At 45.4% G+C, this 72,089-nt stretch overlaps 1 protein-coding gene across 1 annotated transcript; it reads right to left on the bottom strand.

Moving 5' to 3' along the window:
* Positions 1–33,752: 33,752 nt before the first annotated feature.
* Positions 33,753–50,686, bottom strand: LOC311226365 (interferon-induced protein 44-like). Its single transcript, XM_084311794.1, has 8 exons — positions 50,607–50,686; positions 48,083–48,645; positions 46,821–46,863; positions 46,062–46,257; positions 37,575–37,727; positions 37,259–37,430; positions 37,076–37,176; positions 33,753–36,177 (listed from the first exon to the last, which is right to left on the bottom strand). Exons 2-8 carry the CDS (start codon positions 48,552–48,554, stop codon positions 35,983–35,985), a joined length of 1,332 nt encoding a protein of 443 aa, XP_084167920.1. The 5' UTR covers positions 48,555–48,645; positions 50,607–50,686; the 3' UTR covers positions 33,753–35,982.
* Positions 50,687–72,089: the final 21,403 nt, after the last annotated feature.

The following is a 72,089-nucleotide window of genomic DNA, read 5'->3' as shown; positions in this document are numbered from 1 at the left end:
ATCCAGCTAGGCAAAGAGATTATGTCTAGTATTTTCTGTACTCTATTTAAATGTTTTCTTTTTTGTTTTTGTTTTACTGTAATTTTAACCTGTAGGCCTACTGGATACAGTATTTTATGTTTGTCTGATATTTGCTGAGCTTACTGTGTTATGCACACTGTAGTAGCATGAAAACTGGGACATGTTTTGTTGTGATTCTCCATGTTGAAATGTTGACTGATTTGGTTATATGGAGAGAAAATTTATATTTTTGTCAGTCTGCATCATTGATTTGGGTATATGGAGAGAATTTTTTTTCATCAGTCTGCATCATTGATTTGGGTATATGTAGATAAATAAATTATATTTTCATCAGTCTACAGCATTGGTCTTGTGTAGTGTTTGGTGAATTTATTGTATATTTGCACATTCTCTGTGTACTTCACTTACAGTACTCTAATCACTGAGAAGTAGAATTGCTAAATGTGTTTTAGGTTAAGCACAGCAGTGTGTAACTGGTTCAAACAGAATTAAGTCATATGAAACGTGTGTTTCATTAACTTTCATATGGTAACAAAATGTAGTTTTTATAAATTAGTGTATAGTTTGTGTTTAATTTAGCAAAGTATCTGAGGTGTTCTGATAATTGGGTGTGTGGTTGTGCTAATTGTGTGTAGTGTTTTGAAACACCGGGCCCTGTTTTCAAAATCGTGCTTAAGCAATCGAAAAAATTGAGGAACATACTACCAGCCAAAGGAGGAAGCAGAAAATGATGGACGAGTATATAGTTGAGTCATCTTGTGGCACAAGCTCAGACCTCATGGAGATCAGCTGAGACAGAGACTGTTCTATCCAGTCCTCGACAGAATGCTGCAAGAGCTTGAGAGCAGGTTCTCATGAGTTGGAGAACAACGTATGAGAGGCATACAGGCATGTTATCCAGCCTCAGACCAGTTTCTCTCAGTGGAATTGCTGCAACCCCTCGCCACACATTACAATATCCAACTACTGCCAGAGGAGATCACAGTTGCAAAGTGTTTCCTGGCCAGGACAGGCAGAGATGCAGTCCCTACTATCCAAAGTGTCTTTTCCCTCCTGGATGATAATAATAATAATAATAATAATGCATTTGATTTATAATGCGCCTTTCAAGACACTAAAAAAAAAGTCCACAAATCGGCGAATGAAAAAATTATATAGGATCAAATGAAAACTACTACTTGCTAAAAATCGATGTTTAAAAGTACTAAAAACCAAAGAAAAATACCAACACTAACAAACATTCAGCACAGACAATGGGGATGCTGCCATCAAAAAAATAAAAATCTTTTTTTTTAGATCCGGGGCTAGGAGAAAAACATCCGGGGCTAAAGCTCCGGAAGCCCAGGGCTAACGACGCCACTGCCATGCACTGCTTGTTGTAAATGCCTTGGAGAGTGGGAAGCCCCCCTCCAATTGTGCGTTCGGCTGAACGGGCCACTCTCAGCAGAGCTAACAGTCCTTTGTTGTACCAGAACGGCGCGGGACACGACCCCCCCCTCCCCCCTTCCCACCCACAACAACAAAGCCCCCCCGCCCCACTCAGAGGAACAGATCACAAACGAACAATACTTCGAACCTGCCAACATCAATGAAATAACCAACGCCAATGGACTGAACATTTTCCACATTAACATTAACAGCTTAAAAAACAAATTGGATGAAATCAAACAATTATTCATAAATGGTAAGGCAAACATACTGTGCTTCTCAGAAACTAAGCTTGACGATTCTGTAAAAGATCCAGAGATAGAGATTGAGAACTACTCAATAATCAGGAATGATAGGAACAAACATGGAGGTGGTGTCTGTATGTACATACACAAAGACACCAAATTCATCAACAGAAATGACCTGAATCATAAATCAATTGAAACTGTATGGGTGGAAATCCTATTCGAAAGGGCGAAATCCCTACTGGTTGGCTCAATCTACAGGCCGCCAGATCATAGTGGCTTTTATGATACACTGGATGGGTGTTTAGCTGGAGTTGAGGATGTAGACAAAATTCTTATTGGAGACTGGAACACGGATATGCAACGAAAAGATGCACCCGTCTTCAAGTCATTCAGTAGGTTTTGTGATCTGCACGGCCTCAGCCAGCTAATCACCCAACCCACACGTGTATGTGAATCAACTCAGACTACCATTGACCTCATTCTGACCTCCGACAAGTCCAAGATCTCCAATAAAGGGGTTATAGCATGCGGGTTAAGTGATCATTATATGATATTCTGTACCCGCAAAAAACGAAAACAAAAGGCTGGCTGCCACAAAACAGTCACATCTAGAGACCTCAAAACCTACTCTAACGAGGCCTTCAACCTTGAACTGGAGAGTCTGGACTGGTCAGATGAACTCAATGGTACACTGGTTGAAGAAACATGGCTTGGCTTCAAAACCAAATTCTCAACAATACTAAACGACATGGCCCCCCTAAGAACCACCAGGGTAAAAAATCGCGCTGAGCCGTGGATGCACTCCGAAATACTGGCCGCTATGAAAACCAGAGACAAAAAATGCTCTGAGTTTCGTAAAAGTCAGTCAAAGCTTACTAAAAGCACGAGCAGTGAACTCCAAGCCCACGTGACTGAACTCAAACTAGAAAGAAACAGACTAAGAAACGACGTAAACTCCATGATCAAAACTGCAAAAAAGAATTTCATCAATGACAAAACTGAGGAAAACAAAAACAAACCACGTGAACTTTGGAAATTACTCAATAATCAACTAGGATGCAGTAAAAAACTCAAAACCAGATTCTCAAACATAAACATAAAAACGGACAACACGCTCATCACAGACAAGCTGGATGTAGCCAACTACTTAAACATTTTCTTCACAAACATAGCCACAACACTGGTAAACAAACTACCCTCCCACTCAGGGCGTTATGGGGTAGAACACATAGTAGCTTACTACAAAAACCTAGGGGTCCGCAAGGACCACTTCAAGCTGGAAATGGTAACAACAGATGAGGTACTCAATAAACTGAGCGCCCTCCAACCTAACAAGGCCACTGGCCATGACAACATCCCCTCCAAATTCCTCAGAGACTCAGCAGCCGCCATCACCCCAATCATCACACACATAATAAACCTCTCCATAAAACAGGGACACGTCCCCAAGGACTTCAAAATTGCGAGGGTGACCCCTCTGCACAAAAAGGGCAGCAAATTAGACCCAGGCAACTACCGCCCTGTTTCTATTCTCACCTCCATCTCGAAAGTCATGGAAAAAATAGTCTATGAACAGGTCGAAAAGTACCTAGCGGAAAAAAATCGAATCTATGAATTCCAATCTGGCTTCAGAACATCCCACTCCACTGACACATGCCTTCTCTATTTGAATGACCACATCAAACAAGAGGTGGACGCAGGCAAATACTGCGGCATAGTCATGCTGGACCTACAAAAGGCCTTTGACACGGTCAATCACTCCATTCTGATTGACAAGCTAAAAGCAATTGGTTTTGATAGTCTATCAGTGAGCTGGATGCAATCCTTCCTTGAGGGGAGGGAACAGATGGTGGAGGTAAACGGTACCCTATCCCCCCCCCTCACAGTGAGCTGTGGTGTTCCACAAGGAAGCATACTAGGACCGCTACTGTTCCTAATTTATGCAAATGACATGTCGTCAGCTTGTGACTGCAACTTGTTCCTGTTTGCGGACGACTCAGCCCTGCTGGTCTCTGACAAGAACAAGTTACAGGTTGAAAAAACCCTCAGCTCGGAACTAGGCAGAATCTGCATATGGCTCGCTGATAACAAACTATCATTACACATGGGCAAAACAGAGTCCATTCTCTTCGGTTCAAATAACAAACTCAGCAAGACCGACGGCTTCTCAGTTACAGTGGGTGACAATATTGTCACAAGGAAAGATGAAATTACCTACCTGGGTTCCATCCTAGAGGCTAATCTCTCCTGTGACAAAATGGCATCCAATGTAATAAAAAAAAGTCAACCAACGAACTCGATTCTTGTACCGGATCTCCTCTCTGGTAAACAAGAATACCCTGAAGACTCTGGCAGGAGCACTCATTCAGGGGTACTACGACTATGCTTGCACCTCATGGTACCAAAGCACCTCAAAGGCGCTAAAAACAAAATTACAAACATCTCAAAACAAACTGGTCAGACTACTGCTTGACCTTACTCCTAGAACCCACCTCACCCCTGCCCACTTTGACAACCTAGGATGGCTTAGAGTAGACGACAGAGTACAGCAACTTGCAATGGGCCTGGTCTACAAGATACACTACACGACCAAGGTACCCATGTACATGTCAAAATTCTTCCCAAAGGTCAGTGAATACCACGATCACAACACCAGAGGGAGCTCCACAAATCATGTTAAACCCAGATTCGGCTCAAATAAGGGACTAAACACGTTTCGCAATTATGCCACATCAATGTGGAACGCCCTACCCAAAGCTGTAAAGGAATGTGGATCACTACCCACTTTCAAAACCTCTCTCAAGGGACACCTACGGGAGACTGCAATTCAAAACTGGCCCCTGTAAATATCCTAACCCAACCCCCTCCAATGTACAGTCATTTACCTAGTATGGTTTTGTCAATAGTCCAATGTACAATTTTGTTTATTTGTACAGTGTCTCCTCCCCCCCCCCCCCCCTCAATGTACAGTTTTGCTTGTTTATACAGTGTGTCTCCCCCCCCCCCAACCACCTCCAATGTAAATTACCCAGTATGGTTGTCAATATCCCAATGTACCCAACCCCCCCCCACCCAACCTCCTCCAATGTACAGTTTCTACGTCAAATGTATATACTCCCTTTTCTTGACTCCTTCTGTATCACAAACAGTACTGTATTTGCAAATCTGGTATGTCATAAATGTATAGATGTAGCAGTACTGACTATCTGTATGTCATGTATGTCATATATGTCCTGATGAATTGAAAATGGGGGACCCTGATGTAAACAAGACGAAAGTCTTTCTCTGGTCTGCATCCCCTTAACAATTGTGTGTATTGAGCTGTACTGTATTGTACCCATTCTGCAATCTGTTAATAAAGTTTTCAATCAATTCAATCAATCAAACTCTGTCGTCTGCTGCGGTCTTGTGCAGTGCTATTCCCAAACCAGGAGGTGATATTGCCAGTCAGGATGCTCTCTATTGTGCATGAGTAGAAGTTCTTGAGGATCTTCTGACTCACGTTGAACTTCCTTAAGCGCCTAAGGAAGTAGAGGCGTTGTCGTGCCTTCTTGATAACACTGTCAATGTGTGTGGTCCATGTCAAGTCCTCGGATATGTGGACTCCGAGGTACTTAAAACTGTTCACTCTCTCAACCGGTGCCCCGTCGATGCTGAGGGGGCTGTAGTCCCTAACCCCCGACCTCATAAAGTCCACAATCATCTCCTTTGTTTTGCTGACGTTCAGGGAGAGGCTGTTCTCTTGACACCATCCCGCCAGGACCTTGACCTCTTCCAGGTAGGCCCTCTCGTCGTTTGCAGAGATCAGGCCCACCACTACTGTGTCGTCAGCAAATTTGATGATTGTGTTGTTGTTCCGCTGTGCCACACAGTCATGCGTGTACACTAGAGGAGGGGACTCAGGACACAGCCCTGGGGGGCCCCTATGTTGATAGTGATGGATGAGGAGGTGCAGTTGCCTGCTCTCACCACCTGGGGTCTGCCCGTCAGGAAGTCCAAGACCCACTGGCAGAGGTCATAGTTCAAGCCCAGGTCCCTGAGCTTGGCTATGAGTTTGGAGGGGACTATGGTATTGAATGCTGAGCTGTAGTCGATGAATAGCATTCTCACATAGTTCCCCTGCCTCTTGTCCAGGTGTGATGCTGCTGTGTGCAGCACATGGGCTATGGCGTCCTCCGTGGACCTGTTGGGGCGATATGCAAATTGCAGGGGGTCCAGGTTGATGGGGAGGGAGGAGCAGATGTAGCCCTTCACTAGCTTCTCAAAGCACTTCATGGCTATGGAGGTTAGAGTTACAGGGCGGTAGTCGTTGAGGCAAGCAGCCTTGGATTTTTTGGGTACAGGGATAATGGTGGACTTCTTCAGAAAGGTGGGGATGACTGTTCTAAGAACAGGTTTATGTCAGTGAATACCGGGGCCAGTTGGTCGGCACAGACTTTTAGGACGCGGCCGGGGATACCGTCCGGTCCTGCTGCCTTCCTGGACTTTCTTAAAGGTCCTCCTCACCTCATGTTCTGTTATCCTGAACACTGAGTCTCCATCAGCAGTGCCCCCCCCCCCCCCCCCTCCATTGCAGTGGTTTGTAGGCTGGTGCTGTTATTCACAGCCTCAAACCTCGCATTGAAGGTAGTGAGAGGTTTGCCAGGGAGATGTCACTGTTCAGTTTGAGGGAGGTGCCTTTGTAATCTGTCATCTGTCCTACATATGGTGCTCATGCATGGAAGGACAGACATGTGAAGAGGGACCATAATATGTTTCCTCTGAGTCCAGATGGAGTGTTCAGATGATTAGTAGATAGATACACATCAGAGGACACACACACACATGCACAGACAGACAGACAGACAGACAGACAGACAGACAGACAGACAGACAGACAGACAGACAGACAGACAGACAGACAGACAGACAGACAGACAGACAGACAGACAGACAGACAGACAGACAGACAGACAGACACACGCACGCACGCACGCACACACACACACACAGACAGACAGACACACACGCACACACACACACATAGAGACAGACAGACAGACACACACACACACAGACACACACACATAGAGACAGACAGACAGACAGAGACACACATACACACACACACACAGACAGACAGACAGACAGACACACACACAGACAGACACACACATAGAGACAGACAGACACACACACAGACAGACACACACACACATAGAGACAGACAGACAGACACACACACATAGAGACAGACACACACACATAGAGACAGACACACACACATAGAGACAGACAGACAGACAGACAGACAGACAGACAGACAGACAGACAGACAGACAGACAGACAGACAGACAGACAGACAGACAGACAGACAGACAGACAGACAGACACACACATAGAAACAGACAGACAGACAGACAGACAGACAGACAGACACACATAGAGACATACAGACACACACATAGAGACAGACAGACAGACAGACACACACACACATAGAGACAGACAGACAGACTGACACTCACAGACAGACAGACAGACAGACACACACACACACACACACATAGACAGACAGACAGACAGACAGACAGACAGACAGACAGACAGACAGACAGACAGACAGACAGACAGACAGACAGACAGACAGACAGACAGACAGACAGACAGACAGACAGACACAGTCCCACGTGCATGTGGACCTCCTCAGTTCCTCAGTGACCACACAGAGCATGACTCGAGAAACATTCCTTTAATGGTGCTGAGTCGTCCCTGCTGTAGGACGTGTGTGTGTGTTGTTTTTGTATTTGTTTGTTTGTTAGTGTACTGACACACCAAGTCTCTTGTGATGAGATGGAATGTGAAGGTCATCTGTAGTGTGTCCATCTGGACTATACTGTCACTATGGTGGGAAATTACTGTAACTGGGATCAGTTGATAGAATGTATATATATATATAGATCTTTTCCAACAGAATTGCATTGCTAAGGGAACAGCTTGGGCCCAAGTGTGTTTCCTGTCAGCTATTGTATCAGCAAACTGTGGCAACCCCAAGCCACCCCTGGGCTTGGTGATTGATGGGCGCTATGTGGCGACCCAATGGCTGGGCGCTGCCCATGTTTGGGCGTCCGCTTCCGGACGCACCTGTCACTAAATACCCATCAGAGTGATTACCTGATTAGCGAATCACGGCGCGGTGCGCCTGTTGGAGAGGGGGGACTTAATGGAGCCGAGGAGCCTCCTCTCAGTCCCCCGTAGCAGCGCAAGGCAAAAGGCCACAGAGCGGAGACGCCGCCCGGCCGACAGCAAAACCGTTATTATTTGACTAAGAAAATAAAGAGTATGATTTTGGGAACTGCAACCTGTCTGTGTGTTGTTTATTCTGCCACCCCTACACCTGGAATTGCCACAGTGGTGGAGAATGCGGGCATAGTCTACTGGCAATCAGGGGTGCAGAATAAACAACAATAGACTTTATCAGAATAGAATAAAAGAAATAAAAAAAAAAATATATATATATATATATATAAATTTAATAACGGAAAAAGCATGGACGCGCTGGTGCAGCAGCTTGTACAGGCGAGCATGGAACAACAGACCCGGCACGAAGAGGCCCTGCACGAACAGAGGAAACAGACGGGGATGATCCACGCGGAGCTCCAGCGGATGGCCGCTCACCGGCAGGAGGAAGGGGCCGCCGGGACGCGGCCTAACCCCGGGCGCTTCATCCCCAAGCTGACGGAGCAGGAGGATATAGAAGCCTATCTCCTGGCGTTTGAGCGCACCGCCGGCCGGGAGGGCTGGCCCGAAGACGACTGGGGGGGACTGCTGGCCCCCTTCCTGTCGGGTAATGCACAAAAGGCCTACCAGGACCTGCCACCGGAGCAAGCCGGGAACTACACTCGGCTAAAGCAGGAAATTCTGTCCCGGTACGGCCATAGTCTGCAGTCCCGCGTGCAGCGGTTCCATGACTGGGTGTATGACGCACAGGCCTCCCCGCGCTCCCAGATGCACGACCTGGTCCGCACAAGCCGAGCCTGGCTAATGACTGACCCCGGAGGGCCCACGGTTTTGGAACGGATTGTTATGGACCGCTTTGTCAGAGCCCTCCCCTATGACTCGAAGAAGCAGGCGAGTCAAGCGGACCCCCGCTCCGTGGAGCAGCTGGTAAATATTGTGGAGGCCCACCAGGTAACGCGGGAGTTACTCAAAGGGGGGCGAGGGGAAAAGCCAGAGCGGCCGAGAACAAGGAGGGGTCCCGACGAGCCCAGCCCAAGGGGCCGGGTAGGGAACGCAGGTGAGCCCGAACTACCCCGAAGAAGACCGCTGTTCGACCAGGACCAAAGACGCTGCTACGACTGCGGCGAGCCCGGGCATCTCTCGTGGAACTGCCCAGGCCGGGATGTGTCCATGCCATCGGCGGCAGCTTCAGACCCCCGCGGAAAGACGTGCAACTATGGCGCAGCCTGTTGGGCCCATAAGGAAACATCGGCGACACTTTTACCCGTGCGCGTCAACGACAAAGATGCCGTAGCGCTCCTGGACTCGGGTAGTGCCATAACGCTGGTTCAGCCCCATTTGGCACACTGCGACGCAGAGGCTCCGCAAGTGTCAGTGTCCTGTGTGCACGGGGACACAAAGTTGTATCCTACAGCGCCGATCACCCTGACAACCACCAAGGGGGTCTGCTCGATGACAGCCGGCGTCATACCTAACCTGCCGGTAGCGCTGCTGATTGGTCGAGACTGCCCCCTGTATCGCCAGCTGTGCTCAGCCGTCATCTCCCCGCGCACCCCACCCTCTACGGGTAAACCGAGGAAGAAGAAAGGGTTACGTCAGCCGAAGGTGTGTGCTCTGAACGTAACGGGGAGTGAGACTGAGACGGCCTCAGATGTAGGTGACGACGCGCCGGAACCCCTGGATATACCGGCAAGTGAGACAGAGACGGCATCAGGTGTGGGTGACGACGCGCCAGCGCCCCAAGCGGGCCCCGAGACGGATAACAGTGACGAGGACCCCTTTGCGGAGTTCCCCCAGGCGGACGAGGTGGGGAGGGACCTGGCGGGTCAGTTCGGAACGGCCCAGCTGGAAGACCCAAACCTAACGCAGGCCCGGGCGAATATCAAGACCATAGATGGAAATCCCGTGGAGGGGGTGAGTAACCTGCCATATCCTCACTTTGCAATAAAAAGACAATTGCTGTACCAAGTTGTAAAAAAGAATGATGAGGTTAGGGATCTATTGCTGGTACCGAAGTTCTTTATTCCCACTGTACTCCAGCTGGCGCATTCACATATCCTCGGAGCGCACCTGGGCGTGGACAAAACCATGGAGCGCATAAGGGCGCGTTTCCATTGGCCGGGCATGAAGAGAGCGGTAGAGGACTATTGCCGGAGCTGCCCAGAGTGTCAACGCGCAGCCCCAAAGGTACAATATAAAAGTCCTCTGATCCCGCTGCCCATCATTGAGACCCCATTCTCAAGAATTGCCCTCGACGTAGTGGGCCCTCTAGTTAAATCGTCCCGAGGCCACCAGTATATACTGGTAATCATAGATTATGCTACCCGTTACCCCGAAGCCATCCCGTTACGCACGGTGACGGCCAAAATTGTGGCACGGGAGCTCTTTCATTTGTTTAGTCGGGTGGGAATTGCCGACTCTATTCTCACGGATCAGGGCTCGTGCTTTATGTCACGGGTCATGAAAGAAATGTGCAAACTAATGAAAGTGGAACAGCTACGAACCTCCATATACCATCCACAGACGGATGGACTGTGCGAGCGCTTTAACAAGACCCTGAAAAGCATGCTAAGGAAGGTGATGGAGAAGGATGGGAAGAATTGGGATCAGTTGTTGCCCTTTCTGATGTTCGCTGTGCGTGAGGTCCCACAGGCCTCCACTGGCTTCTCGCCATTTGAGCTGCTCTACGCCCGCAAGCCGCGGGGTCTCCTGGACATCGCAAAGGAGATTTGGGAGGAACAGCCGTCGCCCCACCGGTCTCTCATAGAGCATGTGCAGGTAATGAGAGACAGGATGAAGGCGCTCTGGCCAGTGGTGAGAGAACACATGCAACAGGCCCAAGACGCACAGAAGCGCATTTATGACCGGGGCGCACAGCCACGGGAGTTTAATGTGGGGGACCGAGTCCTAGTACTGGTACCGACAGCAGAGTGCAAATTCCTAGCCAAATGGCAGGGACCCTACGACATAATCGAGAAAGTGGGTCCCGTCAACTACAAGGTCCACCAGCCCGACCGTAGGAAGCATCGACAGTTATACCATGTTAACCTGTTGAAGAAATGGCATGCCCGGGATGTGTTGCTCTCGCCCCCCCCTCTTCCCCCTTTTGCGCAGCAGGTGGCAGAGGCGGCCGATGTTCCCATCGGGGAACAGTTGTCCCCGACCCAACGGCAGGAGCTTCGGGAGCTGGTCCAACAGAACCGGGACGTGTTCTCGGCCACGCCGGGCCGCACCACATTGGCCCAGCACCACATCATTACCAGCCCGGGAGACAAGGTAAAGCTGAAGCCCTATCGTATCCCAGAGGCAAAAAGAGAGGCAGTCAGAAGAGAAGTGCGGGTCATGCTGGAGATGGGAGTAATTGAGGAGTCTCATAGCGGGTGGTCCAGTCCTATTGTTTTAGTGCCAAAACCCGACTCAACAACCAGGTTCTGTAATGATTTCAGGAAGCTTAATGAAATTTCAAAGTTTGACGCCTATCCCATGCCTAGAGTGGATGAGCTCATTGACAGACTGGGCCTGGCCAGATTTATCACGACACTAGACCTAACGAAGGGTTATTGGCAAGTCCCTCTGGCCCCCGCCTCAAGGGAGAAGACGGCTTTCTCCACCCCAGATGGGCTGTTCCATTATAAAGTTCTCCCGTTTGGCCTGCATGGGGCGCCATCTACCTTTCAGAGGCTGATGGACAGAGTACTACGGCCCCATCGGGAGTATGCAGCCGCATATCTCGATGACATTATCATCCACTTGTCAGATTGGGACACCCACCTCCAAAAGGTGAGAGCGGTGTTGGGGGCCCTCCAGGAGGCGGGTCTCACCGCCAACCCAAAGAAATGCAGGCTGGGATTAGAAGAGGCAGAGTACCTGGGGTTCACAATAGGCCAGGGCAATGTGAAACCGCAGAAGAGGAAGATTGATGCAATAAGGGAGTGGCCTCGCCCTTTAACCAAGAAGCAGGTCAGGACATTTAATGGGCTAGCGAGCTATTATAGGAGGTTTATCCCTAACTTTGCTGCTCGCGCTGCTCCCCTCACAGATCTGACCCAGGCGCGGCGGCCGTTCACGGTGAAGTGGACACCGGAGGCGGAGGCGGCGTTCGAGGACCTCAAGACTGCCCTCTGTTCGGGACCGGTGCTGATCTCCCCGAACTTCGACAAGGAGATGACGGTACAAACAGACGCATCGGAGGTGGGACTGGGAGCGGTCCTCTCCCAGCAACTGGAGGGTGAGGAACATCCGATTTTATATGTGAGCAGGAAGCTGCTGCCACACGAGCGCAACTATTCTGCGGTGGAGCGCGAAGGTCTGGCAATTAAGTGGGCACTGGAGACGCTCCGCTATTATCTGCTGGGGAGGCGTTTCACGCTGGTGACGGATCACGCCCCCCTAGTCTGGATGGCCAAGACAAAGGGGACCAATGCCAGGGTGACTCGATGGTTTCTGGAGTTACAGTCATTTAACTTTTCTGTCATTCACAGGTCAGGGGTGGCGCATGGCAACGCAGACGCCCTCTCCAGGAAGGATGCCTGTTGGGCGTCGGACGCTCTTCCCCGACGGTCGGAGCTGGAGGGGGGGTACTGTGGCAACCCCAAGCCACCCCTGGGCTTGGTGATTGATGGGCGCTATGTGGCGACCCAATGGCTGGGCGCTGCCCATGTTTGGGCGTCCGCTTCCGGACGCACCTGTCACTAAATACCCATCAGAGTGATTACCTGATTAGCGAATCACGGCGCGGTGCGCCTGTTGGAGAGGGGGGACTTAATGGAGCCGAGGAGCCTCCTCTCAGTCCCCCGTAGCAGCGCAAGGCAAAAGGCCACAGAGCGGAGACGCCGCCCGGCCGACAGCAAAACCGTTATTATTTGACTAAGAAAATAAAGAGTATGATTTTGGGAACTGCAACCTGTCTGTGTGTTGTTTATTCTGCCACCCCTACACCTGGAATTGCCACAAAACACTGTAACAAGAATTAGAATAGGACCCATTTAGAATCTTTATGTTGTCTAGTTTGAAAAGGTGTATATTGACAAACAAACAGACAGACAGACAGACAGACAGACAGACAGACAGACAGACAGACAGACAGACAGACAGACATGCAGACAGACAGACAGACAGACAGACAGACAGCCAGCCAGCCAGCCAGCCAGCCAGCCAGCCAGCCAGACAGACAGACAGACAGACAGACAGACAGACAGACAGACAGACAGACAGACAGACAGACAGACAGACAGACAGACAGACAGACAGACAGACAGACAGACCACCAGACCATCATAACCCACCAGTACAGTAGTATATTATACACAGTAAATGCTTGACCTAAGTTTTGAGACATGTTAACTACCATTCCCCCATGGGAATGAGGGAAGCTATTTTGCTGGCCATGCCTCCTGTTCGACAAGGCAGGTGTCCTAAACAACCCCTGGACCACCTGCATGTTCTGAATAGAATAGAATAGAATAGAATAGAATGAATAGAAGTACTTTATTAATCCTGAGGGAAATTCAGCACCACAGATCGCTCCCAATGAACATTTAGTTGGACAAAAGTCAAGAATAAGAATAGGAATAAGAATATGAATACAATTAAAATACACGGTCAGAGATATACATTCTAAAATATGTATATACATTCTAAAATTCTGAAATATACAGTCCGACAATATACAGTAATATACAGTAAAATTAAAATGTAAAATTAAAATGTAAATGTCCAGGAAGACGTGCCTATATGTCAATGTACAGGAAGATATACAGGGATTTACTCTGTACTCAGTGAGGCAGTGAGGTACAGTGAGACGTTGTACAGTCTGATGGCTGTTGGTACGAAGGACTTCCTGTGACGTTCAGTGTTGCATCTTGGGAGTCTGAGTCTAACACTGAACCTGCTCCTTCTATCGGCCAGTGTGTAGTGGGTCGGAGGGGTTGTCCATGATGGCGTGGAGCTTAGTAAGGCTCCTCCTCTCCGACACCACCACCAGAGAGTCTGGCTCCACATCCACCACGTTACTGGCCTTCCTAACCGGCTTATCCAGCCTGTTCGCATCCCCCGCTCTCAGTCCGCTGCCCCAGCAGGCCACTGCATACAAGAAAGCACCCGCCACCACAGACTCGTAGAACACCCTTACACTTTCAGAGCCGGCCGTGTTTTCCTTTTTACCCCCTTGAATGCCCATCATCCACTTCAATGTTAGCGTTAATATCGCCTAATCTATGTTTTAAATTTATGTTTATAAATTATGTGTCTAATCTGCCCGTTGCTTATCAATGACTAATTTTCCAGTCAACATTGTCAAAGCGGATTGTTTTTTTATCAGTTCATTTCCATTTGATAGCATCTTGAAAAGCCCTTGTTTTCAAGGAAAATTTAAATATTCCATAATAAACGGAATATTCTAGAATAGACAAAAAACGTTCAAATTTTTTGGCCTATTTATGAATAGTTTTCAAATAAACGCTAGATTATCGATAGTATATGTGTACGTATGCACGCTATATAGGCGCTCTGATATCTGATCTGATATATTTCCTGATCGCTCGCACAGCCAAACAGCCATATCACATATAGGGGAAAAGCTTATATCTCCGTGAAAACAGGTCTGATTATCCTAAGTGTGAGGGCTGGCCCAGTACTGCGCGCTTCCAGGTGCCAATTACCATCACGCACCTGAGAGGAGTTTCCAATCAGCTTGACGGGAGCCCTCTTATACACGGTTTGCTGAACATTCAGTGTCGGGTCGTTTTGGTCACCACCAGCTACTGCTTGTTCCTCTTGTGTGTTTCTCCAGTACGCCCTTGGAAATTGCTGCTGTTTCCTCTCTCTGCCTCCGTGGACCCGTGCCTCGTATTTACACTTTGCCCTTAGTGAGGTTTTGGATATCTATTTTTGATGAACTAATATCCTCGTTTTATCCTGGACTCAATACCTTCATCTGTTTTTGTGTGTTTCCTTAACACTGAAGACAATACCTTCATCTGTTTTTGTGTGTTCCTTAACACTGAAGAATTGTCGCTTTGTTTTGTTACCAGACCCTGTCTTGTTACTGGACTCTGCCTCGTAGATTTCTACGTTTCTATTACTGACATTCTCCGTTTTATTTTTCTCCATGAGTGGATTATTATCCAGCTGCAGAGCCGCAGAGGCCTACGCGGCTAAAAGATTATCAAGCTGCAGAGCCGCAGAGCCCTACTCGGCTAAAGGATTATCAAGCTGCAGAGCCGCAGATCCCTACTCGGCTAAAGGATTCCCCTCGGATGCATTTACTTGATTGTTGCTCATTTCTGTTTGTGAAATAAATACGGCCATCGTTTTGTCTAACTCTGAACTACCCGTCTGTGTCGTGCTGTTGGGGTTGTTTACAAACAATAACACTAAGACTGGTAAAATAGATTCTTTACCTGAGATCAGATGGTATCCAAAAAGATTATTCCAATTCCTGATCGCCATTCCAAAAATCAATCCTTTTATTGATCCAATGCTACATACTGTAAACACATATTCCACGCTGTTCTGATGCTCCACAATGAATCCGATTGGCTCGGGGTACATGCGTGAGAAGTAAAATGTGGATTCCGGATATTTTTTTTCTCATCCATTTTCATTGAGTCCATTCCAAAAGGGTGCATTACCATCTGGGAGACGATAGGGGGCGCTTTTTTCACATCTGAGCTCCTGATGGGGCTGGTTTCCCAACGGTAGACTCGGTTGATGAAATATGAATTCAGATCGCTAATAAAAAAATAAAACGATAATTGTCGTGCTGGGCATTCAGGGGGCGGGCTGATAACACGTGTTATGTCGTCCGTGGCATCCAAAGTGTTAACATCCTTGTACAGACGTTGAAGGATCTTCAGGGGGGAAGTAGAGTCGGCTCTGGTGGATCGAGGTGGGGTTTGATCATGGTCTTCATAATGTGAGAGGTTAGAGCCATCGGCCTGTAGTCCTTGGACGTGCTGGGACGTGAGCACCTAGGGACGCTGTGCCAAACCTGTTGTAAAACTGGTTTAGCTCATTGGCCCTATCCACATCTCCATCTACCCCCCTTCCCCCCACCGGTTTGAGGCTGGTTATAGTCTGCATGCCAGTCCAGACTGCCTTGATGTAATTTTGCTCCAGTTTGCACTCCAGTTTCCTCTCGTAATTATCCTTGGCCTCTCTAAGGTTGATTTTCAGCAGCCCCTGAACTCTTTTCACCTCCTCTCTATTACCTGCGTTGAACACCCTCTTATTGTCATTCAGTATGGCTTTGATGTCCTTTGTGACCCAAGGCTTGTTCATCTGCATGAACTAAAGGCCTGCAGAGTGTTTTATGACCGAGTGATTGACTGTTTTGCCACCATGAAAGAGAGAAGGATGTCATTCCTCTAGAAGTAGGGTGGGGTGAGTGATTATATTTTTATTGAAAACACACACACACACACACCTGTTGAGCCATCTTCGCCTTAACACATTGGGCGCCAGACCCGAGTAAAGTCGGGTTATCTCGCCAGAGTTTGAGCACCATACCCGAGTATAGTCGGGTTTTGGCAGTTTTTTCTTTTATTCATTTTTTTTTTATTCATTACAGGTTCAGGGACCTCCGTGTTACCATAGGAAATCATTCTGAGATCCCTAGAGTGCAATACCGGCTGCATCCTGCTAGGTGGCAGTATCGCCCACCCTTTGAAACCTTATTTCACACTGTGTGTCACATCTAATTTAGTCCGGGTGGGGAATTTAGATCAAGCCAAGTAAATCACTTCATCCGATCACTTCGAAACGCGTTCAGCACACTTGAGGCATATCTTGTGCCACTTCATGTCAGGGACCCGATCGACATCAATATTGGAAATCGCGATCAGACAATTGGAATATTCTTTTTGGGATACCTCCTAGTAAAGGTAAGGACTATATGACATCAATCCTACTTTGATCCAACAATGATTTCACATCGATCGCAACAATCATAACACACTCCAAAACATATGCCGTTGCTGACAATCAAAGCATCAAAAAACTACCCCCCCCCTTTCATGCATTCATGATGAAACATAATACCTATTATATACCTTTGATTTGGAAATAGTAGCAAACGCTTTTAGCTAAATTCACATATCGCTCCATAGCACAGTTACCAGGAATTAGCCAGGATCACTCTGAAACTAGACAATATTCACCACGGTATAACACGCAAATGTATACATGAAAAAATTAAAAATTACGTAGCATCTATCTATCTACACGGTGGGTCGTGGTGGCCGTTTTTATATATATTTTTTACATCTATTGTTTTTTGTATGTATTTATTATGTATTATGCTCAGCGTCATTGAAAATGAGGGCTTGCTCTCAATGAATTCTCGAGTTGAAATATGGCTTGAATTAATTAATGAATGAATGAATGAGAATGAATGCAGTGAAAGAGGCCCTGCTGAGTGGTGGTGGTGTTGGTCATCCTCTATTGATTTGAGAAACAGCCTCAGGGTCAAGACTGAAACTTGACCCCAGACAATTACTGATGATTTACCTTCCCACACATAGAACTCAATCTCCCCCCCTCTCTCTCTCTCTCTCTCTCTCTCTCTCTCTCTCTCTCTCTCTCTCTCTCCCTCTCTCCCCCTCTCTCTCTCTCTCTCTCTCTCCTCTCTCTCTCTCTCTCTCTCTCTCTCTCTCTCTCTCTCTCTCTCTCTCTCTCTCTCTCTCTCTCTCTCTCTCTCTCTCTCTCTCTCTCTCTCTCTCTCTCTCTCTCTCTCTCTCTCTCTCTCTCTCTCTCTCTCTCTCTCTCTCTCTCTCTCTCTCTCTCTCTCTCTCTCTCTCTCTCTCTCTCTCTCTCTCTCTCTCTCACCCCACCCACCTCTCCCAGGGTGAGGAACATGAGACCACATCTGGAAGCTTTTAGAAGTATTTCACGTTATTATTCTGAACAGAGATCTGACCTATAAGTAGAACCTGACCAGAGGTGTAATTTAGACGTCTTCATTCATCACATCAGACAACATTTTGATTCCATAATCGATGGCTCTTCGCCAGGTCAATTGGTGATCGAAACATTGTCTGATTTGATCAATAAACAAGTCTAAATTATAGACTTAAATTAAATGATCAAATAAATATTAGATACATCAGGTTCTGCACATAACCCAGCACCCACTGTTGATGTGCACAATAGACCTGTTCGCAATAGATCTATCGTGTTCGAGCCAATCAGAAATACCAACTGAGTCACGTGACTAAGTTGCCCCCTACCTGCGTGAGCTGCTGCGCTAAAAGAATACAACAGGGCTGGCGGCTACGTGGCGCAGTGGGCAAGGCGCTCGCAACGAATGCTGGAGACTAGGCTCGAACAGGATGCCTCCTGTTCGAGCCTCGCTCTCCACATTGCTTTCAGTTTAGCTGGTTGTCCACAGTAATACACATTGGCCGTATTACGGGGAGGGAAACTGAAGGGTGGGGATCGGGCGTTGTGGACAGCGACTCCTACAGGTCGGTTGGTGCGCCTGCGCAGTAGAATCAAGAAGCGACGGGGGCGGGGCCCCTCCAAAGCCCAGACCCCAGACGCTGAAAGATCGAGCCGCGCAGGTGAAAAGATGCGACGGCTGTTACCTCGAGTATCGGAGGGGACTCGTGCTATGTATGACTTAGTGCACATTGCAGCCGGCTTGTGGGAGGCAAGAAACAACGTTCGAAGACAGGGGAGGTTGAATTGGACGATATGAAATTGGGATGGGAGAAAAATAGAAAAATGGGAGAATAAGTGGATCAAAAAACAAAGAATACAACAGGGCTCTATGGAGAAACCATGACACTCCCCTGACTAAAAGTAGTTTCAAAGAAAACGACTGGATGTAATTTTGCCAAATCAGCATGGCTGTGAGTGTGAGTCTTTCACCTTTTACATATCTAGCTTTGGCATGGATTGATTGTTTAGATCGCTAGCATGGCTAACAAATGCAAATATATTGTAGTCTTCCCCGTTGTTCTGACCAGGATTAAGTTCCTTCCTGCCCCGGTGATATGCGCACACACCGAGTCTGACGTATACGGCGAACAGGTCTATATAGTATTATTATATTGTTGAACAAATGTTTTTTATTTTCCCTTTTTTACATGAAAGACAAAACAATACAGTAACAGTAATAATCAACGATAAATCACAGGACAATAACAGAAATAATAATAACAATAATGACAGTCCAGTAATAAATCAGAATGAAAAGTAGATTAAAGACAGAAAAATAATAAATACAATACATGGCTCTTGCTCGCCCCCCCCCCCCCCCCCCCCTCAGACCCCCACTTGGACTATACATCCACTACTTCATTCAACATCAGAACATTTCCAAATTTATATGCATTCCTTTATCTTATCCACCACAGCTACCCAGACTGCTATGCTGGCTTCATTAACACCTAAAATTTGTGCAGTGGATATCTCTAGATAAATCACATCAAGATAGGTGAGAAGTTAGAACCCATACCTTCTGGCACATTTTATCCGTTGAATCCAGCGTGACGCTATCAACTTTTTGGCAGCCGTAAGACCAGCCAAAATGAGTCTCTTTACATGTACAGAGGACGATAACTGAGAAACATCATTCAACAACAATACAGAAGGAAGTGTCGGTATGGTCAGAGACAAAAATTCTGATAATTGAGTGGTGACATTTTCCCAGAAAGTCTTGACAGGAGGGCATTCCCAACACATATGCATATATGTACCAATAGCATCGTTTGAACACAAGAAGCATCGAGAGTCCGGTCTGAGACCCATTAGGTGCAATCGTCTATGGGTCAGGTAAGTCCTATGAACAAAGTTAAGATTAATCTGTTGGTGATCTGGGTTGCGTGATGATAGCCGAACATTTTCCCAGACTGCATCCCAATCAAAATCTACTTCCAGGTTTGGGATATCCTTCCTCCAAACCGAGTCTAGGGGAAGGACCTTATATGAGGACGTAAGTAAGTGGCGATAAAAGTCAGAGACGAAGCCTTTCGACGTCTCCTTGTCATAAAATAATTTGTGAAATCTGTGGTGCTCAAGTGGAACATCTAATGGGACTCCATGAGCCTTCAAAGCTGCTCTTATTTGTAGATAGAAGAGATAAGTGGAACTGGTGAGGTCAAATTTGTTGAATATATCTCGATAACTGCAAAGACCATGGTCATCGAAGATATCCCCCAATGTGTGTATGCCTTTCTTTTCCCAACCAGGGTATCTGATAGGTTGTTGTTGAATAAGGATTAAATTGTTATTAAATAGGGGAGATTGCCTGTGCCATTTATGGTGGTTAGTACACACGTTTTCTGTGTGTCACGCGACTCACGCCATATCCGGATCACATGTGTAATAAGAGGGCCAAATCTTAAGTTGCATTGCTTAATTGATAAGTTGGTGTACACTATATCCTGCAGTCTATGTGGTGCCACTATGTTCTCCTCTAATGGTCTCCAGGATACCGCTGATTGAGAATCAAACCAGGTGATCAGTGGTCTCAAAGAGAACGCTTGAAAGTAATAATTGAAGTCTGGAAAGGCTAAACCCCCATCGGTTTTATTTCTCTGTGCAGTGGATCTTTTTAATCGTGGACGTTTGTTGTTCCAAATAAATTTATATGCAGCGGAGTGTAGTTTTTGCCAGTAACCAGCAGGGGGGGGGGGGGGGGGGGGTAACAGTAACATCGAGCTGACGAAGTTAATTGTGGGCAAAACATTCATCTTAACTATTGACGCTCGGGCCTGTAATGAGTTTTTTTTTATTTTGACCACCTGCCGAAGTCATTTGTGATTCTGTCTCGCAATCCGGAATAATTATACTTCACCGTTTGGCTTATAGTGGGGAATATTTCAACTCCAAGACATTTAAAGTGTTCTACCATGGGTATATTTGCTGGGAGGGTGGTAGCCTTCGCAGTCACATTGAGTGGAAGGAAGGCCGATTTTGGCCAGTTTATCTTAAATCCCGATAGATTGCCAAAATCATCTATTACTTTGAGAAGATGAGGTAGGGAAGTGGTAGGGTATTGCATGAACAAGATTACATCATCTACATATAAGCTAATGTGATGCTGTGTGCCCTTAATTGAGATCGGTGCTATGGACTGGGATTGTCTCATGTACTGTGCTAAAGGTTCAAGGGATAGAGCAAATAGTCCGGGACTAAGAGGACAACCCTGTCTGGACGAGCGCGACACAGGGAAGAGTGGAGAGCAGAGTTTACCTGTTAAAATTATGGCCGATGGACCTGTATATAGTACTTTGATCATATGAATGAACCCATCACCTAACCCCATCCTTCTAAGTACTGCCCATAAATAAGACCATTCCAACCTGTCAAAGGCTTTCATCGCGTCTAAGGATAATACAGCCGTAGGAGGCGCGGCATTGATCAAGGAATTCCTCCAGTTTATTATGATCGAAGATCACTTCTGACTCGTACAGGTTAGAGTAAAACGTACGAAAAGTCTCGTTGATTTTTTTGGGGTCGGTGGTAATCATCCCCTGTTGGTCCTTGATGGCAGGGATATTTGCAAATTGTTCAATGGACCGTATCTTCATAGCTAGTAGGTGACTAGGTTTAGAGCCATGAAAGTAATAATGTTGTCTTGTTCTGTGTATTTGAAATTCAGATTGTTGTCTTAAGATGGAGTTAATCTCCTTTTTCAACATTTTAATTTGTAACTCCAGTCGACTCGAGTAGTTGCGTTGTAAAGAGGAAAACAACGAAGAGTGAAACCCTTCCAGTTCTACCAATTTGGAGAGACGTTTCTTGCGGAGGTTGGAGGCAAAGATAGTAGTGTTACTCCTGATAAATCCCTTAACCGAGTTCCATAAACTTCTGGGGTCTTGTACCAATCCCGCATTAAACTGCAGGTGTTCAATGAGTTTATCTTTAAATTGCAGGTTGAATTAATAGTTTTTCAACAGTGTCGAGTTAAAGCGCCATCTTGGTGCTCGGGATGTCATTCTACTGAATGAGCCCTTTAGGAGTAAATACTTGTGGTCTGACAGTGCAATGGGCCCCAATTCAACGTCAAATCTATCAAATAGTCTAGGGCAGCGGTTCCCAAACTTTTTTGGCTGTGCACCCCCCCGTCACCTCCCGACCTAGCTGACGCACCCCCCAATGCCCGACATAAAAAAGACAACAGTCTATTCATAGCCGCACTAAAGGCAACAGGTTTAATCCAATAAGAACACATACCAAAGTGCAGTAGGCCTATGAGCTCTCACGTTCACAAAAATTGGGAGAATAATAATATGAAACCAAGATCCTCGCCTTAGCGAGCGCACAGCAATTAACCAGCTATCAATCAGCAGCAGTTATTAACGAAAATGTAGGTAACACCAGTCATTTTACCCAAATTGCAACAAATAAAATACTTCACCATTGGTTTGTCATGACAAACCAATAAAAAATTGCGAATTAACCGGTGGCTACAACAACACACAGTAACTACATGCATCATTGTTTACAATGAACGGTGGGGCTAATCGAAAGGACTGGACACGGACAAGTTAAACAGCAATCAATTAATTTAATATAACAGTCCGGTTCTGTGTTTGTTTGTGTCTGTAGATTGTTGGTGAACAACTAACTTTAGGTTAGTTTAACTTGTCCGTGTCCAGTCCTTTCGATTAGCCCCACCGTTCATTGTAAACAATGATGCATGTAGTTACTGTGTGTTGTTGTAGCCACCGGTTAATTCGCGATTCTTTATTGGTTTGTCATGACAAAATGCCAATCAGAGCAACGCGGAAGGGCTTGTTGCTTGCCGAAAGTATTCACGCGGCCCGCGCGGACCGCCACGCACTCAAGCACACTTCGCAGCACTTTGCCTGCATCTTTGCACAAAGCTCTCTGCGAAGTTTGGTGATTTGGCAATTGAAGACAGTTTAATGCGCAAGTCCTTCTCAACATCATGCAGTCTTTGGCGATATTTTGTCTTCACTGCTGTGTGAGCAGATAATCCAGCCTCGCATAGATAGCTTGTGGCGAAGGGCATTAAAATCTTCACGGCTTGCATTGCCAGGTCTGGGTATATGCTGACATTGCCTTGGTCCAAAAATCCACAAGGGGCTTTCATTTGAACTGCAGCAGCAGCGCTCCATCAGATGGTCGATCAGCTGTTGCTGCTGTTGTAGTGACAGGAGGGGAAACTTCAAATGGGTTGAATCCACGTCTAAGATGCATGATGCATCCATAGGTGGGAAATGTGTCCGTAGCTGCTCAGCGAGTTGGTTGAGGTGTTCTGTTATTAGGCTTTTTACAGGTTCACCCATGACAACTAGTTTCCCTCCAAGAACACATGAAGTGTAGGCAAACACATGAGCATAAATACGCTGCCACAATAATAGCACACCGGTCCCGGTCGCGCGTCTATGGCATTTTGGCAGGAAGTAAAGTGCATCTTTTTAGTTTTTTTTTATTATTATTAAACGTACGTCTTTAATTACGTGAATTTCATGATTTATACAGTGAAATAACATAACGTATATTAGCTATATTTTATTAGTAAAATAGCACCGCCATTAGCCTTTTCATGTCACGCACTCCCAAGAGGACGCTTGCGCACCACAAGGGGTGCGTGCACCACAGTTTGGGAACCACTGGTCTAGGGGATGCAAAAACATAATCTATTCTAGAAAAGGTCCTGTGTTTTGCTGAGAAAAAGGAAAATTCTCGTGCCGTTGGATTGAACGATCGCCACAAATCAATTACTCCTGTGTCCTGTAGTGCCGTAGAGGCCTGTCTCTAGTCATAGGTTGTGGTGAGACTATAGATTTATCAATCAAGGGATCCCAGATGGCATTAAAATCCGCACCAAATATAAATGAATACTCAGGGAGATCTAGCATCGCTCTAGTGAGTGAAGCATAGAAGTTAGCGTCATAAGCATTATGCTTATAAAGCCGCTACCAAAGCAATTTTCCTGTTAAAGTAATCTATCTTGGCAATAGTTACTCGACCATCTGCATCAGACCATATGTCTAATAATGTAATATTCAACTTCCTTTTAGCTACTATAGCTACACCACGGGACTTGGTGCCAAAGGAGGAGTAGCTTATGTTTTGATATACTTTATCCGCCAGCTTTGCATTCAGGGGCGTCGTTCTGGTATGGCAAGGTATACTCGCCATACCTTGGCAAAACATTTTTTATTTTAATCTTTTTATAATTACAATTTTTTTATGTTGATTTAGAATTCGAATGTCAACATTATGAACGAAGCTTCGAACTATTCGGTACAGCCCTAGCATGTTTTGATATTGTCAATTATCTCACTTTTACTAGGTGACTTTTACTATAGTGACTAACTCAAATATGCCACAAAAAAATAGGAAAATGGACATACAGACGTTTTTTAATCAAAGGGCAGCAGAGACAAGTGATACAGGGACACAGGTAAGGTCTTACAATGGCTTAGTGATTATAACAGTGCAGTTCAGCATTCAGTAACCCATACTTTTTGTGAACGTGTTTTTGATACTACATTCTGTTGAACACACACCTCAAAACTGTACCTAAGGAAAATTGGCTCAATTGCAAGAAAAATAATAGACAGTTATGATATTACATTCTGCATAATTTGTATGCAAAATATTGTGGTTCCCTGCTTTAGTCTGTTGACACATTTCTATACTAAAAATGCTTGTGTAGTCCTGTGTCATACCTAAATGTCATATAAGTGAATTGTATAGAAACAACTCACCAAAAGTGACTATTGCGCAACTGATTTGACCAAAAAAATCCACCAAGGGGGGGAAACACCCCCTTCACCACCCCCACCCTCCCTAATTGCCATACCTTGGCTTTTACTTAAACGACGCCACTGTTTGCATTGTCAGCCAATAAAAGATGCGTTTCACTTAATAGAGCCACATCAACCTGTTCATAATAGATATATATCCAACTGTTAAGGTCCTGTTGAGATCCGAGCGTGAGCATAAAAACAAACATATAAAACAAAAAAACATATAATCCCTTATTCCTAACCCCCTCCCCCCCTTTAAATTACTTATCCAGTATCCCCATATCAAGCATAGCAACCATAACAACCCTATGCATATTACCATAGGGTCTAAAACTCTCAAATCTACCATAAGTAGATTATTCTTTCAGTGGCTGCAAGTACATTCACTTAAACCTTATTTTTTTCATTTCAACCTTTATTTAAAATCGTAAGCATCTGAGGTTTCCCTCATTTACAGAAACGATGATTGTACAGTACATAATAAAAACAATATTCACAGAAATTTAAACACCAGAGTAAAACAAATTAAAAACGTTTAAAAATAATTTTAAAATATCAACTAAAACAGTTACAGGTAGTCACACAATGGTCTGAAATCATACATTTAAACATTCCAAGGGAAGGGAGAACCTCCAATTTTAGCGTGAGTTATAAGAACATGGCTAAGTTTAAACAAGCAGAAGAAAGAGAAAAAAAATGCCTAGAATTGGAATTATTGCAAAAGAAAAGAAGGAGGGGTTATAATACATGTGCAGTGCGTCCACCAGGCCAGGGGAGGGCGATGTTCCGCTGTGAAGTCTGTTGTTTCCTATGATTCATAGAGTAGAGGTTACAAAATATTCCAGCATTGTCATAGTGTAATTAGACCGCCGTGTCAGAAGAGGCGCTGTACAACAGTTCGTCTTATTTTTTTATATCGACCTAATAGGTCAATAGCATATGAACCTCCGATGATGACGTATGCCGTGTGTGTGGTTAGCAGAACGTATGTAGAGGTCCCCGAACATTCCATCTTAGTAAAAGTGCACTTAGTCCATCGTGTCAGGAGAGGGCGCTGTGCAACAGTTCGTCTGACATTTAAGCATCTTCTCTGTATCGTTCCAATTTTAGTATATGTCTAGCCGGAGCTTCTAGTATGTCAACAACAAGTGAATAGTAGATGATGAAGCTGGCGGTGGACACCACTATATGTCGAGTGAGTGGCTGGCAGAACGTGTCTGAAACGTTAATGGATCTTTGAAGTCCAATCAAAATATGTACACCCACACAGAATACATCAGAAAAAAACGCTACACGGACCCACGGAGGTATTAAGCCAAGTCATGGCGCGACGTATGTGACATGCATAAAAGTCATAGATCATTTAAACAGAGCTATCGTTTATCTCCCCAGCCTTAGTGTACGTACAATGGTTATACAAAATAAAACCGACCAAACCCCCCTTATATCAGATGTAGCGAAACATTTAAATAAAGTAACTAGGCGATACCCAGCGTCACATAGTTAACCTATTTATAAAAACAAAGTTAATAGAAATTATATGATGCCGCTCGGCGTTTAAGCCATAACGAAGTGCTCTGCACACAAACGGTATACTGTCGCCTAGAACGTGACCTCCTCCTGGTTCTTCAAGAAGGTTGCGGCTTCCTTAGGCCAGGAAATCTGTATCCTCGCTCCGTCTTTGGTAATGAACAGCTTCGCAGGGTACTGGAGAGAAGGTTTGAAACCTAGATTGTAGAGCGGGCCCATGACGGTTCTGTAGCGGGAACGCTGCTCCACGACTTCAGGACAGTAATCTTCGTAGATATGGACTGAGTTCCCTCCGTATACCAGCTTACCCCTCCTCTTCCGTGCCTCCCGAATAATTATTTCTTTTATTCCAATTTGACGTAAGCTAGCAATAACTACTCTAGGCCTGGAGCTATTTGCTGCTTTGGCCCCGACTCTATAACACTGATCCAATTCGGGTGTCGTAGGGAGGATCCCCGCCCCCAGAATATCAACCAGTACCTTTGCAAACAAGACATTGGGTTGGTCGCTATTCACTGACTCATCCAGTCCTATTATGCGAATATTAGGTCAACGGAGACGGTATTCGATGTCGGTTAGCTTAGCCATTAGCTTATCATTGATTTCTAGCATCTATCACTTCCACCTTGTCAGCACAAGTACTCAAGCCGGTATCCACATCGTTTAGACTACCAGTATGTTCACCAACCGTAGCCCAGAGGCTGTCGATTTTGGATTCGATAGAGGTAGCCTGGATGGTTAGGGATTGTAAACCGTCCGTTAAGGTGCGCTCGAGATTGCGCTGGGATTGCGTGAGTTCTTCGATTAGCTTAGCAATGTCGCTCATATCAGTGGAAGCGTCGTCTTTCTTTGATTCGCTTCTCGTTTGATTTGCTTTCTTCATTGTGGTTCTTTCAGTCAATATAGTTAGTAGGAAACCTAAGGTGATGTATACATAAAGGTTTAACCGAGTTGAGAGTATAAAAAGAGGCTTTTAAAGTAAAATACAAAAAAAAGGGAGCAGCAGCTTAGCAGAGTGCGACCTCACATCCTCGACCCGGAACCGGAACCGTATTAATATATTGTTAATCAACTTTGAGTTCTAGAAAAGTGCTATATAAATCAATGTATTATTACCCTGTGTTTTTACCCTGCCCCGGAGAACCTACTATGCCGTTCAAGACTTGGCACCAGATGTTCCCGGATTACATGCTGGTAATAAATGCTACTGGAAATGGCTGGTCCGAAGCTCGGAAGTGAGCTACCCTTCTACATTGCCTGGGTACCGAGGGTCAGCGGATTTTCTACACATTGCCAGATACAGGTGATTCTGTGGCTGACGCTGTGGCAGCGTTGGATGCACATTTCACTCCAAAAATCAACGTAGTAGTCGAGCGACACACGTTCAGAAAGCGTGCACAAGCACCGCATGAAAGCATTGCACAATACGTTGTTGCTTTGCGTGACCTAGCTACCAGATGTGACTTTGATAATAAAACTGAGGAAAATCTCCGGGATCAGTTGATTGAACATGTAGCTAGCCCACAGATAAGGGAACGTCTGCTGCTTGAACCAGGTTTGACACTGGACAAGGCTATCAATCTAGCTACGCAGTTTGAAGCGGCTGTACTCCACGCTAAAGCTATTAGTACCGAGCGTGCTGCTCCAGTACATGCCGTGATGCCGCGGTCTCAGAATACTTTCAAGAAACGGGACTGGCAGCACTACCGTCCAGCTGAACCTGCTGATGCTACTGATTCTGCTTCCACTTGCTCTTGCTACCGATGTGGCTTGGGGAACCACCTGGCGAACTCTTCACAATGTCCAGCAGTGAAAGTGACTTGCAAATTATGCCAGAAAACAGGACATTTTGCTCGTGTCTGCCGTGCTAAAACACAGTCGGTGAGTACAGTGGAAATTCCTGAAACTACAGTGCTATGCTTGGGAGCTTCTGACATTACAAAAAGGATTGTGTGCAATGTGCATGTACACACACCTACTACCCAGGCTCAAGAATTGAGACTGGTTGTGGACACAGGCTCAGCAGTATCCATAATGCCACTGTCTACTTATGAGAAATACTTCAGTGAAACTACTTTATCTGTCGTACACCAAGGCTAGCATACCTGTCATGGGGTGCCTACAGGCGCAGGTGAGGAGACAATGTCACGGTCCCTGCTACATTTTACGTCATGGATAAAGGAACTCCCCTGCTGGGAATGGACCTGTTGACTGCACTCCACCTCTGCATTAGTGGAACTACTGTCCTCCCCTCCTCCGCTCCTACGGCGTCTACACCTGCCCCTGTGATGGCTACTACTGTCACAGCTCCTACGGCATTTGGCTGTGCAAAAGGCTTTGTGCATTGTGTAAAAATGTACCCTACTGTTAAGCCAGTCCACCAGAAGTTACGCCGCTTGCCTTTCGCGGTCAGGGACGCTGTCTCTACTGATACTACTACTACTACTGCTACTACTGCTGCTGCGGATACTACTACTACTACTGCTACTACTGCTGCTGCGGATACTACTACTACTACTGCTACTACTACTGCTGCTACTACTACTGCTGCTACCATTACTGCTTCTACTGACTGCTATGGATGTGGAGCCCGAGATAGTAGCACACACCTCTGCTACACTCAATGCCCTGTCGGTGACTGAGTTTGGGGCTGCTTGCTCTATCTGCCCTGAAGTGACTGCACTGCATGGTCAGATTAACAGGGGTTGGCCTCACTCAGCGAAATCAGTGAGCCAAGATCTGATCGCATACTTCAAGATCAGAGAGGAACTGTCAGTCAAGGACAATTACGTCCTCAGAGGCAACCGCCTCATCGCACCAGTGTCCTTACGCCATACATTGCTCACACTGGCACACGAGAGCCACCAGGGGGTCGTACGCACTAAGCAGCGTCTGCGGGATCTCTATTGGTGGCCGAAGATGGACTCTCAGGTTCAGGCCGACATATCCACATGTGTCTCTTGTCAGTCTAATGACAAGACGGCCAAGATTTATTTTGCACCACTACAGCCAGTTCCACTGCCAGACGGCCCGTGGAAGAAGCTCGGCCTCGACATAGTCGGGCCCTTCGAGTCAGCTGTGCCAGCCTGCCGTTACGCGATCACACTGACGGACTACTATTCTAAGTGGCCAGAGGTAGCCTTTTCTCACAACGCTACAACTACGGATGTAACCAAGTTCCTAAGCTCTGTGTTCGGTCGCCATGGTAACCCAGAGAGCGTCGTCACAGACAATGGACCTCAATTCACATCAGCAGCCTTCGCCGAGTACCTCAAGGAAAGAGACATTGCTCACAATCGGATTTCAGTTTACTATCCGGCGGCTAATGGTGCTGTCGAACGCTTCCATCGTGTTCTGAGGAGTTGCATTCAGACAGCGATCCAGCAGTCTCAACCGTGGAAAGAGGCTGTGTTGGGTTGTCTGCAAATATACAGAGCCACTCCCCACGCCACCACTGGCGTTTCACCACATGAACTGCTTTACGGTCGTAAAATGTGCACCAAACTGGACGTACTGCCCTTGCAGCCTACTGTGAGTTCACAGGATGAGACTGTGAGAGAAACGGTCCAAAACATGCAAGCCAAAATGAAGCGCTACACAGATGCTAAGCGTGGCGCTCGTGCACCTGTTTTTCAGGAGGGGGAGAGAGTCAGGATTAGAACACCACATCACGTCCCCAAAGCACACCCGAGATACAGTGCACCAATGACAGTGAAAAAGAAGATTGGCAAAAGCACCTTTCTGCTCAGTGATGGAAAGAAATGGAACGCATCCCGTCTGGCTCACACATCGAACACTCCAGATGAGCAGGACTTAGGGATCCGCCCTGCCCTGACAGCGCTCAGCGGTCACACTCCAGCACGGTCGCGTGCAAGAAACAAGCCTAGTTGGCATCAGGACTTTGTTGCACACTGAGTGCAGTGTAAAGTGGTCTGCACACGGCAGGCGACCGACGTCGCCTGGCGCTCAATGACAATCGCTTAGCCCCCCACACCAGAGGCGACCGTTCACAGGTATAATAAGCTATGTGTCGCTCTGTTTAGCTGGGGGTGTTTCCCCCCGGGAGATATAGGAGGGCGGACCGCCGGGACCGGACGTTAGGTTGTCGTGAAGCGGGTTAGCAGGTAGCTGACGCTGTGTTGTGCGTTACGAGGGAGTATTAAACTGTAAACCCCATATTGAGCTGGAATTAAACCACCATATACGAATACAACCTCTCCTCATTCTTCCTGACATTACTGCATGCCTGATCGCTACGATACGTTCATTACCACCGATTGGACAAGTATTGTTATGCAGCTGCTGAAAGTGTTTTTTTCAAGGAAGACGCAAACTGTTTTGTTCTCAACCATCATTTTCTTTGGACAATAAACCTTACAAACTACATCAGCTGCAGCCTGGACATTAAACTCTGTCAACATCCACACCTTCTTTTGTTACCCGAGTATAAAACACTAGTAGGTGCATCGTGGCGCATTGTTAATTTATTAGTTAATGACAAGCGGCCACTATAGCTTCTCAAACTAACGTTATTTATTTAAATTGTTCCCGTTAATAATAATGAACATAAGTAGCATGGTAATAATACGTAGGTTATTGATCAATGAATGTATTGTAAAGGTGTACAAATGATACACCAGTAGAACTTCTGCACTACTTCTACTGTAGAAGTCATGTTATTCCCTCATTGTCCTGCCTGCCGTCGCCTAAAAAAATAGGATTGAGGCAATATTTAGTGAGGCGACAGAAATAGCTTGCCGACCGTCGCTTCAAAATCTCCTGCCGTGTGTGTTCTCTCATTCATAACAATGGAGGCGATACAATTCTGACGGTCGGCTCGCTAAAAAAATCGGTCGCCTGGCTAAAATCGCTCGCCGTGTGGGGACCCCTTAAGAGTAATATTGGTTGAGCATATATAATTATATCTTGATAATGATTGAATAACCTGTGCTCCCTTTGTTTAAAGATTACCTTGAGTTACCCGTTTTATGATACTGACTGTTGGTTCAGTTTACTTAAGAAAGTGAAAAAGCAAAAGTTCTAAATTTGCATAATGCTGAGTAGCAAGTAATATCCTTTCACAGAGAAGGGAGATGTTGTGTCCTCACATTACAGGTTGAAGCTGTACTTCCCAAGAGTCTCCACTATGGGGCGTAGTTAATAGAATGATGTTATGCTTACAGGAAGTGCAGAAGAAGAGTACACGATGCTAGATGATGATAGAACATGCGGTACCATGCTCGTACCTTGCTATGCTTAACTAAAAGGCTAGAGTAATCCTGCTTCCTGAGTCTTATTACTACACCTCTACCTACATACAAAATACTACGTACGTACAACACAACAATCATGATTATTATTGTTATTATTATAATTATTATATTAATAATCATTGTTATTCTGAGGTAGCTACCATGATAGACCCTACAAGGTTCACTCTTTCAGCTTAATGCTTCTTTTGTTTGTAGATATATGCATATACAAATTGTATGCATCATATATATACATATTTATAGATAATAATAATGCTATGCCATTATGACATAACACCAACAAATCAATGATTGTAGTTGTACATATGGACATGGTACCAGTAGTGGTAGACGGCGGCACGGTGGTGTAGTGGTTAACACGGCTGCCTCACAGCTAGAAGGTCCAGGGTTCGATTCCCGCTTGGGGACTAGGTTTCCGCGTTGCCAGGTACCCAGGTGGGGTATCTCCCGGGCCCTTCTGTGTGGAGTTTGCATGTTCTCCCCGTGCTCACAAGGGTCCCCCCCCCCCCCCCCGATAAGATAAACCCAATGGAAAAACATGCATAACAGATCGCTAACGCTGTCACGTCCCTGACGAAGACGGACAGGAGCACTTGGATTGGTCCCCAGGGCACGGCCCCTCGCCGACACCCCTATCTGCTCCCGGCTGCCCTTGGGGGGAAGGACGACGGAATGGGTCAAGTGCAGAGACTCAATCGCATCGGCGACCCAACAATGTGTGTGTGTGACTGCATGCCAAATAAAGACTTCTTCAAAGTCCAGTTATTATTATATTATACAGTGTATGATGACATGAGAATTATTGTATTAGAGTTAAGTGATACCCAACTCAACTAGCAGCCTAAGCTACTTGACAAACACAGAACAGGCAACACAAGAGAGGTTAGTGTCACCCAGTATGTCCTCAATATGTCCTGGCTCCTGGTCTGGTTGTCCTCCAATTGTGGATTCTACTTTTGCGTTTGTTTATTTTTGATAGAAATCTACCCCCATACATACTCTCTATAGTGTGTGTAGCAGTGCATCTGCAGTGGACTATCTAGCACCATCTACTGGTGACTGTCCATATACCACTGCTCACCTCCGTAGGAGTGTGATTATAACAGTTATATATTCCACTAACATCATTAGTGGTACACCACCACCACCTAGTGGAGGACAACAAAACTGAACTCTGATATACAGTACAAGGGCTACGCGTGTGGGCGTGTGTATGACAAACAGACAGACAGACAGACAGACTGACGGATTGATATGTAGAGTAATCATTTAAGAAAGATAATACGTCCACGAGTTGTTTAAAAAGGTGCAGAATATTTCTTCCCCGCAAAAAATATATAGATTTATGAATAAATCATTTAAAAAAACATTAGTTGTGTCTAAAATGAATGTTGTTTACATGTTGCACGCATGTATCCCCTCCCTACTTCCCATTGCCCCACGTGGATTCAACTGATTTTATAAACCAGGGGTTCCCAAAGTCGGCAACCCCTGGAAATGTATGGTTGAAACATGGACACGTTCAAACGCACACACACTAATAAGCATTGGAGGCTTTTAACCAGGGCCGGAATGGGGAAATCATTCAGGCCAGGAAATATAGTGCAAAATATAGCCCCAGTCAGGCCACTTTTTAAGCAGGGTCCCCACCAGGACATTTCTTGTTACAAAGACTTCATTTCCTGCATCCTGGTGCAGGCATTTTTTTTATTTGTACCCTTTAAATGCCAGTGTTTGTGATGGCATCACAAATTATTGTTAAAAAACAGGCTAGCATAATGTATGATTAGCAACAACACCGATTTTGATGGATTTTCAGTTTTTTGTAATGTCAGATTGAAAATAATACAATCTTTTATTCAACTTCAGCCCTGATCATAACACCACATATTATATTTTATAATTCTAAGTTCTAACCCTTTAAATGCCAGTGTGTGTGATGGCATATATTTGCAATATATCAAATGCAAAGTAGATTTTTCTGGGGGGGGGTTATTACAGGCTAGCATGTGTCAATGATTAGCAACAACAGTTTTTTGTAAGGGTCCCGCCTCCACCAATCACATGCAGCTCCTTTTGTGTGTGTGTGAGAGCAAGAGAGAGAGAGATAGTTCTCCAACTTGTGTGAGTTGCAGTGATCTCCTGGTTGTTCCCCACCTAGGTTATCTAACTCAGTGGTTCTCAAACTTTTTACACCAAGTACCACCTGAGAACGTAGCTGGCTCTCCAAGTACCACCATATGACCGGCGTTAAAATACAGTCTATTCAGCTATGCACAGTTCACGCAGGAGTCAAAACTATTCCTAATACCATTATTTATTGTTAACTTTTGTCAGAAACAGCCACAATGTACAAAGGGATAGCACTAGAACTAGCAAACGCTTCCACACAACTCATACAATGCAAGGGGCATTGAGAACATAATAACTAACATTCTCAAAAATTAAGAACTGTATTTCAGCAAATGTACTTAATTCTCTCTCTCTCTATCTCTCACACAGCAAGCAATTGTCCGTCATTCTCTCTCTCACACACACACACACACACACACACAAGGGCAGCCAAGGTCTGCGGCGTGGGGCCGCACCCGGTGACCAATCCAAGTGCTCCTGTCCGTCTTAGTCAGGGACACAACAATGTTAGCAATCTGTTCTGCATGTTTTTCCATGGGTTTATCTCTTTTTCTCTGGAGGGGAAACCCTTGCGAGCACGTGGGGAGAACATGCAAACTCCACACAGAAAGGCCCGGGAGATACCCCACATGGCTACCTGGTCCCCAAGTGGGAATCAAACCCAGGACCTTCTTGCTGTGAGGTGTTAAGTCTACTACTAAACTAGTCCCCAATTGTTTGGGATGGGTTAAATGCAGAGGACAGATTTCGGGTATATGTCAAATGTAGGGATGTCCGATATTGGCATTAAAATGTGATATCGGAAATTATCGTTATCGGTTTTCAAAAATGTATTTATTTAACATTTATTTAACCTTTATTTACCTAGGCAAGCAAGTAAGAACAAATTCTGATTTTATTTATTGTCAAACGTATGCATAATGTTGTGTTAATTCCACAACAAGAGATATGTAATGTTAATTACCTGAAATTATTCAGTTTTTTTGAGGGGGGAAACCCTGCATATATCGGTATCGGTTGATATCGGTATCGGAAATTAAGAGTTGGACAATATCGGTATAGGTAAAAAAGCCAATATCGAACATCCCTAGTCAAATGTGATTGATAAAAATATTCTATTCATTATATTTCCTGTAGTAGCCTCCCATTAATCTTCAATGGTCCCCGTCAACTCTCCCTATCCAATGGCCCATGAGTTTAGTGGGTTCCACAAAACACACATTCGATTTGACCTCTTGGAAGATAAGACCATGAGCTGAAAGAACAGGCCGAAATCAAGCAGCTCTCGCATTAGCATGTCAGTCTGTCACTGAGTACCGTCTGTCACTGGTGGGAAAAACAGTACATCAGTAATTACCTGTACATTTGATTCTGGGGCTTTTTCAGTGAACCCTTGTGAAATCTGATACAGAGGAACCAATAGTGAAAGAGAACAACCAACTGAGGACACAAGTAAACCTGAACACATTTTAACGCTATGCTATATCTCAAAACGTTTCGCAATTATGCCATAATAATGTGGAACGCCCTACCCACAACCATGAAGGAATGTGAATCCCTACCCTCCTTCAAAACCGCTCTCAAAGAGCACCTACGGGTGGCTGCAATTAGAAACTGGCCGCTGTAAATGACTAAATCCTCCCCCACCACCAATGTACAGTTTCTTCCCCTTCGGATGTATATATTTTTTATGATCTTTTTACTACACAGTTCTGTATATCTGTATGTCTTGTATGTCATACATGTCCTGTTGAATGGAAAATGGGGGACCCCGATGTAAACAAGACAAAAGTCCTTTTCTGGTCTGCATCCTCTTAGCAGTTGTTTTGTATTGAGCCGTACTGTATTGTATAGGGGTGTAACGATGCATCGATTAATCGAAATGCATCGATTAATCGAAATGCATCGATTCTCATGTGTTCGATTCGATGCATCGATTTGAATATGTTAGAATAGATTATAATCTAAATTAATCAACAAAAAATATATATATATTTTTTTGTGTATTGTTTTTATTGACCTATAGTCCATTCATGCTGAGTGAATCAGTTCCCCATTGAATCGTTGCCTGAAGAATCGTAATCGAATCGTTACACCCCTAGTATTGTACCCATTCTGCAATCTGTTAATAAAGTTTTCAATGAATCAATCAATCAATAGACACTGGATTCCTAATTTCCAGGTAGGCCTATTCTTTTTTATTCCGGGATTTTGAAATCCAGGAGGGGGGGGATTACCTAAATATTGTTGAAATAAGGAGTTCCCCAGAACTGAGATTATACCACAGGGTGAGCTTAAAAAACGTAATGGTTGCATTCTACCTATTAAGCAAAGCGTCAAGACAATATCACAACGAAGTTACTGCTTCCACTCCAGAGCTGCCCCAAAAAGCCTTCCTAGTCGTGTGTCTTGATGTTGCTAAATTGGTCACTGATGTCATCAAAGTAGTCGTCTGCGTAGCGCAGCATCTGGCGAACGGCGCTGAGGAGCAGGATGTCACAGCACAGATCCAGCTCCAGCTCCTCACTGTAGTTCTTCACTGGCACCACGCAGGACAGCGGCACGCCCAGGCGGCAGCTCACCTCCTTTGCCTGGAACGCCCCAACAGAACGGCTCATGAAGACATAGTCATACCTTTTTTTTTTTATATAATTTTCTCCCATCCCCCAATTGAGTCATTATGCCAATTCCCTTCCTGGCCCCTGCGTGCACAGCCCCACTGTCGGCCTGGGGAGGGTGTAGACTTTCACTTGCGTCCGCCGATACATCTGACAACGAGGAGCTTCACGGTGGTTGTCAGGTGAGGTTCACGCTATTTCCACTAGATCCCTCCCTGCTGAACAGGCGCCCGACTGACCAGTAGGAGTCGCTGTTTGCAATGACCAGGACTCATACCCCACGTGAACACTGAACACTGCCAACTGTGTTCGTAGGGATGACTGACGAAGCTGGAGGTACCGCTGACAGCTGGAATCGAACCCAGAGTCTCTACGCTACCCAGCCGCCCGATATAGTCATACTTGAATATCTGGATGTTAGACGGTATGAGGGTCTGTGCAGTATTCCTCAGGTTGGAAAGAGTTATATGTACTCAATACGCGCCCATGCTGTTGTGATGCCAGCCATCTTCAAGTTCAAGTTCTTTATTTGTCAAATACACAACAATACAGGGGCATTTTGCAGGTAACGACATTTTTGTGTTTCGAGCTCAGACTCAACAGTGCACAATTAAGAAACAACAATGAATACAAGAATGTTAACAATAAGTAGTTGTAGTAGTAAGATAAAATAAAATATAAAATGAGGTAAGATCAAATTATCCAAGCTGTGGCTGACATCCTTTTGATAAAGTGCCAATGCTCAAAGAGACTGTTGATCTCTACGTTCTTTAATGTCTAGGATCTTTTTCCAGTAGCACTAACTGATTTAACTATAACTCACCTTCTCCTTGATATATGGACTCAGGTAAATTATTTAAATAGAACTCACCTTCTCCTTGATATATGGACTCAGGTAAATGTCCTTCAGGTCCTTTGCCACATATGGACATGCTTCGTCTACTTTAGTCATGAGGACCAGCTGAGGGACACCTGGGGAGAGGAAGCTCAACGTCAGATGAACTGGAACAGGTAAGTGAGTCTCTCACTGTGACCCCCACTAAAAACAACTCACCTGACAGGTTGGCCTGTTTGCGAATGGCGGACAGTTTCTCCTCTAGTTTGGCGGACATGATGGAGACCTTGCTGGCGTCTATGACATACGCCACACAGTGGATTCTGTCCTTCAGACTCACAGTCTTGCAATACCCCATGGCGTCTGCTTGCATAGGGGCTGAGGGGTTGAACTAAACCAGACATGGGAAGGAATACAATTATTATTTGTTTCATATAGGAACAAAACTATTTCTATATGCTCAACAATTACTATGTTGATATTTTACTGAAAGAAATTTAAAGGTTTTATACAGAAATGTAAGAGGAAGTTTCACCTGATATCTGTTTGGAATGTGACCTTTCAGAATGCTGCTAACGTCTGTCACATCAAGTCCGGCCCCCGTGGCTTCCTCCAATCCCATCGTATCACACAGGACTATGGGCAGAGCCTTGCCATCTCGTCCAGCTTTCACAGAGTAAGTACGGAACTGTAGGGTGGATAGTAGGGATGTCCGATATTATCGGGCAACCGATATTATCGGCCGATATCGGCAGTAAAATGTGATATCGGAAAATATCGGTATCGGTTTAAAAAAGAAAAAAAACAATAACAATATTTGTTATATATATATATCCAGTGAAATTATTAGTTACCTGAAATTATTCAGTTTTTTGGGGGGGGAAACCCTGCATATATCGGTATCGGTTGATATCGGTTGATATCGGTATCGGAAATTAAGAGTTGGACAATATCGGAATATCGGTATCGGTAAAAAAGCCAATATCGAGCATCCCTAGTGGATAGTAATGTATCCTTTTACATTTTAAAACTGCAATAATCATTTTATGACCACAAGAGGGCAGCAAAGACAAATAAATAAATTGATTTGAAAACTTGATTAACAGATTGCAGAATGGGTACTGTAGAAGCCAAAACTGACATTATTAGAAGGTGTATTATATGGTAACGGTGTATTTATGTTTGGACACTAGGGGGCACACAACCTCTATTATAAGGGGCTCTGTTAATCAGAGCCTAGGCATGTACCTGCCGAGGATTCACTTTCAAACCGGCTTTCACTGTTGGAACTGCTTATCTATAACAAACAATTGACAACTGTTCTGTTCAACTTCATCATCATTCATCTTTCCTTTGGACAATAAAACCCTGCAAACAACGGCTGCAGCTTGGACATTCAACATCCACAACTTTGATTGCTGAATTAGGAAATATCTAAGTGGGTGCATCGTGACGCTTGTCGATTCATTGGGGAGCGACAAGCGGCCACTACAGGTGCAATACAGTAGGGCTCAATACACACAATTGTTAAGGGGATGCAGACCAGAGAAAGACTTTCATCTTGTTTACATCAAGGGGACGCCATTTTAAATTCATGACATTTATGACATACACAACATACAGATATAAAAATCGAATCTAATCTAATCATGACATATATGACATACAGTACTGTTACATTTGTGACATACAAGATATGCAATATACAGTACTGTTAAACAGAGATCCTAACAGAAAATATATACATACGAGGGGGAGGAAACTGTACATTAGGGGGGGTGTTCAGACATTTACGGGTGCCAGTTTCTAATTGCAGCCTCCCGTAGGTGCTCTTTGAGAGTGGTTTTGAAGGTGGGTAGGGATAAAAAAAATTACGGCTGTGGGTAGGGCGTTCCACATCTTGTAGACCAGGCCCATTGCAAGTTGCTGTACTCTGTCGTCTATTCTAAGCCATCCAAGGTTGTCAAAATGGGCAGGCTGGTGGGTTTTAGGAGTAAGGTCAAGCAGTAGTCTGACCAGTTTGTTTTGTGATGTTTGTAATATTTTTTTTGTGCCTTTGAGGTGCTTTGGTACCATGAGGTGCAAGCATAGTCGTGGTACCCTTGAATGAGTGCTCCTGCTAGAGTCTTCAGGGTATTCTTGTTTACCAGAGAGGAGATCCGGTACAAGAATCTTGTTTGTTGGTTGACTTTTTTCATTACATCGTTTGCCATTTTGTCACAGGAAAGATTAGCCTCTAGGATGGACCCCAGGTTTGTAATTTGTCTTGCTGTTTGTCTTGCTGAGTTTGTTATTTGATCCAAAGAGAATGGACTCCGTTTTACCCATGATAGTAATGATAGTTTGTTATCTGCGAGCCAGGTGCAGATTCTGCCGAGTTCAGAGCTGAGGACCTTTTCAACCTGCAACTTGTTCTTGTCAGAGACCAGCATGGCTGAGTCATCCGCGAACAGGAACAAGTTGCAGTCACAAGCTGATGACATGTCATTTGCATAAATTAGGAACAGTAATGGTCCTAGTATGCTTCCTTGTGGAACACCACAGTAAGGCTGTCCCCAAAGCCTGTTTTTGGGATTCGAACTTCGTCAGGGTTTTTCGAACGGAAGTTCGAACCTTCGTTTAAAAAATATATATATATATTCAATTTTTTTTAATAAATATCCCCATACTAAATCTTCAATTTGAATGAAGTGATTAATCTGATTAAATGAGTTTTTTTTTTTTTTTTTATTAAATCAACTTTCTTTAATGGTCCCATGCATTATAAATGGCCTTTTCCAGTGTTTAGCATTGTTTCCTAGCAATTGGGGATTATATCAATGTGGTCTGTGTCGTTAATTATCATATTGACTCATCAGTCTAGTCTCGAGTTCACGAGATCTTCCCTCACTCAACTAAGCTGTTCTGATTTGACGGTATTGCTGACGTGAATAAGGTACTGATTTGCAGTAACGCCCCCTCTATGGTTGTAGCGCATAGTGTAACCCGACACTTCCTCAAACGGGTTTTGACAGAGAGGCAGAGAACGAGCAAGCAAGAGAGAGAAAGAGATAGAGAGGGACCGGCGGGACCGCGTGCAGAAATGTTTGTGCTCCATCTCTCTCCCTTGTTGGAGCATTTACACACAAACTTGACTGCGTGTGTGTCGGGACGCATCTCTCCTCTCTCTCTCTCGTCGGAGCATTTACACACAAACTTGACTGTGTGTGTGTCGGGGACGCATCTCTCCTCTCTCCCTCTCCCTCGTTGGAGAATTTACACCAGGGATTAAAGCAAAAAAAATCTCCTGACTGAACTTTTTTTCAGGCCAAGTCATATTCTTATTTTAACATCCACTGTATTTATTTTTAATAGCGTTGGCGTTTTAAGGGAGCCTACTTGTTTCGGTTTCGTCGATAATCCAATGTACAGTTGCCCCCCCACCCCGCCTACCCAACCCTTCCCCCCCCCAACCACCTCCAATGTACAGTCCCCCCCCCCCTCCACCTAACCTACCCAACCTCCTCCAATGTACAGTTTCTTCGTCAAATGTATATACTCTCTTTTTTAGACTATTGTATCACAAACAATACTGTATTTGTAAATCTGGTGTCATAAATGTATAGATGTAGCAGTATTATCTATCTGTATGTCATGTATGTCATATATGTTATGATGAATTGAAAATGGGGGACCCTGATGTAAACAAGAGGAAAGTCTTTCTCTGGTCTGCAACCCCTTAACAATTGTGTGTATTGAGCTGTACTGTATTGTACCCATTCTGCAATCTGTTATAACAATCAATCAATATTTAACAGATTGCAGAATGGGTACAATACAGTACGGCTCAATACACACAATTGTTAAGGGGATGCAGACCAGAGAAAGACGTTTGTCTTGTTTACATCAGGGTCCCCCATTTTCAATTCATAGTGACATTTATGACATACACAACATTTATGGCATAGGGACATACATGACGTACGTACAGGTATATAGTAATGTTACATTTGTGACATATACGATATGCAAATATACAGTACTGTTACCCATAGATCCTAACAGAGATTATATACATTATGATGGGGAGGAGACTGTACATTAGGGTGGGTGGGAGAAAAAAGATACATACAGTGGGGAGGAGACCGTCTACAGATACACCTATGTGATGTTGCTACGGAGTTAAGCTAATAAAGGATACTCACAACCACAGCAGAGGACTCACATATTTGTACTGTGAAGTAACACGACAATGACAAATGTGTTGTTTCTGTTTTTCTTTTTGACATAGTTGCGGAACACGGAACAAGTTAACAACTCACCAGTCTACAGCCCCCGCATCATACTGTAGCCTAGCCAATCTCTTGAAACACTGCTATCTTCAAACTTCCATTCCTCTCGAAACTTTCTTTTTTTGAGTGGTGCCGCTCATCCTTTTCGTCTGAGAACACTGCGTGTGTTTTCTTTTTAGTGGCCGGCTTACTCCTTCCATTAACGTTATTATGCTGATGTTAGCTAATAACTATGTGTTGGGGATAATGGTTCCGCACGGACCATATTGTTTGTTACATTGCTGTCTGCAAACTCGCTCAGAGTGTCAACATAGTGTTGACATTGAGTTGATGTTAGCTGCTAGCTGGCTACCCAAATCCACAACAGCCAGGCAGCCAACCGTACAAAATACAGTCTCAGCCAATCACATCGATTTGTACAGTTAGCTAGCTCCACTCCATTTGGGAACGAGGTTAACTCCATTGCGAAATAAAAGTTAGCCAGCCAGGACAGCCCGTATTAGCAAGCTACAGTTGCTAGGTAGCTAACGTTAGCCACCCGAAGATCGGTAGCTGGCTAACGTTAGCCACAGCTTCAAAAACGAATTTCAATTATGTTATGAGCTATCAGCTAGCCAGCTAGATAACGTTAGAAAACGCCTCGTGTAGTAAACTAAAGTGAATAGTTTACTGGGCCATTGTTTAATGCTTCAGTGGTGTTAAAAGAGGACCTGCACGCTTGCCATCTTCGGTGCAAATGATACGGGTCTGTGACAAGACGGGTCTGTGAGGGGGAGGGCACTGTGAGCAGCGTGTGTGCGTCAAGCTCACGTTTGATTGGTTAGAATGGTCAAAATGCCCTACGCATCTACAAATCATATTATACCAGGTAGCCAATTCCGTCAGACTCCAAATCAAATAGACGGAACGCTTTAATGCATGATTTACACGCAAACTTGACTGCGTGTATGTCGGGGACGCATCTCTCCCTCGTCGGAGCATTTACACGCAAACTTGACTGCGTGTGTGTCGGGGACGCATCTCTCCTCTCTCTCTCCCTTGTCGGAGCATTTACACGCTAACTTGACTGCGTTGTGTGTCGGGGGGGTCTCTCTCTCTCACTCTCATGTATGATGCTGTGTGGGTGACTGTCACTCAAATCACTTATGGGCGGAGTCCATCCAATAACAGCCTGAAATCCTGAGGCTGAAAAATGATGCTTTTGAGTACTTGATTAGAAATATAAAACAATTACTTTTTTGGAGAAAAAAAACGTACAGATGTCTTCCATAGACTCACAGGAATTGTGTAAAGTTGCCCAAATAGTGCAAGGAATAGCAATGCATGTCCCCTTTAACTCAATGGCCGCCAACAATGATTATATACGTGTTTGTCCGACAACCGTTGAACGCCAACCACGTATATATACGTTATTTGATCGTTATTTATTTTATTCAATATTTATATTCATTACAGGCACACAGATCGGGGTTAACATGGGGAATCATCATGAGAATGTAAAAGTACAATACCGGCCGCATCACGCTAGACGGCGGTATCGAGCACCCTTCATACCCTTGTATCTTTCTCTGTGAGATGGCCACAGGTCTCTGGTTTCATGTTTCCTTGTCGGGCAAGGGCAGCCGTTCTGCCGGTTCCATCGAAGCGCGTCAAATATCTCCGATCCATATGTTGTGGTAGATTATGCCGTCGACCAAATGGACATTGGATATACCAGATGGCGATCAAACAATTGGAATATTATTTTTGGAATACTCCCTGTCACAGGTAAGGACGATTTGACGTACATTTTTGCTTGATCCTGCAATGCTTTCATACCTATCGGGCTGATAACCGTTTTTAGTGTTCAATGCGAATGCCGTTACTGACAATCAAATAATCAGAAAAACCCACCCCCCCTTTCATGCATTTATGATGGAACATTACATAATAGCTATGATGTAGATTTGATTTCGGGATAATAGCGTATACAGGCAAGAAATGGCAACGTCTATAGTGGAATCGACGTATAGGGCTTTAACTCAGGATTTCATGAATTACCCTAGACCGCTCTAAAACCATACTTATATTCACCACGGTATAACACGGGAATGTATGGATGGAAAAATTCATTCTTTCTCACATATTGAACGATAGATAGGTGATGTCAAATGGGCCATAGTATTGTATCCATAGCTATAATATAGAATATAGTTATAGTTATAGCTCTACAAACAAGGTGACTCAGTCCTATATTTTAAAGCGTGGCAATGCGACCACAGGGCCATGGCTAATCCCCGGCGCTGAATGAGTTAATGAATATAACTAATCGGTTTTTAATACTATAATATTAGTGTAGCCTAATCTTTATCTGCAACTGTGAAGAAAAGCCCCATTGGTTTAAACAGAATGAATAGACACATAAAAAATGTATATAAAGGGGAGCTCCAGTAGCTCACCGCGTACCTCGAGCGCTATTTCGGCGCCGGGGACAACCGTGCTCGTCACGGATCTGGGGTTAGCGAGTTCGATTCCCGGACTGCAGCCGTATCTTTCTCAAAGTGTCTTCCCCCCATCTGTACCCATTCAAACCTGTTTCTGTCGGTCATTCTTGACCAGAGAAAATGCGATAAACGCAAAAAAGAGCCAGCGGAATGGCCAAAGTTTAAAAAAAAAAAAAAATTATATAAAAAGAAAATAATTCGAATGTTGATTTAGAATTCGAATGCCAACGTAATGAACGAAGGTCCGAATGTTCGAGCTCAGCCCAACACCACAGCTCACTAGGAGGGGGCGGGGGTAGTGTACCGGTTACCTCGACCATCTGTTCTCTCCCCAGTCCCCTCCAGGTAGGATTGCATCCAGCTCACTGATAAACTATCAAAACCTATTGCTTTTAGCTTGTCAATCAAAATGGAGTGATTGACAGTGTTGAATGCCTTTTGTAGGTCCAGCATGACCATGCCACAGTATTTGCCCGCGTCCACCTCTTCTTTGATGTGGTCGTTCAAATAGAGAAGGCATGTGTCAGTGGAGTGGGATGTTCTGAAGCCAGATTGGAATTACCGTAGTAGATTAGATTTTTTTCCGCAAGGTACTTTTCGACCTGTTCGTAGAAAATTTGTTCCCATGACTTTCAAGATGGAGGTAAGAATAGAAACAGGGCGGTAGTTGCCTGGGTCTAATTTGGTGCCTTTTTTGTGCAGGGGGGTCACTCTCGCAATTTTGAAGTCTTCGGGGACGTGTCCCTGTTTTATGGAGAGGTTTATTATGTGTGTGATGACTGGGGTGAGTGCGACTGCTGAATCTCTGAGGAATTTGGATGGGATATTGTCATGGCCAGTGGCCTTGTTAGGTTGGAGGGCGCTCAGTTTTCTGAGTACCTCAACTGTTGTTACCATTTCAAGTTTGAAGTCGTCTTTGCGGACCCCTAGGTTTTTGTAGTAGGCTATGATGTGTTCTACCCCAAAATGCCCTGAGTGGGAGGGTAGTTTATTAACCAGTGTTGTGGCTATGTTTGTGAAGAAAATGTTTAAGTATTTGGCCACATCCAGCTTGTCTGTGATGAGGATGTTTTCTGTCTTTATGTTTATGTTTGTAAATCTGGTTTATTTTTTTGCTGCAGCCTAGTTAGTTGTTGAGTAATTTACAATGTTCACAGGGTTTGTTTTTATTTTCCTCAGTTTTGTCATTGATGACATTTATTTTGGTGTTTACATCGTTTCTTAGTCCGTTTCTTTGTATTTTGAGTTCTACCATGTGGGCTTAGAGATCTCCGTTTGTGCTTTTGGCAAGCTTTGACTGACTTTTATGAAGTTCAGAGCATTTTTTGTCTCTGGATTTCATAGCGGTCAGTATTTCAGAGTGCATCCATGGCTCAGCAAACCCTGGTGGTTCTTCTTAGGGGGGCCATGTTGTTAAGTATTGTTGTGAATTTGGTTTTGAATCCTAGCCATGTTTCTTCAACTAGTGTACCACTGAGCTCATCTGACCAGTCCAGGCTCTCCACTTCTTGGTTAAAGGCCTCGCTAGAGTAGGTTCTGAGGTCCCTAGATGTGACTGTTTTGTGACAGCCGGCCTTTTGTTTTAGCTTTTTGCGGGTACAGAATATCATATAATGATCGCTTAACCCGCATGCTATCACCCCTTTGTTGTATAAATAAAGCGCCCCCTCCTAGCTCTCTCCCAAAACGAAAGACTTGACATACATGACATATTAAACTAAAATGGCTGATTTATCAACTTCAATGTGACAATATTTCCTGGTTGTTGACAAGGAGGGTAAATCGAAGAGATGTCACTCGTCATATTCCATCAAACATTGGAGTATGACAGAATTTGGCCGCAGTTTACCAATTTGATCCTGTTCACTCAACCAGTGCAATCTGAGCATGCACCATACCCCCATCTCCCATTGGATGGCTAACTGGTGACTTAGCCTACATTTATTAGCCTTGGGTGACAATCACACTCCTAATACTGTCCTGAGAGCACAATATTGATGGAATTAAGAGACTTGCTGAAATCTTTCTTCATTCATAGAATAGTTGAGGAATAGGCAGAGCTAAGGCACGGAATTTTTTTTATAATTATTGCAGTTCCCTTCTGAAGAATGACTTCTGAATGTTATAGTTATGCTTTGTTGCTTGTGACTTTGAAGTCAGGGCCCCATACAATAATGTCCAAGTTGTACAAGTTGATGAATGAGCAGAAGAAAAGTAGCTAAATGTTTTTTTTTTATAGAAAGAAGTTAGTGAGCAGAACCAACATACCATAGTGGTGAGACTGGTGCCAGAGCTGCCAGCTATGGCCTGGCTGGTAACATGGCCACTGAATATGGATTTGATGGAGTTGAAGAAGCTGGACTTCCCCACCCCCACAGGTCCAATGAGCAGAACCCGGACCTGGGACACGGAGGCGATGGCAGACTTATAGAGCTCAATGCTCTTCATCAGCTCCTTCTTTGTCCTGAGGGAGCGAGAGGAAACAACCAACCAGTTGAGCACATTACAGCATGTAGAATATAGACCGTTTCAAACCTCAAGACATAAACATTCTGAATTGGTCCAAGTTTGTTTATTAATTGTCAGTGTCACAATAAAATACACATCCTTTACGGTGAAATGCTTGGTTCTGTATGAGCCCCTGTTTATTCTCTGTTGTAGTGTTCAAGCTGCCTCTACGACCTGTATGTCCAACTTTCTGCATAGGAGTGTGATGTTGGGGGAGACAATGGTTTCTATGTGTTGATATATGAGAAATACATAAAAATACATAAACACAAATTGTAATACCAAAAAAGCAATACCAACGAGGCTGCTTTTTCAATGTTTTACCTCCTCTACCAAGTTAGGCATGTTCTTTCAAAAGTGGTTATCAATCATTACAAGCAGTAATTTTGAAAGAAATATAACTTTACTGCAAAGCCTCTATAAATGTACTGATTACTAGATTAAATGCTGCAGTATCATTTCTACATAGCATCACAACACATATTTATTTAATTTTGATCTATAGTTTAAAAAGCTTACTCAGGTTCCCAGAGAATGGTTCTCCATGGCGTTCCCATGCTTTCTGTTGGGTTAAAGTTCATGAATAATCAACCATTTCAACAAGGTCATTTTAAAGTAATAATCATACTGCCCTCCCCTTCCCCAAACCCTGGCCAAAGAGTAGGCTGCTAAAGAAATGTCCCCACAAAAAAAGACTTATATCAGCATTATTAAGTTAATGTTCGTCTGTGCAAGTTGTTGGATCTCAAAGGATGCTAATGGTAACTGCAGTTCTGTTGAAGTCACCACAACAGTTCATAGTGATCCAATGCTAGCAAAAGTAAAACCAGGCGTGTTATCGTTCAAATTGTAAGTTAGACAAAGGGATGCTTATTTTGACACAAAAACACAATCATGGTAAATTAATCATACTTAAATATGTTGTTTATAATTGTCGATTCATGAATGTGTCATCAAAGATCATGGCCCTCTTATGGATGTACTATGTAGTGTCAATGGGGACAGACCTTTCAATAACCAAGACATTAATTAAAATATGCGAGTTTGTCTTTGTTTGCCATAAAGAGTATTTTTCTTCTAAACACTGCTTTATAACATATATAGTAGCGCTGTCAGGCAATTAAAAAAATTAATCTAATTAATTACAGGATTTGTAATTAATTAATCTAATTAATCGCATTTTAATCGCATAATCATTTTATGCCTGATATTCTATAATCATATTTCAAATTGCATGTGTCCGGATGGCAGAATTCAGTACTGTATCTACAAAACCTTCTGTTTAATCATCTTCCATCTATTAATTTGCTTAGATTTTTCAGGTCTGGTCAATTTGAGCATAGTGTTATTCACAGTCAAAGATAAAAAAAATGTAATTGATATTCTCATTTGGTTCATTACAATTTACTCAAGCCTACTAACAGACACAGTATTTCTGACACTGGGAATACATTCCTTGAGATCCATAGATGTTCCTAGAATCAGATACCAAGAACATGCAAATGGACCATATAAAAAATCATATAAAAAATGTCTGTAAATGTGTATTCTACGTTCTTATGGAATGAATGAGATAAAAAAAAATATATATTGTAATTAATTTTGAGTTAATTTTCATAACGCGATAATTTGTTTACATAACGTGTAATTAATTAATCTAATTAACGCGATAAACTGACAGCCCTAATATATAGTATAGCCAACATCTGAAATCTGTATAGCCTATCTGGCCTGCAAAGACAAGGTGTATGAATAGAAATACAGCCAGACACTAAACTCACCTCCGACTTGATACACTTCACATTCAGTTAGCTGGAGGTTGTTGCCAAGCATTTCTGCAGCATTGGAATTAAAATGTGCCCCTGTCACGCTATACACCACAGGTTTGTTACCATAAAGCAGAATAAATTCCTCTCCAAAATAAGGACCATTATTGGGATTCATTCTCATTGCATGTGCGGGGTTGATACAGTGATATTTGACGAGATTTCTCCCACTAAAAGTGAAAAGAAATGCCTTGTCATCCTGCACTTTCTGGTCAGTTTGGTCAAAAGCTTTGCTGGTGTAGCCTCCAAAAACAAAGCCAGTGGAATTGTAGCCCACAGACACAGTGGGACCCTGGGCATCACATCGCTGGTGGAAGGCAGCTGCTGTGAAACCGTGGACACTGGCTTTGTACAGCAGCTTGAGGCTGACGTTTCCCAACTGGGTGCCCAGCTCTCTCTCCTGGTCCTTGGTTAGTTTGGGATCCATGATGGCAGAGTGCTTTCAGTAGGGTTAGTTAATGGTTGCGTGTCCTCTGGATTCAATGGGCCACTTCGTTCATTCAGTGCACAGTCTCTGTCTGAACACACAATTAAAGGAGTTGCATTATTCTTACTGTTACAGTACAGTCTTGGATAGGTAATTCTTAGGACACACAACAACTGCATTAATAATAATGAAAAACAAATCAAGAGATATTTACACAGTGTATTGCCTACTGTCAGTGAATAACGTTGTCATGGGGCTATCCCATGCCCTATAAGTAGGATGCACATTGGCCATGCACACACCTTGTTTTGTGATTTTGGTTTGTTTCTGTAGGAGGAGCTTCCAGGATAACGCCTGGGATATAGACTCCTATCAGGAGGAAGTAGAAGCAGGCTAGTCTCTGACAAGAACAAGTTACAGGTTGAAAAAACCCTCAGCTCGGAACTCAGCAGAATCTGCACCTGGCTCGCTGATAACAAACTATCATTACACACCTGGGTAAAACAGAGTCCATTCTCTTCGGATCAAATAACAAACTCAGCAAGACCAACGGCTTCTCGGTTACAGTCGGTGACAATATTGTCACAAGGAGAGATGAAATTACATACCTGGGTTCCATCCTAGAGGCAAATCTTTCCTGTGACAAAATGGCAACCAATGTAATAAAATAAAAGTCAGCCAACGAACAAGATTGTACCGGATCTTCTCTCTGGTAAACAAGAATACCAGACTCTGGCAGGAGCACTCATTCAAGGGTAATACGACTATGCTTGCACCTCATGGTACCAAAGCACCTCAAAGGCGCTAAAAACAAGATTACAAAACAAACTGGTCAGACTACTGCTTGACCGTACTCCTAAAACCCACCTCACCCCTGCCCACTTTGACAACCTAGGATGGCTTAGAGTAGACGAAGGACAGAGTACAGCAACTTGCAATGGGCCTGGTCTACAAGATACACTACACCACTAAGGTACCCATGTACATGTCAAAATACTTCCCAAAGGTCAGTGAATACCACAACCACTACACCAGAGGAAGCTCAACAAATCATGTTAAACCCAGATTCGGCTCAAACAAGGGACTAAACACGTTTCGCAATTATGCCACAACAATGTGGAACGCCCTACCCAAAGCTGTAAAGGAATGTGAATCCCTGCCCACATTCAAAACCGCTCTTAAAGAGCACCTACGGGAGGCTGCAATTCGGAACTGGCCACCGTAAATGCCCAAAACCCCCACCACCTCCTAATAGACAGTCTCCTCCCCACCGCATGTATATATTCCCTCCCCGCCGTATGTATATTTCTCTCCCACCCACCCACCCCCTCCTAATGTACAGTCCCCTCCCCATCATATGTACTCTGTCAGGATCTAGGGGTAACAGTACTGTATATTTGAATACCGTTTATGTCACAAATGTATCAGTACTAAATACCTATATGTCCCTATGCCATAAATGTCATGTATGTTGTGTATGTCATAAATGTCTATATGAATTGAAAATGGGGGACCCTGATGGAAACAAGACAAACGTCTTTCTCAGGTCTGCATCCCCTTAACAATTGTATGTATTGAGCCGTACTGTATTGTACCCATTCTGCAATCTGTTAAATAAAGTTTTCATTCATTCATTCACCACCGGGTGATGGCAACCTGCCTCAGACAATTTTTCAAATTTTCCACAGCTTGGCCACATCCTAACAAACGTGTCTACTAACAAAATTGTGTTATATTAGGCCTACGTAGGAACGAATTGAGAGCCAACATGATAACTAATGTAATGGATGGATAGATAGCACTCCAGGTGAGAGGAGAATTATGTTCTTCTGAACTGGCTTCTATCTTTCATATTTCTATACGGTTGTTAATAATCGTAACAGGATTAGGGAGTAGTTTACTAATACTAGCACTTTCTTTTTTATTCTTCTACAAGTACCAGTAGTAACCCGTAGATGTTTTATATGTACTAAGTCATACCAGGAAGTTATAAGTAAGTTTTGAAAATGTAAACGTTACTCTTGTAAAAAGTGCGCTATTCTTGTTACTTACGGGGAAAACGAAAGTTCTTCTTCTTCTTCTTCTTCTTCTTCTTCTTCTTCTTCTTCTTCTTCTTCTTCTTCTTCTTCTTCAATGGGTTTAATCATATGGCAGATCGCAACCACAAAAGGCGCATACCGCCACCTACTGTACAATCCTCAAGGCTAGAATGAACATGTATTTAATGTGCATTGTTTATATTAATTAAGGGTTGTGCGGTGCCATTATTATTACTATGCAAAGGTGATAATTGTGAATGATTTACTGTAATGAGTTGTATATGTTGTTTTTCAAGCATCCTTGACATCCAAGGACAACGATGTAAGTAAGTCATTGCGCCTTTTTCGTTCCTATCCTTGACAAAAGCAAATATGTGAGTAATGATCTGTATATGTTTTGTTGTCTAAAATAAATAACATACCATACCATCCATTCAACCCCATAACGAGGAGCATCCAGCTGGAGTAGCCTCCAGCTGCATCCCCGGAGAATCCGCTCACTGGCTAATTCCGCCAGCCACAGGACGCGCGCTGATTGGCGGAAAGTACGGAAGTATCTCGAAGTACGTCTGCGCTGACATTGGGCCTAGCCCCTCCCCCTTGACCAAGCACGGTTGAGACGTGCGGTTGTAGAGAGTGATTGATTGAAAACTTTATTAACATATTGCAAAATGGGTACAACAATACAGTACGGTCCCGTCTACCCATCTATCCCCTCTATCAGATAGATCTATTATTATTATTATTATTATTATTATTATTATTATTATTATTATTATTATTATTATTATTATTATTATTATTATTATTAATTATTATTATTATTATTATTATTATTATTATTATTGGATACAGGAGTTTGGGTACCAAGAGCTTCTTCAAGTCGATTCTACAGACGGACTGTTTCTATCATCGGAATTAAATAATTATATGATGCTCATATGATAATAAATACGACAATTACGTTTTGCATTTATAGTCATGACTCAATGAGCAATCTGAGCATTACCGCTCTATGTACAGTACAGTACCTCCTCTAAGCAATCTGGCAATCTGTATCCCGCACATGTAACGGGGAAGCCCGTGGGTATGTCCACAGTCACGGAAACAGGTGTGTTGACGAGTGACTGTGGCAGTGCGGGCTGGTAAGTTAAACTCACTTCCTCATAACAGGGTTAACAGACGCATAGGTACGGTAGTTAGTAGTGAATTCACTTCTTAGTGCAGCGGCCTGTGTCGTCGCCCGCGGATGCGGGAGCCCCCTGTTCGACTCCCCCTCGGGACATTCTCATTTAACATCAAACACAACGCAGACCCAGTATGATCCGTCACAGTGGTGCCCAGTGACGCCGATGTCCTGAGGGGCGTGAGTTTAGGGAGGTGAGTGTAACGGGGAAGCCCGTGGGTATGTCCACAGTCACGGAAACAGGTGTGTTGACGAGTGACTGTGGCAGTGCGGGCTGGTAAGTTAAACTCACTTCCTCATAACAGGGTTAACAGACGCATAGGTACGGTAGTTAGGAGTGAATTCACTTCTTAGTGCAGCGGCCTGTGTCGTCGCCCGCGGACGTGGGAGCCCCCTGTTCGACTCCCCCTCGGGACATTCTCATTTAACATCAAACACAACGCAGACCCAGTATGATCCGTCACACACACACACACTATACACACACACACATCGTCTGTTTTGCCTCAATATATACTGTATATATAATTCTGTTTTGCCTCAATATACAGTATATATATGTATTGATGCAAAACAGAATTATTCAGCAGTGTGTGTGTTGTGTGTGCGTGCGCGCTGCGGTGGCCAGGAGCGCGCAACAAGATGGTAAACATTATGGTATATGAATAGTATATTCCACTATAGCAGACAGTATATGGTGTGCTGTACATTTGAATCTAATCAAATTTTGCACACGGCCATTATAATGAGCTGGACAGGTGTGTGTGTGTGTGTGTGTTGACGACACGTGAACGTGTATCTGCCGTGCAAGACTAGGCGAGAGGCTCTCGTGAAATCTTAAGTGTCCGACGTTCTGACTCCTCCCCCGGCTCGTCTACTCTCTTCTATTTTCGAGGGCGAGTCGAAATCAATCTCGAACACGCCTATTATGCAGTGTGCGAACCATAGCATGGTCTTCGGGGGAGCCGGGAGCTTGATTGATTGATTGAATTGATTGAAAACTTTATTAACAGATTGCAGAATGGGTACAATACAGTACAGCTCAATACACACAATTGTTAAGGGGATGCAGACCAGAGAAATACTTTCATCTTGTTTACATCAGGGTCCCCCATTTTCAATTCATCAGGACATATATGACATACATGACATACAGATAGACAGTACTGCTACATCTATACATTTATGACATACCAGATTTACAAATACAGTACTGTTTGTGATACAAAAAGAGTCCATAAAAGGGAGTATATACATTTGACGTAAAAACTGTACATTGGAGGAGGTTGGGTGCAGTTGTGTGGGGGGGGGGGGTTGGGTAGGGAGGGGTTGGTGGGGAACACTGTACAACTGTACAAGCAAAACTGTACATTGGGATATTGACAACCATACTAGGTAATTTACATTGGAGGGGGTTGGGGGGGGGGGGACACTGTACAAACAAGCAAAACTGTACATTGGAATATTGACAACCATACTAGGTAAATTACTGTACATTGGAGGGGGTTGGGTTAGGACATTTACAGGGGCCAGTTTCGAATTGCAGTCTCCCGTAGGTGTTCCTTGAGAGTGGTTTTGAAAGTGGGTAGTGATTCACATTCCTTTACAGCTTTGGGTAGGGCGTTCCACATTGATGTGGCATAATTGCGAAACGTGTTTAGTCCCTTGTTTGAGCCGAATCTGGGTTTAACATGATTTGTGGAGCTCCCTCTGGTGTTGTGATCGTGGTATTCACTGACCTTTGGGAAGTATTTTGACATGTACATGGGTACCTTGGTCGTGTAGTGTATCTTGTAGACCAGGCCCATTGCAAGTTGCTGTACTCTGTCGTCTACGACCAGTTTGTTCTGAGATGTTTGTAATTTTGTTTTTAGCGAGCGAACCGAAATCAATCTCGAACACACTATTATGTCCACGTCATGACAAGACAAGAGTTCCTTTATCAAAACCAACATGGGGGGGGGGGGTACTGTTTATACTCTGCTCCTGTGTTGTAGACAGTGTGGTAGTTTTCACAAGCAAAATGTATAATAAACTGTTCTGGGATCGGACGGCAGCCTGGCAGCTTTGGTAATGCACTCATCATACATTTCTAACTCACAGAAGATCGCTGCCAGTCCCCTACAAGAGGGGGAGGGTTGGGGATATAAAGGCTGAGTTTGCACATAGGCTGAATACGTTATCTACACTCTTACACAACAGACTACTGGCTTACTTCCTCAGGCCAAAATTCAGAGACAATAGTGGCTTGTTGACCATAAACACTGACAACAGACTTCTGTCTCAAACTCCCCAAGCCGAAACTTAGATACAATAGATTAATAGCCTGTGGTGGATTTCTGACGTCTCTAGGGATGGTTAAATGAAATACAGAGACAAGAGATTGGCCTTAAATCAGAGTGCAAACCACCAGGTTCTCCACGGACATCCAGCAGCCTAAAACAGTGTCACACTGCGAATTAGATATTCTGAAATAATAAAACAGGAGCAGAAAGAGACAGCCGGAATACTCACGTTAAATGAATACAATACAGGTTTATTGGAAAAGAAAATAATACAGTACGCCCATACGGACGGACTTTCAGTCTGTCAGAGTGCATATTCACAGGTCTGTCAGAGTGAAAGTGAAGACAAAGCAATATTGTAATGGCTTAACACAGTGAGATAGAGACGCCTCTGTCTCTGATTGGGTTGGCTTTATATGGTCATTTGGGGAGTCGGATGGGATGGGCCCTTGCGGAGGGCTCGCTGCGGCCTTGGATGCAAGCGTTATCTGGCCTGCTCTGAATATAATGAATGGATATAGTGTTTTAACAGTTTTTGAGAGAAGGATAACATGACTTCATGGATTTTACCGATCAACCCTGTTGTGGGGCCCCAGAGGATTAAGACTCTGAAATTACACTTCACATTCCCCACTTTGTGCCATTTTTGGCACATCCTGGTAATTTCAACCATCAATATCACTAAACCACAGTCTCAAGACACCATGCAGAACATCAAATCACGCTTTGACCCTTTTAACCTCCTTCCAGTTAAGAGTACCCTCCTCCCGTTCGGATGCACTCCTTCCCCTACTTAGATGCACCTCTCCCCGTAAGGTTTAGGCAGTCCGCTACGACGCAACAACCAGCTCCTTTCTTAGGACTGCCTTGTCCGACGCCGGCCCCTCTCCCCCAACAGAGATGCAGGTCTCCACTTCCACTCACCTTCAGGTGCAGTTTAAGGCTGGGTCCCTTTCCAATCTTAGGAGAGACAATCCAGATTCCTCTGAACTGACACCCTTCCTCCCTCTGCTTCCCAGCATTTTCTTTTCAAAAACACTGATCACAGAAGCACAACTCGCCTACTAACCCTGTATCGGCTAGTAAGGTTACTGTGGCCTGACTGTACATTGAGCCAGGTGCATTTATACCACTGTTGTCCAGTCACTCACGGTCCCACATCCCGCGTTTCTGTGACTATAAACTGGGTCATAACGCTCTCCCAACCGGCTGGCGACCCAGTCGATAGCGACCTCATAGTCCGTCATCAAGTCAGGACCCCAAGCGGCTGACTGTCCGTAGTACCTATCAGCCACTCAGTTTAGAAACCGACGGTCTTGTCCCCACCCCACTTGCTCTGGGCATGGAAATATTGACCGTTTTCGCCAGCCTTGCCTGTTCACGGCAGGAGCTGTGCCCCCTCCGGTGCACCGCCCTGCTCCTAGGTGTGGACTGTCGCCCACGTACCACCCAGTGCCCACACCAACTTACGTGCGACGTTTCCTGGGCCGACTAGGCGGTACCGCAGTGGTATGTTAATGCATACCTCGTTACGCACGAGGGCCTTCAGTAACTCCCCAGCACTATAGTATGTGTTTAACGTGCGCCCAGACTCTTGCGAGCCCACTGCCGCCTGTTGTTGACTAGAGGTTCGGGGAGCCTACCCCCTCCCTAATCAACATCAATACATCACAATTTCACACTTGGCAGAAAGTAGCACGATAATTCCAAGCAGGTAATTGCAAAATGTTGCATTCTTAGGTAGAATAAAAAAAACAAAAACATAATAAGTAAGTTCAGGTGCAAATTGAAAAGGGGAGGAGTCCCAGGCCGGGGACAGATTGGTCGCTGGCGCCTTATAAAGCGCTTCTCAGTGACCCGAAGCGCCGACAGCAGTTAATAGGAAACAAAGAACAAATAAAATAAAATGGCAGTCTTAATATAAGTAGTATTTTCAAACTCTGAATATGTACCCATATCTAAATCAGAAATTTGACTTTTTAATATGCACACTGGCTTCCCTTGTTGTCGTCCTCAGTAGCAGTCAGGTGTCTTCCCACTCCTTCACACACAGAACGATATATATCTGTTGCAAGGAGGCTGGATGCCGTTGAGTACAGTAGCAGTCAGGTGTCTTCCCACTCCTTCACACACAGAACGATATATATCTGTTGCAAGGAGGCTGGATGCCGTTGAGTACAGTAGCAGTCAGGTGTCTTCCCACTCCTTCACACACAGAACGATATATATCTGTTGCAAGGAGGCTGGATGCCGTTGAGTAGAGTAGCAGTCATCTCCCCATAGTTGAATACAGCAGCATACCAGGTGCAGGGAGTAGGGAGGTAGGATATTCGTAGCGGGCATTGTTTGTACAGGCCGGGGCCGTCGTTGGCGTGGTGGGGTAGGTCCTACTTATGCAAAAGGGCTTGTATTGCCGACTGGGGTGCGTGGTAGGGGTTCCTGTGGATCCCAGCAGCGGTGCGTTCTTATCTTCGTGGCAGGGCGGGGCTATCGCACAGGGAGCTTAGCTGGAGTTCCTGTCCCAGTTGCCCTCCCAGGGCCTCCACTGATCCCTGGGCCCCGCTTCCGTAGCACCGGCCCTGCTGTGGTGTTGCCATATCATGCGAGATGTTGAGCAGGCGGTTCCTGTTGGACTTGGGACTGAACCTGATTAGGTTGTCGTCATCCTCCGCGGGTTCATATGGGTATGGTGGCTGGTGTGCCGGTGGAGATGGGGCCCCTAGGTGGTGTGGTTGCCCAGGGACAGCGTGGCCCTGCAGTGGGAAGTATGGCCCTGGTGCATATTCGTTATCTTCTTTCTCCTGCGCTGAGAGAAATGCACCATCCTCCCCCTCACATTCCATAGATCTGAGTTCCACAGCATTTATTAGTACTGCGTCTTGGATGTCATGCGTCGCGTTAATGAGATTGCGCCGGCCAAAGGAAAAGAAATAAAAAACAAAACAAAAAAACAACCATTTCAAACATGGTCAGTGTGTTACATGTCTGGATATACAACAGGGAGGTAGGGACTCCCTCATAGTTGTACTGGCTGGAAACAAAAAAAAAAAAAAAACTGTTTACAGTTAGCTGTCGCCCAAGTTGAAACATGTGGAAATAGTGACCACCAGGGGTTACAAGTTGTAACATTACAATCAAATATCAAAAGGAATGACAAATCCAACTTTAGGACGCTGGTATTACAAACGCTGTGATGGCGGAAAGACAAGTGCCTCAATAAGCTGTATAAGACAGTGTCTATGGAATTTAGAACATTTGAATAGCACTTATATATTCAAAAGTGCTTGGAATAGAGGCCTAACTGCCTCTAACTGCTGTGCAGTGGCAGAGCAGGTATAACATTGGAAAAGCTTGATAGAGATAAACACAGATAGTGACCAACGCCTAACTGCTGACTTCACAAAGAGCGGAGGGCGAGGAGGAGGTTGGAGAGGAGGAGGGAAGGAGGAGGAGGAGGTGGAGGAGGAGGAGGAGAAGGTTATAATTTAACCAGGGTTGAAACTTATCGTAGTGTCACCCAATCCCTTTAAGCACGTATGTAGCTTATCTTAACACAGATAGTGACCAAAGCCCACATCAAAGTTGAGCTTCTCGCAGTGTCACGTATGTAGCTTATCTTAACACAGATAGTGACCAAAGCCCACATCAAAGTTGAGCTTCTCGCAGTGTCACGTATGTAGCTTATCTTAACACAGATAGTGACCAAAGCCCACATCAAAGTTGAGCTTCTCGCAGTGTCACGTATGTAGCTTATCTTAACACAGATAGTGACCAAAGCCCACATCAAAGTTGAGCTTCTCGCAGTGTCACGTATGTAGCTTATCTTATCTTAACACAGATAGTGACCAAAGCCCACATCAAAGTTGAGCTTCTCGCAGTGTCACGTATGTAGCTTATCTTAACACAGATAGTGACCAAAGCCCACATCAAAGTTGAGCTTCTCGCAGTGTCACGTATGTAGCTTATCTTAACACAGATAGTGACCAAAGCCCACATCAAAGTTGAGCTTCTCGCAGTGTCACGTATGTAGCTTATCTTAACACAGATAGTGACCAAAGCCCACATCAAAGTTGAGCTTCTCGCAGTGTCACGTATGTAGCTTATCTTATCTTAACACAGATAGTGACCAAAGCCCACATCAAAGTTGAGCTTCTCGCAGTGTCACGTATGTAGCTTATCTTAACACAGATAGTGACCAAAGCCCACATCAAAGTTGAGCTTCTCGCAGTGTCACGTATGTAGCTTAACACAGATAGTGACCAAAGCCCACATCAAAGTTGAGCTTCTCGCAGTGTCACGTATGTAGCTTAACACAGATACAAGCCACCCTGACGTTTGGGGCTGGCTGAGACAATGGAAGTCGACACCAGGCCCTAAAACACATGTTTATTACTTCTCACAACAGAAACGGCCAAGCTGCAGCTGTTACAGTTGGTCCCCCAATAGAAACTGCCACAGGCAGCTGTTAAAAGTAAATTTGGGGAGAACATTACCTCCAGCAAAAATACCCTTAAAAGGCCTTTCCGGAACATGTCTATTCAAAGAGGCAGTCACCTAGTTTCACCTAGTGTTAGCGAATCAAACGTGGCGGTAGACTACAAACGGTCACGACCACTGGTTATCCAATCGGAAGCTCTCTGGCTCCCAGAAAGACCCGCCCTCATGATGTAAAGTTTGGCGGGAGGAGTCTAGTCTTTAGAGTACGTGGTTCTGATCGAGATATTCAGAATCCCACGAACAACTGAGCGAGCAACACCCATTCTACATACTCCCTCCACTGAAGGCGGACCGTCCGACCGGCGATACACGGAGACGACCATTCCAACCACCATCGAAGAAGAAGAAACCGAGACGAGAGATGCTTATAGATACAAGCTTTTTAGATATTGAACGTTTAGACTGAATTATACTGCCCTTCGGCATAGCGATTGCTTCCGGTATAATTCATTGCACTATTCTTCAAATCGTTGATTTGTAATTGCTTTGAATCCCATTAAAAACCGGATTCTTTCAGATCAAATCCGCTCGGACCTCTTTTTCTTCAAACCGCCGTCTCTCTGTTGCCGTAGTGTAAAACCATTTCCTGGTTTGTTTAAAGTACCACAGGGCTTTAAAGGGTTTCACACAACACAGAGCAGTTTATTAGGTTCTGATTATATCAGAACAAAGAATAGCCCAGTGGGTTACTTCAACAGCGTTTGCTCTGTACCTACCTGTATTCCAATAATGGATTCGTCCATACCTGAGATCCATAGATGTCCCTAGATAAGAGGTTAATGGTGTTACCCAGTGTCTCAAAATACTGAGGATAAGGTGTAACAAATACAAACATAGTTCAGTTATTGGGTTGTAATGCTAAAATGCGTTTCAAATCTAATGGCATTACATAACTATTTACAGCTTTTAGGTAACACAAGTATTATTGATCTAAGCGATAGTTATTTCAACATGTAAATGCAATAATAAACTGCAGAAGAAATCAGTCGACAGTGTTTTCAGCTATTTGTAAAAAAAAAAATTATTTCCATTGCCGAGAACCAGTCACATGGCCAAATGATGGTTGAAAGCACAAACATAATTTCTGTTAGGCCAGTACAGCTCTTGTGCATTAATCTCTTCAAATAAGGGACAATAATAGGACAAGTAATATTTCTGTTGCACACAAGAATTGGCCGCTCATCACCACAGATCAAACTGAGGTTGAGAAAGGGCAGGGACCAGGCATGCGTTCTTCATGGGAAGGTGTTGCACTCCGTGCCACCCCATGATAAGTACTCGCTATTTGCATATCAATAGCGCCGGTCGTCAGGTGTGTTAAATACGTTCTCAGATACATTCACACCTAACTTGTTGTGAAGACATGTGTTACATTCCATTCGTAGAGGCAATTAGGCACTGTCTGTAGTCTGTGCTCAAACGAGGGGACATTACATTCGCGGGAGCGCGCGTGGTGTCACCCCAGATGATTTCAATAACGCACCACTGGCAGGGACATCTCCACATTCTTAAAAGGTTATCATAAATCTGAAGTGGACCCAACACACAACTTGGCATGCATAACAACATGGCCTAAGCTAATATTCAAACCTATGATTGTGAAGTAGGCAAAAGCACTACCTACCAAATGTGCCATGAGGCTCGCCTCGAAAATAGACGAGAGTAGACGAGTGCAGCCGGGGGAGGAGTCAGAACGTCGGACACACTCGCCTAGTATCGCATCATCGCATGGCAGATACGCGTTCACGTCACCACCACCAGTGATGCCAGTAACGCGTTACTAAGTAACGCGTTATTGTAATCTGATTACTTTTCCCCGAAAATAGTAATCTAACGCGTTAATCTTTAAAAGCCAGTAATCTGATTGCAGTTACTTGTCCAAGTGGCTGTGCATTACTATTTCGTTACTATCTCATCATAAATTCATAATGCAGGCGGAATGCTGTATTTTATTTCGTTTTCGACAGTCAAAAATACATTTTGAGCTGTTTTTCTTATTTGGCAGTGAAAGGGTTAAATACAAGAATGTGTCCCGCGGCGTGACTGGTCCCTCTGTCTGTGAGTGACTCTGCTTTGGTCCAATCACATTCCCCATCCACAGTCTGCGGGTCTTCACAGCACGTCATGTGACATATGCGCCAATCGTGTGACAGCAGGGCTCCGTCGTCGGAGAATTCCACCCCAAAACGCTTGGCAAAATTAAAAGTGAAACCGCAAGATGACTTTTGCGGTTTCTGTTCAGAATTCCACCCCAAAACGCTTGTCTAAACGTAGCCTCAGTCACTACTTCACGGCGGAGGAAACAAAATACTGTCTACCGCTAAAAACAGCACATCCAATTGCATTGAACGCATCTGGAATCACAACACTAGCCGACGCTTCGACTAGGTACAGGAGGGTTGATGGTGGCAGAGCAAAAGCTCTTATTTGCCAGATTTACAGTTAATTTACATGTTAAAGAGAGACTGATTGTATGTTTATAGAGAGACATTTATAAAAACAATTTAATAGTTACAGTTGATATAATTGAATAGTTCAGCCTGCATTTGTTAGATGTGATACACTGGTTTTGTAAAACCACTGGCTGGCTGCTCTAATGCTGTGAGCATCATAGACTGTTGCTTTACCATACTTGATGGTACAGAAGCTGAAGCACTAGTTTAACAATTTACGTTATGTGCAGAGAAACAAGTTAAAAACAATTTATGCACTTTCAATAAAGCGTTTAAAAAAAACTGTTGGGGGAACGACGACGACTTCGTAACCTAGTTACTTTCAAAGTAACTAAGTTACTCTGATAATCAAGTAATCAGTAAAGTAACTTTTTAAAGGAGTAATCAGTAATCAGTAATCGTAATCTGTGGCATCACTGACCACCACACACCAGCTCATTATAATGAGAGGGCCGTGTGCACAATTAGATCAGATTCAAATGTACAGCACACCATATACTGCTATAGTGGAATATACTATTCATATACCATAATGTATGTATACCATCTTGTTGCGCACTCCTGGCCACCGCAGCGCGCACGCACACACAACACACTGCTGAATAATTCTGTTTTGCATCAATATATATATATATATATATATATATATGTATACTGTGTATATTGAGGCAAAACAGAATTATATACAGTATATTGAGGCAAAACAGAGGACGCGATGTGTGTGTGTGTCTGACAGCTTGAAGTTTATCATGATGATAACGCATAACGTTATTTGAGGAAGCTCTTCGTACCCAAACTTCTGTATCCAATAATAATAAATATATCTGATAGACGGGTACGCGGGACCCGTACTGTAATAAAGTTTTCAATCAATCAATCAATCAAACGTCTCATAACTCCCTGGCTGTCACGTGGCTGGTGACTGACAACTTTTCTGAGCCAATAGGCGCTTTGCGCGACCATAGCAAGTCGTTTTCCCAGCCGGGAGCAGCCGGGTGAGAGGTACTGTGGAGCCTCGCTCTGAAGGCTGTGCGTGGCTCGCTCCAGCGAGAGTTCCGCGCCTCGTCTCGTCAGATTTTCAGAGCAAGTCGGACAACATTCTAACCATCATGCAACGCGCTTGGCGAGGCCGAAGTAAAACCTGGGCAGATCTGCATCAGCCTAGCCAATCTTGAACACGCCTATGGTCTCCCTTCCTTCTTCATTTGTTTGTTTATCCTCCGGTCAAATTCCTCCACCTGCTAACTAACTGCGTCTGATTTTGACGTTCAATTAACGTTCGCTAACGTAGAGAAACATCCGTACTTTACGCCAGACGTACTGCAAGATACTTCCGTACTTTCCCGCCAATCAGCGCGCGTCCTGTGGTTGGCAGGCGCGTCCTGTGGCTGGCGGAAGTTGCCAGTGAGCGGATTCTCCGGGGATGCAGCTGGGCCCTATTGTCCAGCTGCAGAACGGCAGACATACGGCAGACCATGGCTCCTCCCACAGCCACACTCTCAGACGCGTTATCTTTTTTCCTAGCCGCATTTCGCAGAGACGCTCTCTGATTGGCCACTGATTGACGCTCTCTGATTGGCCACTGATATGTTTGCCCAATCGCGTGACGAGCTGTGTCTTTGCCCATTTCCGCGTCGAACAGCCTGCAAACTACCTGGCGTTCTATCGCCATGCTCTAAGACAAACTCTAACCTTAACCAACTTCGAAAGAGTGCCTAAGCTTAACCGTCGAAAGAACTTGCCGTCACGCTCTAAGACAAACTCTAACCTTAACCAACTTCGAAAGAGTGCCTAAGCTTAACCAGTGTAGAAACAGGCGTCGGCCAATCAGAGAGCGTCTCCGAGAAATGCGGCTAGGAAAACAAATAACGCCTCTCAGACCCATGCTTTCAGACCCACGCTTTCAGGCCCCTCTCTACCAATGGCTGATTTGGGTCACATTCCCGCTCAGCAGCGCCACCCACCCAATGACTGAATTGCCAATGGCTAAATTGGAGTATTGCACTGTGCGGGATTGATTGATTGATTGATTGATTGAAAACTTGATTAACAGATTGCAGAATGGGTACAGTACAGTACAGCTCAATACACACAATTGTTAATTGATGCAGACCAGAGAAAGACCTCAATGCAGTACTGTTACATTTGTGACATACAGTAAATATATACAAGGGGGAGGGAACTGTACATTTATTGTTGTGAAGGGCCAGATTAAACTGAATATATATATGTATCGTTTGATATACTTTGTATATTATTTATATATATACACGGAATATCCCTTTACCTGCGTACAGACCAGAGTAATATTCGCTCTCCTATTGGACAGCGGCCCCAGGCGCCAACGACCAAGCCCCCAACGGCAAGTTCAAAGGCAACTCCGGGCATGTCAGAACATGCCCAGAGTCTGCGTAGTAATACGAGACAAGAACTGAGGTTGGGACTAGATATTCACTTAAGTATAAATACGGCGCAGGTGTAAACAGCAGTAGTTCAGTTCATTCAGTACCTAAACCTTAACCCACCTTCACCACGAGTCAACGTGCAGTGAAGTGAGCAACCTTGCATCTAAATAGAGCATTGAGAACCGCGTGCGAATAGAATGTTAAAGTGTCAGAGTTTAATGCAGTAACGTTGAGTTCGACTTAATCTAATGTGAAGTAATAGTCGATCATTTATTGTATATCGTGCGGCCACAGTTCTTCCGTATGTAGCATTACCCATCGGTTCGTCGTGTCTTTAGCTAGTGCACTTATCCAGGCTGTGTGGCCTAAATACGTGCCCACACCCGAGGAGTCCTAGGCGAGAACCGTTGGACATGTACACAGGAGAATCGGCACCGGCGATTGCAGAACCATTTCTGGTTGGATTATATTGCTTTGGGACCGTGACCACCGGAGAAGAGCACCGTTGATTTCCACTGTCGTTTGGGATTTAACCTCGTGAGGATTACCACTTGGGCCTGCCTCTTGGAAGGGGCTGGCTAGCTGTCGTCAATGCTGTCGAGCATCTTGGATTACAACTATTGCTTTTGTCTGCTGATCAAGGGAGTACAAGCACCGACTCCTGTACCTGGAGCCTCTTTATTCCTCGTTGACCCAGACGGAGTACCCGAACTTTCCTCTACCCATTGTCTCCAGTTGGTACCGGTGTTGCCCTATATAATTGCTACTGTACCACAGGTGGCATCAGCTTAGACCCATCATAGTATTCCTACTATTCTGACTTATGCTCTTGACTGACTTTACGCATATTCTTCGCCATACAAGCGCGACCCTAATTCTCAATCTGTAACCTAATGTTGCCTAATAATAATAAATAACCCTCCAATAGAATTTCTGTGTCAATGCCGTGTTCTTGTGAGTGTTCACCATCAATATTTGATGTACTGTTTGGCCAGTAATTAAAGTACATAACTAGCAGTGGTTTAATATATCACAATCTTTAATACAGTCAGAGTTTTGTAACCCCTCAGTTACAATTGGTCCTTCGAGCCGGAGGGTATCAGTGTAATATTTAATATAATATTAATATTAACCATGGCCAGCGGTGAACACTCCCCAAGCGGCTCTCCCAAGCTAGAACGCCCGCAGCGCAAACGTCAGCCACCTCCCTATCTGGAGGAATTCGCTGTCGTTCTACCCCCTAGCTTATCTAAACAGACGTTAAATACGGATAAAGCGGATAGTCAAAACATGTCCAATCCTATCGACTTGGCGACCCTGCCAGTAGAGACCCCAGTGGGTTCAAACGAAACTGACTCAGCTCACGGGGGGGACCAGGTGGGACATGACATGACTATACCTCCGGACAGCGTCACCGGGATAGTCCCCGGAGCGCTCCAGGATAAAGAAAGCGCTCCAGGGATAGAACCCGACACACAACCAAGAGAAGAGAAGCGCGCCCAGGAGAACAGATCTCCAACGAGCCCTGTCAGCACCCGATCACCTCCGTCAGTGTCATCCCCCAGCGAGGCGGACCAGATACTGGCGCAAGCCTTGATCGCCACCCTGACAGCCTCCACCGAACGCGATCGGCTTCAAGCAAAGACGCTTAGTGAGCGTGAACACTCCGCCACGGAAAGAGAGCGCCTCCACGCGCAACTCCAAGCGCAAGCCCTTAGTGAGCGCGAACACTCTGCCGTGGAACGAGAGCGCCTCCAGGCTCAACAGATGAGCGAGCGCGAACAACGAGAGCGCCTCCAGGCGCAACAATTAAGCGAGCGCGAACACTCTGCAGCGGAACGAGAGCGCCTTCACGCGCAACTCCAAGCGCAAGCCCTTAGTGAACGCGAACACTCTGCAACTGAACGAGAGCGCTTCCAGGCGCAACAAAGGAGTGAAGACGACCGCATAAGACTGGAGGAGAGACGCCTTCAGATGGAAGAGAACATCGAACGAGACCGCGCCAATGCACAGCGCAACGCCGCCAATGCCCAGCGCGAAGCAGAGCGCGACCGGCTGCAGGCGCAGATGATAGAACAATTGATTGCCAGGGCGACACCCCCTCTCTCCGCACGGAGCTCCCGGAGATCATCAAGACAAGGGTCTAGGGCACCTTCCCCTACCCGACAAAGCGACCCGGGACCCGGCCAACAGGAGGACCCTGTCTACGTCTCAGACCCCCCTCCCCGACCGGTCCATACGAGACCCAGCCACCGGGAAGAACCGGCCTACGTCGCCGAGAGACTGACTAGAAGACTCCAGGACCTAGAAGAAGAAGAGGAAGAGGAGGAATGTCAAGCCCACCAGCAGCAACGTACTCTGGACCAGGAGGCCCAGTACAGCCCCGACTTCAGCCCCGAGTCACTGCACTACAAACCCCCGACCCAACTCACGGGTGAGTTTGACGTACAGTCAGCACCGAGGAACAGCACCTGGGTACCCGGCCTCTGGTACCCACCAAGTACCAACCCACGACAACACGTACGGGGAGACTCGCCCAGGAGGCCTCTTCCCCTACGCTCACCAATGTGCCAGCCATCCATGGCATCGTACCTTGGCACACCGACGTTCCCAGACTTTACGCGCGAGGACAGAGCACAGTACACGGAATTACGCATGTGCTTGGAGACTATGATGTCCGACGTCCCCGACGAGTCGTACAAATATGCCATCCTCCTCAAGCATCTCAAGGTGCCCAGAGCGCATAACATAGCGCTGGCATATTCCAACTCAAGTACCCCATACTCCGCGGCTCTAGTGGCCCTCGACCAGCGTTATGGACGCATATGGGACTACGTGATACAAGAAATAAGAGATATCGACCGCCTCCCCCCAGCCAAAGACAATAGAGCACTGGATGACCTCTCTATCAAGGTACAATCCCTAGTAGGGATGCTGGGGTCCCAAAAGGAGAAAGGGAGATATGAACTATATGCAAACTCTAATGTGGAGCGAATACTGGAGAAGCTCCCTCCAGCCCGCCAAGAGCGTTTTCGGCGGCAGAGAGACCACCGTGATCCCGACGGCCCCGAGCCATCCCTCCTAGACCTGGCCGCTTTCCTCGCAAGGGAAGTCAGCAGCCTACGACTGGACACGTTCGTGTGGAGTGGATCTAGCCCAAGAGATGGACCTCGGAGATCTAACGATAACCGCCGGTCAGCGACCGTTATGCACCAGGCCGAGTCAGTGCCGCAGCACAAGAACCACAGCACCCCCCCGACCAAGGGGAAGTGGAAGATTGTATGCCAGTACTGTGAAAAGGAACATTGGCTGTCTCAATGTGACACTTTCAAGAAGATGACCGCTGACGAGGTGAGTCAGTGGATCAAAGCCAACCGCCGCTGCTTCCGCTGCGCGCGCAGCCATATGGCAGCTGAGTGCCGCTTAAAGAAGAAATGCAGCAAGTGCGACGGCGCCCACTTGGAGGTCCTACACGACAGCAACAAGAAGAAACCCGTACCCCCAAGCAACTCGAGAGTGAACGTCATGTATATAGACCCTGCGAAGAGCGGGAGCTCCCGAGTGCTCTTGAAGGTGGTCCGAGTGATATTAAGCTACGAGGACAAGGTCATGGACACTTACGCCGTCCTAGACGATGGGTCAGAAAAGACTCTCCTCCTCGCATCCGCCGCAGCCCGGCTGGGTCTGCGGGGGAGCGAAGAAACAATGACAATCCGTACCATTAGAAGAGACCTGAAGACCATAAAGGGTGAAAATGTCTCCTTCACGATAGCAGCGGTCGGGCAGCCCGAGAAGCAGTATAGAATTACTAACGCCTTCACCAGCCACGACATAGGCCTGTCAGAGTACACCTACCCCATCCCAAAGCTGATGGAAAAATACGTGCACCTACGTCAACTACCTATACCGCTCATCGACGGCGCCACCCCGACCCTGCTCATAGGATCCGACCACGCACACCTCATCGTCCCAACGGACCGGGTCCACATCGGGCCCAGAGGCTGTCCAGCAGCGGTCGAGACCCGCCTGGGTTGGACACTACAAGGCCCCCTCTCCGGGTCTTCCAACTGACCGACAGCCACTCGCTGCCTCCACTCAAGGATAAACGATGAAGACACCACCCTCTTACAGCACGTCGAGAGGCTATGGACATTAGACGCGATGCCCTTTAAGAATGAAAAGAAACTCGTTCGCTCAAAGGAAGACACTTATGCCATAACCCTCCTCGAGCAGAGGACAAAGAGAGTCGAGGTCAATGGAGTGATGAGATACGCAACTCCACTCTTGAGGCGAGAGGGTATGCCCACCCTCCACGCCTCAAAAGAAGCGACAGAGCGATATCTACTGAACACCGAGCGGCGTCTAGCCAAAGACCCCACTCAAGCCACTGTGTACCGCGCTGAGATCGACAAGCTGATCACAGCGGGACACATAAAGAAAATTGACATTCAAGAGGCCGACCAGACGATCGAATCATGGTACGTGCCCCACCACAAGGTCCACCACAACGGCAAGGATCGCATTGTATTCAACTGCAGCTACCAGATCGGACTACAGAATCTGAATAAAGAACTCTTGCCCGGCCCAACACTCGGCCCCTCTCTACTCGGCGTACTACTACGCTTCCGCCAAGACAAGGTGGCCATCAGCGGCGACATCAAAGGGATGTTCCTGCAGGTGCGACTAGTGGAGGAGGACAAGCCCTTGCTGCGGTTCCTATGGAGAGAGAGGATCAAAGATGAGCAACCATCCATCTACCAATGGGAGGTCCTCCCCTTCGGAACCACATGCAGCCCATGCTGTGCTACGTTCGCACTGCAAAAACATGTGACAGAAGACCCTGAAGCTGACGAGGAGGTCAGACAAAGTGTAGAGAGGAGTTTCTACGTGGACAACTGTCTGCAAAGCGTCTCGACGCCAGAAGAAGCCGAAGCCCTCCTACTCAAGCTCCGCGCCTCACTGATCAAAGGCGGCTTTGATCTCCGGCAGTGGGCCAGCAGTGACCCGCAAGTACTTCGCAGCCTCTCCCCAGAGACAAAGGCAGCAAGCAGCGAGACCTGGATGGCGACCATCCCAGGTGAAGCACAAGAAATGACATTAGGCCTAGTCTGGCGCTTCAAAACAGACTCGCTACATTACAAATACACACCCCTGACCACGGAGCAGGGAAGGTCGACCCCTCTACCGACGACCAGACGGAGCGTATACAGAACACTCGCAAGGCAATACGACCCGCTGGGGTGTATCCTACCTTACACCACCCGGGCGAAAATGATTGTACGAGAGCTGTGGGACAAGGAACAGGGCTGGGACGACCCCATACCCGACCACCTCGCTTCCACCTGGAGAGAGTGGGAGAGAGAACTCAACTCGCTCCAAAATGTGAACATACGCCGAAGCTACTTCCCACCCACAGTGCGGCTGGAGACGTGCCAGATGGACCTGCACGTCTTCAGCGACGCCTCAGAAGTGGCCTACGGCTCGGTGGCTTACTTGCGGGCCCGAGAGGAGGGAGGAGAAATACACACAGCCTTCATCCTGGCTCGCTCAAGGATAGCCCCCCGCAAGCAACAATCGATCCCGCGTCTAGAGCTCTGCGCAGCTCTGGTAGGCGCGCAACTCGCCACGTTAATCCAACGTGAACTCACCATCCCGGTGCAAAGAACAATCTTGTGGTCAGACTCCATGACCGTACTCACATGGATCCAGTCCGATTCTTGTAGATACAAGGTCTTCGTGGGAGTCAGAATCACAGAGATCCAAGACCTAACAGGATCAGCGTGCTGGAGGTACGTGGACACGAAACAGAACCCAGCAGATGTCATCACACGGGGGATGTCCCTAGATGACCTCACACGTCACAATATCTACAGTGACGGTCCTGAGTTCCTCAAGCTCCCGGAAGAAGAGTGGCCTAACCCCACCCCTCGGGAGGCTAGTCAAGAGGAGGCAGAGATCAAGAAATCTATGTTCTGTGGGTTGACGCACACCCCAGTCCCCACTGACCCTAACATAGACGACTGCCCCACCTTTGAGAGTGCGCAGTTAAAGACATTCCTGTGGCACCACCCTGAGGTTCCCCCCACTACCGACATTAACGCAGCTAACTACGAAGAAGCAGAACTCCTTCTGCTACAGCGAGCCCAAAGAGACTCGTTCCCCGACGAGCTAGACTGCCTGCAGGGAACAAAGCCAGTCCCGTCAGACAGCAGACTGCTCCACTTGGCCCCCGAGCGCGACACCCATGGCCTCATCAGGGTGGGTGGTCGTCTGAGACGGGCCCCGGACTTAACGGATGACGTCAAGTTTCCTATAGTCCTCAACAGCCGACACAAGGTCACCGAGCTCATCATAAAGAAATACGACGAGGATGTGCACCACGCTGGGGCAGAGAGAGTCTTCGCTGAGATCCGACGTCGCTATTGGATACTGAACGGAAGAGAAGCAGTACGACGCTTCCAGCGGACCTGTCTAGACTGTCGCAAGTGGCGAGCACAGCCCAGTATACCCATGATGGCAGACCTGCCTCCCTGTCGCCTCCGACTCGGCGATAAGCCCTTTCACTCCACCGGCGTGGACTGCTTCGGCCCGCTCTACGTGAAGAAAGGAAGAGGGACGGAGAAGAGGTGGGGCATTGTATTCAAGTGCATGACCACCCGAGCAATACACATAGAACTCCTTCCGACCATGAGTACGGACTCATTCCTCATGGCCTTCCGGAGATTCACAGCGCGAAGAGGAAAACCGTCTACGTTGTTGTCTGATATGCATGACCTTGGTGGGCTCTAGGTCAACTCCTGAAAAGGGGGTCAATGTCAGACTTTGCAATCAAAAGTTAGGGGGCTAATAACCCTTGCCATAATTTCAGTGCGCCCCCAACTTTTGATTGCAAGGTCTGACATTGACCCCCTTTTCAGGAGTTGACCTAGAGCCCACCAAGGTCATGCATATCAAGTTTGGTCAATGTCAGACCTTGCAATACACTGTAAGGCACTGTAAGGCTACTGTCCTGCCTCACTTCCAGTGATGAAGCTAAGCTATGCTAACGGAGCGTCTATTCCCAAAGCTAAAATGCACGCACAGAGACAAAAAAGGTATGCATCTTCTTGTCTAACTCCAGGGAAGATGTTAAATAAGCTAATTTCCAAAAAAAGTGGAGTTCCCCTTTAAGTATAAATACGGCGCCGGTGTAAACAGCAGTAGTTCAGTTCATTCAGTACCTAAACCTTAACCCACCTTCACCACGAGTCAACGTGCAGTGAAGTGAGCAACCTTGCATCTAAATAGAGCATTGAGAACCGCGTGCGAATAGAATGTTAAAGTGTCAGAGTTTAATGCAGTAACGTTGAGTTCGACTTAATCTAATGTGAAGTAATAGTCGATCATTTATTGTATATCGTGCGGCCACAGTTCTTCCGTATGTAGCATTACCCATCGGTTCGTCGTGTCTTTAGCTAGTGCACTTATCCAGGCTGTGTGGCCTAAATACGTGCCCACACCCGAGGAGTCCTAGGCGAGAACCGTTGGACATGTACACAGGAGAATCGGCACCGGCGATTGCAGAACCATTTCTGGTTGGATTATATTGCTTTGGGACCGTGACCACCGGAGAAGAGCACCGTTGATTTCCACTGTCGTTTGGGATTTAACCTCGTGAGGATTACCACTTGGGCCTGCCTCTTGGAAGGGGCTGGCTAGCTGTCGTCAATGCTGTCGAGCATCTTGGATTACAACTATTGCTTTTGTCTGCTGATCAAGGGAGTACAAGCACCGACTCCTGTACCTGGAGCCTCTTTATTCCTCGTTGACCCAGACGGAGTACCCGAACTTTCCTCAACCCATTGTCTCCAGTTGGTACCGGTGTTGCCCTATATAATTGCTACTGTACCACAGGTGGCATCAGCTTAGACCCATCATAGTATTCCTACTATTCTGACTTATGCTCTTGACTGACTTTACGCATATTCTTCGCCATACAAGCGCGACCCTAATTCTCAATCTGTAACCTAACGTTGCCTAATAATAATAAATAACCCTCCAATAGAATTTCTGTGTCAATGCCGTGTTCTTGTGAGTGTTCACCATCAATATTTGATGTACTGTTTGGCCAGTAATTAAAGTACATAACTAGCAGTGGTTTAATATATCACAATCTTTAATACAGTCAGGGTTTTGTAACCCCTCAGTTACATTTATGATGAATTGAAAATGGGGGACCCTGAAGACGTAAGTCTTTCTCTGGTCTGCATCCCCTTAACAATTGTGTGTATTGAGCTGTACTGCAGATATATTTCAATTGCCTTACTTATTTACATAAGTATTATAGGCCTACAGCAGTATTGTACATTTACATTTACATTTACATTTAGTCATTTAGCTGTAGCTTTTATCCAAAGCGACTTACAAGTTCTGTACGACAAGACAGCAAGAAGGGTACAACTCTATCAGCTGAGTAAAAATGTTCATCAAAGTGTTGCATGTTACAGTGTAGGTTAGTTTATTAGGACAAGTGCATGACAGTAAGGTTAGTCAGGGTTAGATTTTTTTCTTTTTCTTTTTTTAATCATTTCAGATAATGGTTGAAGAAGTGAGTCTTTAGTCGACGGCGAAAGATTGGACGGGATTCGGCTGTCCTAACTGGGATGGGTAGTTCATTCCACCATTGTGGGG

The sequence above is a fragment of the Notolepis coatsorum genome (assembly GCF_963971535.1).
Source record: "Notolepis coatsorum genome assembly, chromosome: 4".
In the NCBI taxonomy this organism is placed as follows: domain Eukaryota; kingdom Metazoa; phylum Chordata; class Actinopteri; order Aulopiformes; family Paralepididae; genus Notolepis; species Notolepis coatsorum.
Note: the sequence above shows the minus strand (reverse complement) of the source record. Positions and strands in the feature narration are given on the sequence as shown.

What these genes read in the sequence shown, in the direction of transcription:
- LOC311226365 (XM_084311794.1), bottom strand. Translation starts at nt 48,554, where the DNA reads ATGGATCCCAAACTAACCAAGGACCAGGAGAGAGAGCTGGGCACCCAG. An exon ending in TGAAGTGTATCAAGTCGGAG is followed by an intron (nt 46,864 to 48,082) that starts GTGAGTTTAGTG and finishes TTAACCCAACAG; the next exon opens with AAAGCATGGGAACGCCATGG. An exon ending in ACCATTCTCTGGGAACCTGA is followed by an intron (nt 46,258 to 46,820) that starts GTAAGCTTTTTA and finishes TCGCTCCCTCAG; the next exon opens with GACAAAGAAGGAGCTGATGA.